The following is a 63,520-nucleotide window of genomic DNA, read 5'->3' as shown; positions in this document are numbered from 1 at the left end:
ATGTAAGTAGCTCTTTTTGTAAAAAATCACCATTGTTCTTACACTATACTATCTGTACAAATACTACTTGAGAAGTTTACATTTTTGAAAGCAAAAACATGATTATTTTTACCAAATTACCTATTTCTATCTTGGACGGTTGCTAGGCTGGAGTGATGGTGATAATTACTTGTATTTTCTGAAACAGAACATCTGAAAAGTGAGCTGTTAAAACCTAAAAGCAAATGCAGATAGTATTATGAGAACTGTTCTCTGAAGGGTTTTCTTTAAATAGCAAGATCTGAAACCAGCAACACTGTTTTTTTTCAAGTGCTTGTGAGTCCACAAACGACGCCTGTTAGAAACTGCTTGATGTGATGTGTAGCACACCCTTGTTCCATAAGGCACCTTACTTACAAAAGCCCCGTATTGTTTAATGCTTCTCATAATTTGTATTCATAAACATACTGCCTTGGTGGAATCCCATGTTTAAAATGTAACCAAACTCGCTCAAAAACACTTAAGTGTCTGAGGACAGTTGCGTGCATGATTTTTGAGGTTTGAAGTACACAAAATTACACTTGGTCATTTGCCTTCGCTTTTCTATAGAACACTTTTACAAGGACAAATTTTTTCTACTAGGTTTTTCATTTTGTTTACCTTCTATTGTTTGTATTAATCTTCTAGAAGTTTGGAAATAAAATTCCTTTCCTTACTGGCTTTGATTTCATTATTTAATTGTAGAAGAGAGCAAATTCATTCATGTACTTCAAAGGTGATATTTGGATTTTGCAGTGGGAGGGAAGGCTTCACACTTTTTTTTTTTTAAGGATAAGGTTACTGTTGGAATTTTAGAAAATATTTTACTGTTAGAAAGATCTAGGGTATAGTTACATAAATACTGATGCTAAACTATTAGGCCCACTTAAAGATTTTGAAGTCTGCAGTGGGGCCTTCAGTGATCTGAATATATGATTTTCATTAATGCTAACTGAAATGGTACAGTGAATGTCCTCCAAACAGTTCAGTTTTAACAAAAGATTTTCACACTTGTTGCCCTGCTGGGAGACATTGAAATGACAGTAATGATATTGCCAGTATAAACTGTACTTCTACAGAAGTGAATGTCCTTCCTCAAGTGCCATTCTTTGCTCCTGCTTCCTTTTCATTGCAGGCTATGAGAGTATGGCTGCCAGCTTCTCCTGGATTTCACTTGAATTTCCTTCACTAACTGAATGTAGGCAACATATGGTTTGCCTTTGTTTTTGAAGAAATCAATAGATTATTTGAACTAGCCTTTAATGAATGTGTACTTAAAGTTCTGGTGCCAGCCTCTGTGTGAAAGGATATAAATACACAGCTAGGGAGTGGCTCCTGTAATTTTCTCCACTGTGGTCATCTGTGAATAAATTTTTGCAGAGCTGCACTCTTAAAAGAAGAAATTCCCGAGCCTGGCAAGCTGGGAGACAGTTCTGAAAAACAGAGCCAAATCTGTGTTGTAAAGAGACGGAAAATGGTTAGGTCAAGCAACCACAAAAATGGGCCAGAAATAGCGAGCAAAATGCAACTTTTATTTTAGTAACTATTTTGTACTGGTCAAACATGGAAACACTGGCAAATTTACAATCCTACAAAAGATTTTATTAATATTACACATGAAAAGTATTTTCTGAATTCCTGCTAGCAGTTTGGATACAAATAACCTGTGGATATTACTGTGAACAACGATTGCTCCTGGAACTGACACTGTACTTCTAGGAGTTCTCAGTTAACAATCAGAGAAGCCAACGCTGCTCCTTTAAGAACTATTTATCCAGATAATGAATATGTGCTTAATGAAGACTTAATATCAATAAACTATTTTGCTGCAGGCCTGAACCATACATTTGCTTTTATTCTGTTACTGCATTAAACTTAAAAATAAAAAAAAGCGAGTTTGAAAACTGACTCATCAGAATGGAAAGTCACTGAGCAGGCACTGATCTTCTGAAGCTGGCAGAGTATGCATGCCAGCAGCAGCATGGAGTTACTCTCTACCACTGCCTTCACAAATATTTCTAGCTCTGTTGTAAAATCTTTTGCTGGAGAGTGGGGAGTTGGACACATCCTTTCTTCTGCAACTTGCAAATTAGATGATTTTTTTGTTGTTGTCTAATCTCCTGTCCTGCTTTGCTGTAGAATTTCTGGTGTTGTCTCCTAGATGATTCTCATCTTTCACACAGAAGCAGTGTAGCAGGCTGAAAAATGGGTACATCAACAAACAGCCTCCACTAGATTATGTGGAAAACTAGAGTCACAGCGTTATCTTCTGAATCAAATCTATGAGAATCATAAACTTCAGCTGTCTTTCATGTGCTGTCCACATAACAAGTGAGTTGTTTCTGAAGGTTAATTATGACTAAAGCCACACTCAAGCCATGAAGGAACTCGTAACACAGGGCTCCCAGAGGGGCTGTCAGAAGGAATGAAGTGGAATTGAACCCAGAGGACAAACAGAAAGATCTCTTGCTTTATTTCTAACACTTTATCGTAGTTCTGAGATAAAGGCAAATCCAGTCTGCTATAAAATGTGGAAGCCTGCATGCTCAGGGAGGAAACATACTTTGTTTGAAAACTCAACATGCTTTAGCATGTTATTTCTTTTTTCTTTTTTCAAATAAAAAAACAAGAAGGTAACTTTATACAACCTATATGAACAAGCATTTAAGTGTTTACATCAGTAATTCTCCTGCTTAGAGGAGCTGGTTTGTTTAGTGAGAACTAAAAAAAGAAATCCTTATTTAGTCAGAAATCCCAAACACTATTTTCCCTTTAAAAATGAACAACAACAACAAAATTGTAATAAATTTCCACTCAAATGGTTTAAGGATTGGGAAGAAAAAGAAAAAAAAAAGATGTGGCATGCAAGTCGCTATTCAATTCAAAAGAATTTAAGACGTGTTTGTCCATCAGCTCTTCCAGGCACTCTTTCATACATCAATCTCCTTTTTTTAGTTCTTGGTACTTCTTCAAGTCCCGAATCTGGTAAAGAAGTGGCAATTAAGTATTGGTGTAACAAGCTAAAAATATAAAATCAGCGACATGTTTCTCAGAAGCAGAAGTAACAGGCTTCAGTTTCAACTAGTTTGTATGAAAAACACTAAGTACTGTAGAATTGAGTATGTACAGATATTAACTGCTGTTTACTGATCAGTTTGATGCATTTTACCTCATAATAATAGTATAGGACCTTATATGCAAAATCAGCCTGCACTGTGCTTAACCAGAATATTTCAGCACAAGTTTTCAAACTTATTTCTATTTCATTAACACTACACTCAGTACAGTTCAGTAATTACAAAAGCTAATTCTTTTAAAACAGAGACAGAAGTTGTTCAGTTGTTCCTAAGTTAGTTTAAGAAAGTTTTTTACATTCTTAAGTATTTTTTACAATAAAATATTTGAGAAGTTATTTTATCAGTACACTTTAATGGAAGAAAATTCTGTTTAGGCCTTGCAAAGTGTACTTTATAGAACTTTAGATAGAGCTTTAGATACTTAGAACAATAGAACTTTAACACTTATTAAACAATTTCATCTGCGTCAGTAAAAATAGTGGTTCAGTGTATTACCATTAATTGTTTGAGGTTTAATTAATATTTTTTTCTGAAATTTACAGAAATCCTTGAAGGTTTCCAATGTGTATTTCTAACTTGACTCTGCATACATTTCCTAAATCTGAGATTTCAGAAAGCTTTCACTGTATTGAAGTGTTTTTTGCATTTTTTGCACAGCTTACCTGGTTTTTCCCTTGGCTAATGGATGATAAAGTAAAACATGCCTGTTGTTCCATAACATCAGGCAAATTCCCTTACCCTTTCCTGATTTGATTCAGTTGTAAGTATATCTTTGCCATATCAGGCAAGAGTATCAGAAAATTAATCAGTGGGAGATCACGTTGTTTTCAGAATACTGTAACAGAAGCAGTCCTGATCAACTGAAACTACTGTGTTAGAATTTTCTGCCATCAGTGTCAGTTGCAGGTTACTGAAACACTGTTAATTATCCAGCAATACTGCAGGTCACAATTTGTATTCCAATGGAGATGCAAAAGGTCTGCTCATAACTTCACTTGAGCATTTTAATTTTCATAGGCTGAAAATTGAAAGCAGTTCACCATATCCAATTACCTTTTCCTCTGTTTAGTGCCAGAACTGCCTTAAGCAGCCCATTAAGCACAATGATTTCAATTAGTTACACATGCTTTACATGAATGAGCCTGATCTAATTAGTGGAAGTATTTAATAGTGCACTGACTGCTCTGTCACCGTGAGTTTTAACTACAGACAGTGAAAACACAGATTAAATTATCTATACTAGGGGTTAGGAGGTTTATTTAAGAAGATTAGCCTTATATTTTTTAAGAACTTGGCATCTTGCTTTTTAAGAAGTAGCAGATTAAAAAAAAAAATGAAACAAAAACCTATAACCTACAACAAAACAATATTTAGTCTAATAGGGACTAACAATATTTTCTTACTTTCAAGGCTCCATGGATACATACCAGGCCTTGTAAAAAATGCCTTCAGCTGTGCTTAGGATGGATAAGAAACTGTGTTTAGCCATGGATAAGAAAACAAAACAAATAAGCAAACAAAAACACTGCAAAAAAACAAAAAAACAAAACAAAAAAAAAACAACACAAAGCCAAGCTTGAATTTTCTATATAAAAACACACTAAGCTTTCTATTAGATGAAATACGCCTTGTAATAATTTCAAGATTCATAGTTTAGCCCTGCAAAGAAGATGGAGCAGAGACCTCAGTGCAGCCTACTGTAAGAAAGACTGAGAGAGACATTTTAAGAGGGCAAGTAGTGATCAGACTAGGAGTAATGATTTCAAAGACAGGAGATTTAGATTAGATAGAAGGAAGAAATTTTTTACTCAGAGGGCAGTGAGGCTGCCCAGAGAAGCTGTGGGTGCCCCATTCCTGAAGGCATTCTCAGCCAGCTGGGACAGGGCCTTGGGCAGTCCATCTGGTGGGTGGCTGCTCTTTCCAGGGAAGGGTTTGAGCTGGGTGGGTTTTAAAGTCCCTTCCAACCCATTCCATGATTTATATTTTAATTTCCTATTGCTCCAAACTGAACCTAGGAATCTTTCATTACACAAGAAAAATAAGTGCAAGTGTTTTGCATAAGAGGAAGCAATATTGTTAGATTGGATTAAATAATTACTTAAAGAAAATACAAAGCTGAGTTTTACAAATAATACTTTTTCCAGTGAAGTTACAAATAAAATTTCAGCGAATTCACCTTGCTTTGTGCATACCTGATATTTTTTTTCCTTTTGCCCACACGAACGGTGGACTTTGCTTTCTGTTTCCTGAAAGTTCTCGATCTTGGTTTTGGAAACACAGAACTTGAATTTCATCTGGATCAACAAGGGAATCAGAATGAATTAAGTTAGGTGCAAATGAATTGTATGTGCAAGTGGATGAAAAGTCATTCCATGGAGTCTCATAAATCTGAATTTCTGGGCTCTTAAATGCTGTGCCTCTAAATTCTTCCAGAAAAGCTGTAGAGCTGTCAGGAGGTACACAGTCACTGAAAGTTGTAAAGAAATCTTCAGAATTTTTGGAGGAGTGATCAGAGATACAGTGTGTCCTGAAAGCCTGACCTTTAATGTAAAAAGAATTCATAGCATTTAGACGATCAAAATCTTCACTGCCCTTTGGTACAACAAAGAAATTCTGTTTTCTCTCTGGAGCTACTTCTGAAAAACATGGTCTCTCATGCATATAGCTTGAAAGGTCAGAGTTGATAAAACTTTGATTATGTTTCAATGGAAGAAACGAGACTTCAGAATTCACATGAGATGGCCCTGGTGGAAGAAAATTTGAATCATTCTCTTTGAAAAACGAAAAATTAGCAAGTCTCTCTAAATTTTTCAGTAACAAAAGGAATCCACTGAGCATTAAAATACAGTCTGCCGATCATAACAATTCATCTTTCAATGGTTGGAAAATAAATGTTCTAATACACTCAGACTTCCACCTGGTTTCAGAGATGATACACTTTGGCAGTAATTCAAACTACCTGTGCTGGTTTGTGCCTTAGCTAGCAACTCTAAAGACTGAGAATTTTGCTTACAATCTGGATAGAGTCTTTTAAAGATATTCCAGTTTTCTGGAGGTGATGAGTGTTTCACTGTTGTTTTCAGTGGCGCAGCAGCATTTGTGCTGTACGAAGAGGTAATGTCACTAAAATGCTGAAACCAAATAAAAGGAGTTAAGCAGTGTTTATAGTGCAAGTCTACACTCTCAAATATGAAAATCAAATCACTAGTAAGAATTCCAAAGCTTATATATAAATTTTTGGTTACTGGAAATAAAAATAGAAGACTTGGTAATATAAAGTCACTTACGGTGGACGATGTGCTGCCAGTCTTACATCTATAAACAGACTAAGTAATAAACATCATGTTACTCAAACCATGAGAAGCCAGTATCATAGTATATTCTCTATCATGAGATAGGACTGGAAAAAAAGTGGCATCTGCAATGTATTGGTGCATTTCACACATCATGGAAGGATAAACTAACAAAATACCTTTCACTCAGTAAACACTACCATACAAACACATGGTTGCTACAGTAACATGTATAAGTTAACAGTGCCTAAATATCTTTTCCCTGGCTCTTTCACTTTAATTGAATGATTCAGGAAAGCAGGATGTCCTCCCTTTTTAGAACAGAATCATAGAAACACAGAATAATAGAATTGCTCAGGTTGGAAGAGACCTTAAAGATCATCGAGTCCAACCACAACCTAACCCTACTACCCTAATTCCAACAACCCTCTGCTCAAACATGTCCCTGAGCACCACATCCAGATGGTATTTAAACACATCCAGGGATGGTGGCTCAACCACCTCCCTGGGGAGCCTCTTCCACTGCTTCAACAACCCTTTCTGTAAATAACTGTTTCCTGATATCCAACCTAAACTTACCCTGGCAAACCTTGAGGCCATTTCCCCTCATCCTGTCACCTGTCGCCAGTGAGAAGTGACCAACCCCGCTCTCGCTGCAATCACCTTTCAGGTATTTGAAGAGAGCAATAAGGTCTCCCCTCAGCCTCCTCTTCCCCAGACTGAACAGACCCAGTTCCTTCAGTTGCTCCTTGTAGGGCATATTCTCCAAGCCAAGCTGACTATAATGAGTCAGTAATTTTCTTGGACTTGGCCCAACTGAAAACAGTAGCAGCACCAATTGCAGCTGCAGACAGAATTTCAAACACTTTAGTTGACAGAATTATTCCTCTTAAACTCAAGGGCTCTTTCAAATGATTCGTGCAGTGAGTTTACAAGTGGTGGGTTATACTACAGTGCAAGCAAATGGATGGCAGGAGGAAAGGGGAAAAAGAAAGGAAAGCAATTGGAAAACAATTCTTGTTTTACAGAGGTGTATGAACACATATGCTCATAGGACACTTGATATGATAGAGCTTAGACTTTTTTTTATTTAATTTTTCAGAGTACTTTACCAGTTAAAAAAATTTTCCAGAACTAATAACCTTAACAAAAACACAGTGATGGCTCAACAAAATCTGCTGAGGATTAGCGAGGACAATAATTTAAATATGAACAATACACTGAAGTTCTGAAAGTAATAAAACATTAATTCATTTTTAGATGACACTAGAAAATAGCCATGTAGCATCAGATTAAAAAAAAAACAAACAGGAAGAATGAGAACTGTGCAAGCAGTCCGAGATAAAACATAAATTACTTTTGACTGACCTTTAGAACTTTTTTTGGAACCTCTGGTAGTAATTCCTGAAGTTGATCATAGCTTGCCAGAAAGAGCCTGTTCAAAGAAGATTCCTTCTTTAGCATCAGCTGAGCAACCAGAGGGTTGATACAAGGAAAAGCAAGCAAGCATTTCTCCATCTGGAAATGGAAATAATTTTGTCAGATATTTATTTTCCTTTCTTCAGTGACATTCCTATCAATAGGTCACACCACATAATTAGATCTTTGAATCTGTGCAGTTTTGGATAGGTGTTTTACGCGTCACGTGAATTTTATTTTATTTTTACTACTTTTTTAACAGTGTATAATTCTTGTTAAAGAGTAAATTTTTGAAAACTACTTTGATAAAAAGGAAGTACATTAAAAAGATATTTCTGTATTATTTTTATATAAATCAGCGAGTCATTCAAACTTGATTTCTAAACACACTACCAAATTTACTTTATTTTTATTCTGTGGTTTGATAAGAATTATTTACATCAAGATAAACCAGCAAAACTATTTTATTTTACAGAAGTTACATTTGTAAACAGCAATGAGACAAGTGCTAGAAGCAGGAATTACTAGGTGGAACTGAATGTCACACAACGGGCAATAACTTCAAAACTGTGGTATCTAAAGAATGTCAGCTTCTAGTTCTTGACTTTCATAAAGCTCTGCATTCAACACATCAGGACCTAATGCCTTTAACAGAGATAAAATACAACCAATTACTTTTCTCAGTCTTTTCCTTTTTTTAAAAACAGTATCCTTAATCTCTAATTTGGAAGAGTTATAATCCAGTATTTCACATTTGAAAGACCAAGCCAAGGACTTAGAATGCTTTTGAATTTTGCAAATTCTAAAAAGTATCCTGACTTTTTAATAGTTCAGGCTTTTCATGTGAGGTGACTAAATCTCCATTAGGATTAATTTGGAAATCTCAACACACTAGACAACATCAATATTTAAACATAATTGGTGGTTGTGGTCCAGTAATATTTATTTCCAAATACTGCATGAGGAATTAAGCAAATATTATCAGCTTGTGGTAAAACAACACTGTAAGCAACTTCATTGACTTCAGTAATAGATGATTATCAGTGAATCTGGCTTACTGCCCAAGTAAGCCACCATATCTTTATCTTTTACAGTGTGGATAGTTCTTCAAACGTAGTGCTGAAAGGATGTCAGTCACACATAACAGCCTAGAGGTGTGAAGGATAAATTTCTCTGAAGTTTCATTGTGAAAGCACAGGGAAAATCCTAAGTCTGCTAACAAAGATGACTGATGTCAGAAGCTTTACATAGGCGTGTGTGTTTATGTATCTATAACATATATACATACATACAGATATGAAATGTATAAATTAATTAAATAACAACATATTAAAAAATCACATAGAACTTATTCTGAGAAACAAGAAGAAAACAGTGTAATGCAGCATAAAGTTAAATAACCTCAGATGGCAAGACAGAAAGCCAAGATTTGTCCAGCCATTCATGGGGAGTGAAACTAGATGTCATCAAAATGTTGTCAGCTATTTGACGAATTAACAGTGCTGCCTCTTCAATCCCTGGTGTAAGAACTACCTATAATAACAATAATTTTGGTTAAAGCTTATGCTAAGGAGTAAAACTCCAAATGTCTTAATTATCATTAGTAGTTAGCAGATGGAAAAAACTGAGCACAGTAGCTAGCAAGGTAGACTAACTAATCCAGACCTATGCTCATCGTGAACTTCAACAACTGACCACAAATCTAGCTCCAAATTACACTCCTTATTTATACAAATAAGTTTATACAAATCCAATGTAGGCAAAATTTAGTTTCTTCTATAATCTCTTATATGTTTTAGATTTATTGCTATGAATTCAAAACAGGCAATTCTGAAATGCCCAGAATAGTTTAAGATAGAGATGTGCAACCCTTTGAAAAGGTAGGCAATTTCCAAACAAGCTGTCAACTAAAGTGCTGTATAAACAGGTTGAAAAAATCTTGAACTTAACCAGAAAATTTTGAAACAAGAATTAATATGTAAAAAAGTTTTAAAAACTGCCTAAAAAGGCTACTTCGTGCAAAAGGAGGACCGACACAATTTTTGCCCCGTTTTTAAAATGTGAATTAAAATGATACTGCATTTTTTATTTATAAAGAATAAAAGCATATTTGTAGTCACATAATAAAAATGTGACAAGCTATCTGACATTACAGAGAAAAGATACACTTTCTTTTTCTCTACATTAAGAACAATATTAACTCAAAACTTCAAATTAAGGCATTGATAGGATAACAAGAGATTAATACACGCTCTAGTATTCATAAAATTAAAGGTACAACATCATTCCAGTTGTAAAAGACTGTCTAGCCTCTGCACAAATCTGATTCAGCTTGTACTAGAGTCCATCAGAGGTTTTACTGACTTCAGAAGTACTGACCTGAAGTCCTTTATCATCTTATTTTCTGAATTTTGAATTGTTTTCTGTTTCTGTTGTTGGATGTGCACGTTAATAGAATACTTTGGGAATATCACATAGAAAAGATTAAAATAGAAGAGCTGTTACAAAAAAAAAAAAATTACCTTCACTTCAAAGTCTTCTGACTTCTGTGTAAATTCTATCAAATTGGCATAAATTAAGACAAGGCTGAGAAGAGTATCTCCGCTGAGACTGTACCTGTAAGAACAGTTTAATCAGACCATTAATATTTTATATGCACGTAACAAATGTGACTTGTCTGTTCTCTGTGTTAATAAATTTCTGTTCCATCTCCTGGAATTTGGAACATGAGTATATTTCCTTGAACATTATTACCTGTGAAAAGATAACTAGGATGTGTGAAATGACTGACTACTGAAGGACACATTGTAAAGAAGAAAATGGAACCAGCTCGCAGCAAAAAAGCCTGGCCTGAAGCAAAAAGGCTGAATCGGGGTCAGTCACTGGAGAAAAATTATACACAAAGGAAAAGTGAAGCATGAAAGATTAACCACTTCCTTACAGAAAAAACCTTGCAATAGGTAATGAAGAACTGCTTGAGAGACATATCAATAAAAGTAGTACTTCCACAGCAAAAAACCCTACTGATATACTGGAAGAATATCTCCCTCTTGGAAATGATGTACAGTAATGCTAACATAGAAATAATTCATAACCATGTAATTATAGTGATTGATTTACTTCAAACACTTCAAAAGCATAGTTGCTGTTGATAATACCTTTAATACCATGAATGTTCTGGACTTGCTGATTTGAAATATTTAATAAAAACTTGTCCTATATTAGAGCTACCTGAAATTATTTCAATAATTTCTTTAATTTTTTGTCTTGTGGAAGACTAGAAACATTATAAACATGGAAATGAACCTTGCCAGGTTTTGGGGGGCCTCCACTGAGTTTTTCAGTGGAGCTTATGACAATAATGTAACAAGGTGAAAAGATTAGAGCATGTAAGAAATACAAGCCTAGAATATTCACATCCTTTGAAGAGAAAAGTGTCCCTACAGAGAAATTCAAATAACAGAGTTTTAGCTTGTTCTGGCATGCAGCTTCCTTTAGCAATATCTTTGTTTTAAAAATAATGATACAGCAAAAGATTTTATTTACTTACTCCAAACTCAGTCTTTCTCTGGAGCAGAAAACAACCCAACAGCATGTATATTGCAGTGATAATGCTATCAGCTTCAATATTACATTGTCGCAGGACTTCTCATGGTTTAACTCATCCATATTCTACCATGAAATTAATATAAAAATTAAAAACTAGATAAACATATTACCATGGCTGTCACAACCCTTTCATATGCATTGCTGTATTATACATGAGTTATATCAAACATGATCATGAGTTAGATCAAACATGTTTATAGGTGAATAATATAAATAACAAAGCCATATCTGAGAATCATAAAGATTCTAATTCATTTCTTCATACCTTTTTATTCATCCTGTGAAACAGAGACGTTACTTTTTAAGATGTTCTAAGATTTTGGGAAGTTTTAACAATGCAAAATACGGTTGCAAACCCCCACAGTAGTTAACATAGCATATATAAATTACATTATACCTACAATGAATTTATAAAGCACAGCACTGCTAATTGCATAAGCACTTGCAGTAAACAGCATGTAGGAATATCCATCTGCATTGAGCCTGCAGTCCTATTTGATTATTTTATTCTTTATCAGTAACTGCTCTTCTACACATTGAGACATTTGTCTTTCTATGTAACAGAGTTTACATACCATCCCATCATTTAAAGTATTTCTTATTTTTATAAAAAACAGAATGAATTATTTTCTAAATTAATTCTAAACTAATATATTTATTTTCTAAACTATTAACTATCTGAAATGGGAAGAATTAACGTGCAGAGTGGTATGAGAATATAGTCACACTTAACTGGTTATTACAACATTCACGTATACAATCCTCTCCTCAGCTACATATTTTAACTATATTTATACAGTCAATTTGAAGTGAAATGTAATACTTCTGTGAAAAATGTCAGCATTGAGATGAGAATGTTTTTAGCTAGTCAAGCTGGCATAGGCTTAATTTTGGAGTTACCGAATTTGGAAATAATTTGTGTCATGAGAAAATGAGTGATTTTGATATTATTAAGAACAAAAGATACATTAGAAGTGTGCAGACATGGTCAAGAAGTGATACATCCCACAGTAGAATTTGAATATAATTTCGTTTTGTACCTGCAAGAAGATAGCAGTACGTTCATCTACTGTCAACACAACATATCGGTCTGTATCTCCAAGTAGCCTCAAGGAGTAACTGCAGCTTCTTTCAACAAAAGTAATGCTGTAGCTGAATATTATTAGTTTTATCAGTTAATACTATAATTCTGTTATTGAAGCTCAGTTAAATGAAACACTGAGCTTTCTTGAAGGAAATGAATAGCATTCATCTCTTTATACAATTTTTATGGTAATGTGTTGTTTTAATATTGGGATCTTTCTCAAATGATCAGGTTAACTTCAAGGCACATTCACAGAACAAACATAATTGTAGAAGTAAGATATTGAAACACTACTAGGCTAAAACCTGTTAGACTCCTGAGCCAAGGGGCACAAGTTGGAATACATGATCTCTGAGGTCTTTTCCAACATAGGTGATTCTAATTCAATTAGCCTCGTGGCATTGACCTTGACATTTGACAGTTGGTGGCCCTGCATGTGGCAGGGGGGCTTGGAGATTCATGATCCTTGAGGTTCCTTCCAACCCTGTGTGGCCATTCTGTGATTCTGTGTGATTCTGTGACATACACTCTGAGATTATAAACAACGATATATTAAAGAACTAAGACAAATAAGTAAAGCAAATATTTACACTGATGTTTATGGGACAAGACAATCTCAACTTCTTTCAGAGTAATTGCATGTATATTGCATTTATTTCCTTCCTTTCACAATTGTGCAGCACAGGGAAAGCAAACTGGGTGAAAAATTACTGACTGCTCTTTGCATGATGCTAATTTTTTTCTGACTGAATTAAAACTGACAGTAGCACAATGTTGTTTTACAAGCAGTGCTAGCAAAAACTCACTGAATGAGCACTGCATGTTTAGAAATTTAGAGGAGTCTTGGCTGTCTGAGGTGGGAAGTAGAGGAGAAATGATAGTCGCATTAATTGGTCTAATTCCCAGAAAACACAAGGGACCACAATCTGCTAGGAAAACATGTGGACAAGCACATTATCCATGAGCTAAAAGGGGAACTGTAAGCATCTCTGAAACTACTTATTTATGTAGGTGAATCTGAAGAGGATCTGCTGGGAAACTACTGAAAATCATCTCCAAACATTTAGCTAGTGGCTAAGCTGAATAGTGAACTTGAACAGGTCCATCTTCAAAAGTGTATTTCAAACTGAATGTTCAAATTTTGAAGTCAAAGCATTATTTTCATTATTTTTTCCTGTTCAACTGCAATTAGACAGATATCAAAAACTGGAAAGTCTCTTCAACAGCATGGTGAAATTAATGACATGCATCCCTGACACTAGGTTTAATAGATGACTGCTATTTCTCTTCTTCCTTTCTTCCTTTCTTCCTTTCTTTCTTTCTAGTTTTCTGGGTAGAAGACTGTTATAGTGTGTATTTATTACTAAGAAAATTAAATGCAAGAAAATTATGCCAAAGAAAACAATACACATGAACAATGTTTTACAAATACACAAATATTTGTACAAGCTGAAGAGGTATTCAAAATCAAGAAAATATTAAATCTCAAGTAAACAATGAAAGTATTTACTTGTTTATTTTTAACTTAGCTTCTTCCAAAAGCTGTGATACATCAGAAAACAAAACTTCTACTTTATCTGCAGTATTTAGGTACTTAAAAATCCAAAAATACAAAGCAATTACTTCGAAGAATTAATACAAACCCTTTTCAAAGCATAAAAAAGTGGAAAAGCAAAAAATGTTTTTTGTTGATGACACTGTAATTTTCAGGGAAAAGAGACAATGAAAACAGTTGTTTTCATAAAAAGTCCCAGCTCATATTAAAAATTAAAATATCAACATATCCTTTGGTTGACATATGCATGAATCTATAGAATAAATGCACTGACCTCAGTGGAAAAGCTGTCTTATTGTCTCTTGCAGTGCTAATAATCTAAATTTGGTAATGTACCTGACATCAGGAAGATTATACACCTTTATCAGTGATCTAGACAGTGGGATTGAGAGCACATTTGCTGATGACACCGAGCTGAGTAGTGCAGTTGGCACAATAGAAGAGAGGGCTACAGTCCAAAGGGACTTGGAGAAGCTTGAGAAGTGGGCCACTGTGAACATAGGCCCACAAGATGTGAACATCTCAAATATGATTCAAGAAGGCCAAGTGCAAAGAGTGGCATTTGAAATGGGGCAATTGCACATATGAGTTCAGACTGGGAGAACTCATTGAGAACAGCCCTGCTGAGGTATCTGGTAGCCAAAGAGCTGTTTGTGAGCCAGCAGTGTGTGCTTGCAGACCAGAGGGCCAACTAGATCCTGAGCTGCATTAAAAGAGGGCTGGCCAGCAGGGCAAGGGAAGTGATTGTCCCCTTCTGCTTTACCCTCACAAGGCTCTTCCTGGAGTACTGCATAGCACCTGAGGTGCCCAACACAAAAAAGATATGGAGTTATTGGAGTGGGTCCAGAGGATACCACAAGGATCATCAGAGGGCTGGAGCACTGCTCCTATGAAGACAAGCTGAGGGAGCTGGGCTTGTTCAGACAGAAGATAACACCCTGAGGGAGACCTCACTGCAGCCCTCAAGTACTAAAAAGGAGTTTATAAACAGCAAGGAGAGCTACTTTTTGTTGGTCTGATAGTGATAAGACAAGGGGAAATGGTTTTAAAATAAAAGAGGACAGGTTTAGATTAGATGCTAGGAAGAAATTCTTCTCTCAGAATGGTAGGGCACAGACACAGGCTGCCCAGAGAAGCTGTAGATGTCCCATCTGTGGACACATCCAAGGACAGATTGAATGGGCCCTGGGCAGCCTGATCCAGAGCCTGCTTTAGTGGATGGCAACCCTGCCCATACCAGAGGGACTGATCTGTAAGGTCCCTTCCAACCCAAAGAAGGGATCTGTATCCTAGAAAACTGGTTCTATACCCTGGAAAGCTGAAAGTAATTAGTCAGTAAGATTTAACAGGTCATTTTCACTCACTGAGATTCCAAAAGCTGAAGAAAATCTGGCATATTAAGAAGACCTTCAGTGGTGAGAAACACATAAGGAATCTGTATCTCCAGAAGAGAAGAACCACAGTGATTTCCTGAAACATTTTGCATACGTAAGATAATAGTTTAGTGAGCAAAAATCTCAATTTATATTTCAATATTTAAATTGATGTATGTTGAAAATATGCAGCTTTTATTCATCCCCATTATAATGCTTCTGTTATATGCTATTTTTTTCCCCCAAAATTAAACTCTTCTGAATCCCTTTCAAACTAAGCTCTAGCTTAGATTTATTCTTTTATATTCACAGCAATATTCTGTCAGCATGAGGAAAGGTAGATACAACTTCTATTAACTGTCAACAACCTGTAAACTTGGCAGAAGTGTTTTATAAGAGATTACCAACACTTACTACCACATTTATTATTATTATTATTATTATTATTATTATTATTATTATTATGTCCCAACATAATATCATGTACCCAAGAAAAACATCTTCCTATCTTTCTGATTAACTAACCAGCAGTATTTGCCTAGTTTTATCCTGCATAATTTATGATTCATTCTCATCCCACACACAAATGTAACATTTCATAGAATAGAAAATACTTTTCTCTTGTGTGTCAGTCCAATTCTTTGCACTTACCCATTTGTACTGTTTCAGGGAGGATGGTTTTAAAAGTCATGTATGCAATATTTAGATTTTCACACAGTTTTTTCCAGCAAGAGTTTTCAGAATAATCATATTCTATCACTAATGAGAAGAGTCTCCAGGGGAAGTCAGCTCCAATGTTCTGATTTTGTATAATAACACAGGCATATCTACTGAGGATATAAAATGAAAATCAAAAATATGTTCAGGTACAACTACACTCAGAACAAAATAAACAAACACACTTCTAGAGGAAGTGTGAAGAATTACAGTTGTTTGAGGTCTGTTCAGAAAAAGAACTTACCTTTCCTGAATTTAAAACCTGTAATTGCTTTAAAAAGTCATTTTAAAATTTGAAGTTGTACTCCCCCATACTCCAATTATCTACTTAAACAATTCCTATCTTCCTGCATACTCATACTTTGTCATTATTTCAGCCTTACACCTTTTATTTTACACACTGGAGAGTTTTTCTAAAACGCTCATGTGCAATTGCAAGGGCAGCTCCTCTGAGCCCTGTAACTAAGCACTGTGCTGGAATTTGGACAAAATTCTCTGCTCTCAGAATGAAGCTGTAAATCCATATTCTGAAAATGTATTCAGAACAAGATACTACAATGAAAATGAACAAAGTTTTACTGAAGAAAACCACGAGAAAGGACTTCTGGCTCTGTTTTTTGGAATCTAGATTTTAACTTACTTGGTGACGATATCTCTATATCCCAGAATGTTTCCTTTTTTCTCAGAATTCAAATCAATGGCTTTTAAACCTGCATAAAAATTATTGTGATCTTAATCAAATAAATTGTCTTCTGCTAGTACAAAGCTAGTACAGAATGAAGCATTTTTTGCCATTAAGTTTTAAACCCCTGTATGCTTTTTGTATGCTCTAGGTTTTGTAAACATGACTGGAAGATGCAGTTAAGAAAATTGTTATTTGTGTAACATAAAGGCCTCTTTTGTAAAGTTTAAGTTAGTTGGATTGGTTTGTGTTTGGAATCAAGTCTTAAGAAGTGGAAACAAATCAAACACTTAAAAGTAAACATTATAATTAGTAAAAACATTGTGAATGTCTCCCTCCTTTAAAATATTCTGAAAGATAAGCTGTCATTTTTTTAAGGAGCAAAGGAAATTCAACTTTATTCTAAGAAGCAGAAGAATGGCACAATACTTGACATTGCTAACATTTAAGCAGAAAGCCACTCAAATATGTTTTAAGAAACAATATGAAAAGAATCAATAGCTTGCCCTATACATAAGTACAGGCTCAAATATCAAATCTTCCGAAACATTTTTTTCTATCAAATGAATCTCCTATGAAGAAAAAGCTTGTATAATGATTACACAAAAGTAAAATGATGACAGTGTGGCTTTATCAGTGGGACTGGGAGAGAGGAAGTCCATGTTTTTTTCCTGATTGTAATAGTATGTTATTGACGATGCTCATGTATTTAGCCAATTAACATACAAGGTCAGTAACAAGTAACAAGTGGTGAACAGAAATCATGACCTACACCAAAATACTCATTTAGAGCCTTATGTTAGAAAGTTTACTTAAGGCTTCTAAATTATCCTTAATTGTGGCATAGAAGGAAGAATACCTCTGACCCACAGCCAACTATAGACAGATAATCTGAGCAACTGATACAATTGTATTAGGCCATGGGTGCCACATATACTTTGTGTTCTGTTAATTACAATTTTGACCTGACACATGAACTCTCATTCTTTTGTAACAAGATGTTATGTCAGAAATCTCAAAGAGATGAAAATAAACATTAGAAATGAGGGGGAAATGAAGGTTTATAATAGAATTTGGAAACAGAAAAGAGTGAGAAAAGTACATAAAAATGTCCTAATGAAGAGAAGGACGAGAAACTTCTGAAAAAGCACTTAAAGAGGAAAATAACTAAGCACAGAATGCACAAACTTTTTCTTTCAAAAATAGATTAAAATAATTATTTACCTTCTAGTCTAGATACAGTGTGAATGAGAGCTGCCTTTTCTCTCTCAGAGTCCATTCTTAGTATGATTAGTATCTGGAAGAAGACAAGTTAAAGAAGTAAAAACAAATCTTTTAGTCTAATTCTAAACATCAGATAGAAGGTGATGATGTACTGGAGGGAGGCATTACATTCTGCCATACCAATTAGAAAGATTTTCCAGACTGTAAATGGAGTGCTTTGAAGTATTCTAAAGCCAGATTAAATTTGATAGCCGCTAAGCTTTGCTGAAGATGGAAGCACTGAAAAGATTAGAATCCAGCCAATAACCATACTCTGGTCACTACTGGAAAATACATTTACCTTATCCAAAATTCTGAAACTGAATTTGTATTAAATAATCAAAACATTTAAATAAGAATGTGTAACCAGCAATATTTGCCTAGTTTTATCCTGCATAATTTATGATTTATTCCCAGGACTTACACCAGACCTTCAGCTTCAGACAGGATGATATCTGAACTGGTATGAAGTTTTGTATGCACTTTTCTTGGGATAAACAAGATAAGACTTTAAAGAAGGCTCATCACTAATCTAACTCTAAGACTTAAGGTGCACAAGATAATTGTATATGTAAATGTCAAAACTCTGTCAGACCTTTTTAGAAAAAAACTTCTGGACATCTATCCACCTGACAACCTTAAAAAAGACAAATTTCCACATGCTGCTGAAGAGAACAGCCACCTGACAACCCAGTGGTTCCTTTCAAGACAGATTTGGACATCTGTAACTTAAAATGCAGATCTGCTTTTTACTACATCATTGAATAGCATCCTCAGGACATCCTGTTGTGAGCTAGATCACATATTTTTAGTGATATCCTACATAATCATGAGTAGAAATGAAACAAAGTGAAACAGAAAGATCAGAAATTCTTTTCAGATTTGTTTCTTTTGTTTTGTTAGTACCTTATTTTTACAGAGGAGATTTCCTATTCTGTAACCATTAGTAATAAATTTTGTTCATTAAAGGCTAACAAGATTATCATGTTCCATACTGTACTAATAGACGTGATATGACAGAGTAGGAAATGGCTTATGTAATACAGCTTTCACTTTGCATTAAAGCCAGAATACTTCTGTCTCCTCTGTTTGACTGAGACCTGTCACCGAATGTCAGGGAAGCATGAATGATAACTGCGAATAAAATCATGTGTACTCTGAAATTCTGCACAAATTTAAGTCAAAGTGGCAAGTCAAAACTCAGTTATATTTCAAAGCTTTAAAAATTGCATCTAGTGGAGTTCATAAGGAAGGCGAAATTGTCAATGAGCTGACATTAATATGACAAAGTTGTCATATGTCTCCTAGTACAGCATGATCTTAGTGACAGAAAGCAAAATGCATTATGATTAAGAACAAGAAAATGATGATGAAATCAACATACAAAAGATAAGCAACAAAACAAATATTAATATTTTATTTTAGGTGCTTCATATCCAATTTAAATTCCAATAAAACAGCTTGTTGGACTTAGCACACCTATGGTGCGGGCAATCCAAGAACAAGTCAAGTGCAGGTTGGGCAATAAGTGCCCTGAGAGCAGCTGAAAGGGCCTACAGAAAAGCTGGAAGAAACTATTTATTAGGGATTGGGAACAGGACAAGGGGGAATGGTTTTAAAAGAGGTAAATTTTGGTAAGATATTTGAAATAAATTCTTCACTGTGAGGACGGTGAAGTGGAGGCCCTGTTACAGATTGGCCAGAGAAGCTGTGGCTGCCCCATCCCTGGAGACATTAAGGCTAGGATGGGTGGGGCTCTGGGCAATCTGACCTGCTGGGTGGCATTCTTGTCCACAGCACTGGGCTTGGAACTAAATGGGCTTTAATATTACTTCCAACCCGTTCCATGTTTCAGTGATTCTATACTTTTCTTTTCATGAAAGTTAAATCATGACATGTTCTCTTAACAGAGTCAAAAGAAGAAGTGAAGCATAAGAAAGAGCTAAAATAAATGAAAATAAGCTTAGTGATTTGGGGATTTTTTCAGCTGTGTCTTCAGTAGCATAAATTCTACTGCAAAATGCCAGGATATTTAAGTATATGTATAGTATATATATACATATACATATTTTCATTTCTGTTTTATTATGTGAGAAGTGTTCTGTAAGTAAATAATAAATAATACACAAATGAAAATGGTATTATTCCCTGCATGGAATCACTCAGAATATTCACATTTCCAGAAGAAAAACCACCAAAAACTTAAAACTAATTTATTCCACAGTTCTATTATTATCAGTGCCATAACCATACCTCACAGGTATTTACTCATATAAACGTAACATGGGGAGTTTGGGCAGACACATTTGTCAAGCAGAGACAATGGATAACTACAGCCATACAGTCCACAGTGTCTGTGCCCTGAGCACCACTGCACAAATACACAGCTCTTACTTGTGCTATGAGTTTCTGCACCAGAAGAAAAGAAGATTGAAGCTGCCAAATAAAAGGTTATGATGAAATTTACAGTAATTGATATGATACAATATACTTATCAGAGGAACAAATACCATCTGCAAAAAAACGAAGCTCTTACAATTTTAAAACACGTTTTACTCTTGCAGAAGGGGAGATCCAAAGAAACACAAATCTGCATTACTCCTCATAGATGTCTTAAACTTTATGTTATCCTTAATTTTATGTTATGCCTCTCTCCATTATACTTGAAAAGTCATGGCTGTGAGGCAAAGTCCCTGGTGTCTGGAAAAAGGGAAAAACATCCCAGCCATTTTTAAGAAATGGAAAAAGCAACATCTGAGACAGCCAGCACAGCTTCACAAAGGGTAGATCGTGCCCAACAAATCTGGTGGCCTTCTATGATGCAGTGGAGGATTTGTCTACCATCAGTAGACAAACAGAAAGCAACTGCTGCCATTTACCTGGATTTCTGCAAACCCTGTGATATGGTCCCCCACCCTTATCTCTGAATTGACATATTGATATGGCCTTGAATTCTGGATTATTCAGTGGATAAAGAATTGATTGGATGGTTGCAGCCAGAGGGATGTGGTAACTGGCTCTATGTCCAGCTGGAATCTGGCCAAAACTAAAGTCCCCCAGTGATGCATCTCGGGACTGCTGCTCACCATTTTTATCAATGACAAGACAGCAGGATTGAGTGTATCTTCAGCAAGTTCGATGACGACACCAAGCTGAGTGGAGCAGTCGACAGAATAGAAGGAAGACATGCCATTCAAAGTGATCTGGAGAAGCTTGAAAAGTGGACCAACGTGAACCTAAAGAGATTCAACAAGGACAAGTACAAGGTGCTGTGCTTGTGTCGGGGCAACTCCTGTGGAGCCCTGCAGAGAAGGACTTCTGGTGGATGAAAAGCTATATATGAACCAGCAGTGCATGCTACAAGCCCAGAAGGCCAAATTTAATTTGGTTGCACCAAAAGGGCCAGTAGGGCGAAGGAGGTGATTGACCCCTTCTGTTTTGCTCTCATTCCCCCACCCTGAATACCGAGTCCAAGTCTGAGGCCCCCAGCACAAGGTCTTGGAGATGTTGGGGTGAATCCAGATGAGGGCTACAAAGGTGGTCAGGGGGCTGGAGCACTTCTCCTGCAAAGAAAGATTTAAGAAGCTGGACTTGTTCATCTTGGAGAAGAGAAGACTGGGGAGTCCTCATTACAACCTTTCAGCACTTGAGGAGAGTATAAAAGTAAGAGAGAAGCTGATTTCTTACAGGGGCAGAAAGTGATGAACAAAGGGAGATGGCTTCAACCTAAATGAAAGAACATTTAGACTGAATATTAGGAAGTAATTCCTTAATCCAAGGGGGTTGAGGCACTGCAACATGTTTCCCAGAAAGCTATAGATTTCCCGTCCCTGGAGGAATTCAAGGCCAGATCGGTTGGGGCTCTGGGCAGCCTGACCTTGTGGATGGCAACTCTGTCTATATCAAGGATTTGGAATTGGATGATCTTTACGGTCCATTCCAATCTAAGCCATTCTGTGATTCTGTGATTTTCCTTATTTAACAGATACCATTTCTCACTTGAAGATGGTTTTACAATTATTACTATATTTTAGATGAGTTTCACTTGCTTAGAGAGATAGTTTATATCGCTAACCTTAACACTCTGTTCCTCTGCATAAGTTTGCATCCAATCTAACAGTCGACACTGAAGCTCTGCTAATCTCGGACTGGATTCATGCTTTTTCTGGCTGCTGTACTGTACAATCTTCATCTGCCTCCAGGTATTATTCAAACAGGATTCTAAGATGTTTTTATAGATATCCTTTGCTTTAGACAAATATCCTGTTAACAAAACAACAAAAAAAGTAACTGCAGAGACAAAAGACATTTGTTAATCTTTGGATTCCTAATCTACATGTACACTAAAATATATGAGGGTATCTTGCACAAAAAAGCTAAACATATAATGGGTGAACAATAAGGAAGAATACTACTATCACTAAGACTGTGTGTAACTGCCATTTATAAAATTGTTATAACTCCTGTAATATCTATTACATGATTCCAGCTAGAGTTGGAACTTTGTTATATTTAATTGGTCTGCATGGTTTACACTAAAGAAGTTCCACTGTTCAAAGCTTTACTTGTGTGTTTTCGCTATTCTGTTCCCTATTATTTTAATTACTGCTCAGCTGTTAATGATGTCTTTTATACAAATGGTGAACAATGCCAGAGTTATTAAAAAATGCACACACAAAAAAAATAGATCTAAGACATTTGTGGGATGAATCACCCATCGCTGCACAAGTTCATAACAGTAAGTGAGAACTACAGGGCCTATACAGAACTCAATTTTCTAGTATCACTTTTACATGTGCACTATCCTGAGGCAGGTGTTGCTGGGATAAGTGCTGATCAACCTAACAGGGAGAAACTTCTCTTTTCTCTCCCCCCTATCCTCCCACTTTATCTACAATAACAACAAAAACAACCTTTTTAAGAACTCATATTTTCATTCTGAATTTTTCTCCCCATTTTTTATTGCTAAGAAATGATTAGGCAAATACAAATTAATTATTTTTCCAACAGTTCAGTTTATGGCAGATGTTTTCCATTTTACGCCATCTTTGAAGAAACACTCCCCATGAACGGATAATTTGGAATAACTGAAGTTTGAAACTTGACACTTTTTTCTTTCCTATAAACATGGAGGGAGTCTGATCTTAGGGCATCCAAAAACCATTAATTAATTTATTCTGGTAGATCTTTCTGAAAAATCACAGTACAATGGCAACTTGAGGAGCATGGCATTGTGACTGTAGGAATAAAATAAGGTTATAATGAATTTTTCAGATCCCAAATCTGATTAGCATAACAACAGAGAAACACAAAATTGTCATTGTGAGTCCAGTGCTAAGATCTGGATGGTAAATTCAAAACCCCAGCCTTACGATACGTTTGCTAGGCAGTACTTAAGATTTTGTTTCAAATAGCCTTACTTTTAAGTACTTCATTTTCAATGAACCTAAGACTATTTAAGTGGAGATTGTTCCATTTCAGAATGTGAACTGTATACAGCAAAGAACCTGTCACTTTTGCATGTCCAACAGCTTTATCACAGATATTCGAATCAAAACTTGTTGTTTGGAAAGAAATAAACACATTATGTATGTAGACCCTCATATCCACCTAATAACACAAACAGTAGAATATTATTCAGGAACCGAGCACATGTAGCACCAAAGTACAGTCATTCATATTTAAAAATGTAACAAAACAAGCAAGCAAAGGGATAAGAAAATGACATAGAAACTATGCTGGAGGTTTACTCGTTGTCAGCTTACACAGTTTACAGACATGAAAGACTGTAGAACAAACACAAAAAGCCATGAAGATTCTTGGTGTCATTGTTCACTATCAAAAACAGACCTAGTGCTGTGTCCAAGCCACACGTTAACAGAAGGTCTCGACATGTCACCAGCAGATGCACCAGAGCAGCATGCCTGAACAGGATGATCTCTTTCTCATCTACTTTACCTTTACAAAGAGAAGACATAGGTGTTGTCCGTATAACATTTCAGAAATTACACAATAAATATGCAAGCTGTTTAAAAGAACTCAACCTCTCAGAATTTTCCCTAAATCAGTTAAATAAGTATAATCTTGAACTGACTGTTCAAGAAACAAAAGGCTTTGATATAGCCTAACTTTCTCAAGTTATCTTATCCACAGCAAGCACCGTATGAGGAAGCATTTCTGAAATCCATGTAGGCATGGATGGTGTTTGCTGGAGAATGGGTTAACAGTTCCTAAAGTCTGACATTAAATTCACACTGCCTTACTGGTTTTAGTAAGACAATTTTCAAACAGACACAAAAACCTAAAATTTTCCTATCTTTTTATCCTTTGTACTATTGCCTCATCTGACTAGTCAACAGCACACTTTTGTATACTCAGGAATGTTTTCCTTTCTGCAATTCACTGACATGGATATAGATTTCAGTTCCTCCCTCATATATCGGTGAAGCTGATTGCTTTTCCTTTTGAGGTTCCCTCAAGTTAAGAGAACTCTGCTGATTATACTTTAATATGGCAATCCTAAAAATCACAGGCTGTCATCTTGCAGTGACCACTAAAATAATTTTTATCTTCTTGCCTCATTTGCAATTTCATTATCATTGCTTTTATTCTGAGAAAGATACATTAAGCCCAGAAAGCAATAAAATTTGAACAGTTGAAGGTTGTCACAGAGCTTGTGACATAGTATGCAGACTATACAGGCAGTAGACTGCTTGCTGTATTATTCTACAGTTATTAGCAGTAAAAGTTAAAAAAAAAAAAAAAAAAACAAAAAGCAAAATATTCAAAAGCTTTCTATATCTTCCTCAGTCCGTATTTTTCTGTGAAGTGCGCTGTCCCTCTCATATCTGTAGCATAAAGATCTTCATTGGTTGTCACAAATTTTTCTGTTTTTTTTTCTTTTTTCTAGTTCTACAGAGTTTGCATGTACCAGAAATGAAGTGAGAAAGAAAGGAAATCAGTAAGATTTTTTTTTCCTTCTGATTTCTATAGGAGGCTTAGCGTTATTCATTTATTTTCCCTGTAGTCATGTAGATGTGAAAAAAAAGCTACTGAACTACCAAAAGAAACAACAAAAACATATAGACAGCTTTTCACATTAGAATATCTAAAAATGAAATAAAAAACAGTTTGATATAGAAGCAACATTCTTTAATCATATCTAACATATTTTAAAATGAAATTCACTTAGAATACTTCTTGTGTTACAATTTTAAGTTAATAAATATAGGACTAGAAAAGTAGGAAATGTTATTTTAGAAATAAAACTACACAAGACAAACTGCTGAAACTTTGTTACTTAACAGAGACATTGAGCTGCGTGTGACCAAGTAAACTTATGTTATTACTGCAGATAGAACACAGACTTTTTAAAAACCTACCTTCTTTAAAACGATCACATATCACCTTCTCCTGTTGTCTTAGGAAAAATCTTGTGTGATCAAACTTAACGCTGTCAAAGCTCCAACTTACAGAAGCAAGTACACCCAGATGAGTCAAATCTTTTAAAGCAGAAGTAGCTGCTTCCTTCAGCAGACAATATGACTGGCACTGGCTTTCTGAATAAAAGAAAACACAATGGTAAAGTTTGGCTTCATGTACCAGACTACAATACACAGAACACCTAGAAACACAAACAAAGCTGCAACATTAACAGAAAAACAGGTGTTCGCTAAAGAGCTTGCTGGATCATAGAATTAAGCTACTTCTCACAACAGGCAACTGCGTTCTTTCATCCATCTCATAAAGTGACCAAAATACATGATAGATGGTTAGGATTTCATGACTCCTACTAAGATTGAACTATTACTCCATTGTCTAATTATTTTCTTCTACTCTGTACTCTTAAGTTTAGACTTAGCTGATTTAATTTCATTTGTTATGATCACTTCAATTTAAACAGCACTTCTCCTTCCCTGGCATTCAACTTCTGACGTCTTTGCCTAGAGAAGCCAAAGAAACCAATCTCTTACTTATTCTTTAATACCCATTATTTTAATATGTTCACTGTAATCGACCGAGTTGATCTTTTTAAGAAGATGAGAACTCACTGAGTGTTCTCTTCCAAGAATTTACTATTACTTTTCAAAGTATTTTCAGCTGACCTATACAAATCATGTAATGCTGATAATTGAGCTTTATTTGATCAGAGCATTACTTCTTAACAATTAAGTACTCATTAAACATACTAAAAAAAAATTACTATCAAGTCCAATTTTTCATTCTGTGTGAAAATACGCCAGATGCTACAGAATTTTGGATGTTCATTGTATAATTTAGTACAGATATTCCTGCACTGATGTATCATTTTATTCTTAAAGTATAATTCTAGTCATCTATCTTCACTGTTTCACTGTTAAAAAAAAAAAATAGAAAAAGAAAAAAAAGTGTAAGCGAATCTTTCTAACACCTATTTTGGCTATAGTTTGTTTTTGAGAATGATTCCTTTCCATTACATGCAAGGCCATCACAGAATGGATTGGGTTGGAAGGACTTATAACCCATCCAGTTCCAACTCTGTACTATGAGCACGGCTGCCACTCACCAGATCAGGCTGCCCAGGGCCCCACTCAAACTGGCTTTGAATGCCTCCAGGCATGGGGCATCCACAGCTTCATCACCCTCTGAGTAAGGAATTTCCTTTAAATATTAAATCTAAATCAAAACCTTTTCAGTTTAGAACTCCTGTCCCTTGTTCTGTCACTGCATATGTTTGTAAATGTCTTTCTTATCAGCACCTTTTAAATACTGGAAGGCCATAATGAGGTCTTCTCTGAGCCTTCTCTTCTCCAGACAGAAAATCTCAGCACTCTTAGTCTTTCTTCATAGGAGAGAGTCTTCACGTCTCTGCTCATTTTGTGGTCCCCTTCCAAATTTACTCTTACAGGTCCATGTCCTTCTTGCCCTGGGGGCTTCAGAGCTAGATGCAGTACTGTAGGTAGGGCTTCACAAGAGCAGAGGAGGACATTTACCTCCCTCAATCTGCTGGTCACGCTTCTTTTGACACAGCCTGGTGTAGTACAGTGTTTCTGGACTGCATATGCACACTACCAGCACATGTCCAATTTTTCATCCATCAGTACCCAGAAAACCCTCTTTGCAGGGCTGATCTCAATCCTTTAATCCCCGAATTTGTGACATTGTTTAGGATTGCCTCAATTCAGGTGCAGCATCCTGCACTGGGTTTGCTGAAGCACAATGAAACACTCTCCATTTCAAGGACTGTAATGGAGTTGGACATGCTTTGAATGTGTTTGAGGCTGTAAAATATCCTGGATAAATATCTTTTTAATATTTATCTACCAGGAATGGCTCCTATCTACAACTCCTACTGTATGGTAGAACTGTAGTTCTCAGTGCATGTTCTCTGATGTAATGCCTTAAAAAAATACAGCATCAGGAGTTCACTGAGTAAGGCTCAGTCATGTACTAGATAAACACAAGGCAACCTGCTACTGTGTGGATGTAGCACGGTTACTTTGTTGAACTGTATTTTATTAAAGACGTTTTCACTGCTAATCCATCCTGCCTCCCATCATCTCATTTACTCTACGGAAAAATTCACATTTGTAATATGAGAATACTGATTAATCTGAAGAGACTTCATTTCAGCTGATGGGTCAGACATAACTAAAACCTGCATTTTTTGGTTTGCATGGGATCTGTCTTCGTCTTAAGTCATAATCACATAGCCTGCACTCACACCAATGTACACAAATGCCCATCTCTTTTGAATGTCATCAATCACAAGGATGATAGTAAGTTTAATCATCTCCATATTTATCTAACTGAACTTTTCTAATATAAAATGACAATATGCTGCAATGCTATGCATCTGTAGTGCTATAAAGTACATAAAAAATTAGTATACCTGATGCTTGAATTTTGACTATGACACTGCTGTCATTCTCTTGCTCTTTTTTCTCTGTTCTTGCAGGCTCACAAACAGAACTGTCTTCTTTGTGATCAGATAAATGTAGTTCTTCAGGCTGTAGCACTGAGTCATTGAATTAGGGATAAAAATTTTGATACAAACATAACAAAATCCTCTCAATGTTTCAGAAAATTGTTCTGTAAATAACTTTACATGCAAAAAAGCTTTTCAAATTAAATAGCTTGTATGACATACACAATGTTTTCTTTTCACAAACATCTCATTTACTACTGAAAAAAGCGTTGAGACAGACCAAGATGTGGCAGTGTCAGGCTGCACTTCCCTGGAAGTGAGGTGCTAACAAGTTCTCAGTCATTGTGAGTGGAGATGCTTGATAATGAGCAAGTATGAGTAGAAAGGATTAGATAATATAAGCAACCCAGAAAGAACATGGAAACAGCAAAGGGCAGAAGAAAAATTTCTTTTTTGAACAATCACTTACATAACATAACAATTTCTTCCTATCTTACAGCTATCCATTGCAAGTTACTAGTATTTAGTTTTGTTTTTTGTTTTTTTTTTTTGCTTTGCTCTTTATAGATGCTGATGCATGACCTCCATGCACTTCTGTTCACAAAGCTTCCTTTGTCAGTGCTATCTCTTATTTCAGAAATGGGTTCTGACTGGTTGTCTCCTAAACACTGCCAATTATTTTCAGTTAAGAACTTCAGTCAACTCAAAAAACTTCTCTTGTATATTTTCTAAACTAGGTATTATGCAAAGTGGAATCTTTAAAAAGTAAGCTACACAAGAGAAACAAAGGTGGAATAGCCCTATGAATAGTGCAAGTATTTATTAAGCTAAATTTAGAATGACTTTTAATATGGCTTTAATTATTACAAAAACATATACACTCACAACTTTTTCACACCAGTGCTTTTCACATTAATAACTATATATTTTTATGCATTGCTTTTACATCAGACATAACAGACCCCTTACACTGGGGTCTACCTGCTAGCATGTATCTTTCTACAGTTTCATTAACCTAAACTTTCACAAGCTTACTACTCCCTGCTTGGAAGTGTAGAATTGACTGCTTGTCTTTCAAAACATTTTTATTTGTATTCTTAGGAGATGCAGTTGTAGTCAGAATTCACTAGATGGTAGCATAAAGCTGCATTTCTGATAACTTGCTCTAGTAGTTTTAAAAGAGAGATTGCTTCTCAATAAGGCAATGAAAGCTCAATGTTTGTTTGTTTGGTTGGTTGTTTGTTTAGTGAGTGTGGGGGGACAAAGGGGAGCGGTGAGATGTCTTCCAGAAACTGCAAAAGATGAATTTCACCCAGAATTAATTTGCTCGATAAGATTAAAAATAACTTGTAGTTAAATAAACATCCTAACTCAATTCCATAATAATTATTGCTTAAAATTTTTATTTAACATTATTTTTTCAATGATGAGACTCAAACTGAAACACAATAAAAGGTTGGTGTCAAAAAACTCTGGTACCCAAGTCCAAAAAATGAAAAAAAATATTTTCTTGTATGACCATCATGAAAATGAGCATGGAAATATGTCACTGCCTCAGAAATCACCCCACTCTTTTATTTTTAAAAACATGTAAGGACTTCCTCCTATTCTTTTTCCTCTCTTTTCAGTCCAGCAGTGCTCACTCCATACCCTGAGCTTCTCCCATAAGCACTGTGAGAACAAAGCTGACAATAATTTCTTGTTTTCTCTTACACCTGTACTGTCTCATTATTTTCTGTGGTCTATAGAAACAAGAACAGTTCCAGCAGTTCTTTTGAGAGAACTTTATCTCTTGTTCATTGTCTAAGCTATGCTAGCTCTACGAAGGCAAAAATAAAAGTAACTGATTTTTCCAAAGAACTTTCTCAGGACATACTGGAAAAAGAGAATCCCAGCATGGCTGAGATAGGCAGGGATCTCTGTGTTTGCCTGTTCTAACACCTGTCCCAGCAGGAAGACCCAGAGCAGGATGCCTAGGACCACATCCAGGCCTGGGAATCTTCATGGCAGAAACTCCACAGCATCTGGGCAGCCTGTGCCAGGGTCTAGCACTCACACTGTAAATAAGTGCTGCCTGATATTCAGATCTTCAATTTCAATTTAGTACAATTTAAAGTCACTTTTCAGAACAGGAATAAACTCATGTATGTTACAATAAAAGACAACCAATCAGCAACAACAAGAAGAAAAACAAAAAGAAAACAACTCCAACAGAACTGAAAACAAACAAACAAACAAAAAACCCCAAAGAAATCTAAAGAACAAATGCAGTCAAGAACCTTAGATGAAAATTTAACTACATTAAAGATTTTAAAAATTTTACCACTGAGCTGAGATTTCTCCCCCATAATTCTATAAACATGAACTACCAGCATCCATGGTAACTGGCATTAGAAAACAGTACTGAAAATGGAATAACAGCAGAATAAAATGATTCACATACCTTTTTCAGGATGATCTACACCATTTTTTTCCTGTGTTTGAGTGACTGTGCGTTTACACCTTAGCATTATAAAGTTGTTCAGATCAGAATCATCATTGTCCCATTTTGAATCAAGTGTGAACGACGTGAGGTTTTGACCCTCAGAAGGGTTGTGTTGTTTAAAAGGTGTATCTTTACAACTGACAGACACAAGTGATATGTCTGTCTTCTCTTCTCGGTTGAAGAAATAAACAGGTTCTTTCAATCTTTCTCCAGTAACATTTTCCAGAGGTGTATTTGTTTTGTCTATTTTGAGAGAAGATGTAACATTTATAGGCAGGCCAAAGTGCTGCATCTTGGTCTGAGGTGACATGCAAAGATCAGTTACTTCATCCATCTGACCTCTTTCATTAGAAAGCAATTCCTGATCTGGCATGGAATTATTTTCTTCAGGCCATCCTGAAAAATAAAATTTGATTTCTCTGCTGTAATGCAGATTTTTTTTTTTTTAAATTGCTCCTAGTTGAAGTAAATTACTTTGGATTGAAAGCATTTTTGAATTCCTTCTTTCTGTCTTTCCAGATTTCATTTTAGAAAATCTGTACTGATTACTTCTGAATACTACTGAGTACTTCTGAGAATCAGAAGGCCATACTACTGCTTTTGTTAAGTTTTCAAAAGTGATGCTTCCTGCTGTTAGGTTTCTAAGAAGTGGGATAGCAACACATTTGATTGGGAAAACTTCTCCCTTATACCCAATCTAAATCTCTTTCAGTTTGAAACCATTTCCCCTTATTCTATCACAACAGACCCTACTCAAGTGTCTGTCTCCTTTCTCATAGCTGCTCTTTAGGTACTCAAAGGCCACTATCAGGTCTTCCTGGAGCCTACTCTTCTCCAGGCTGAACAACCCCAGCTCTTTCAGCCTGTCCTCATCGGAGAGGTGTTCCATCCCTTGGATCATTTCTGTGTCCCTACTCTGGACATGTTCTATCAGGTCCAGGTCTCTCCTGTACTGAAGACTCCCCATTCTGATGCAGTGCTCCAGGTGAGGTCTCTTCAGTGCAGAGCAGAGGAGCAGGATCACCTCCTTCACCCTGCTGGCCATGCTTCTTGTAATGTAGGATACAGGATACAGACAGCCTGGGCTGTGAAGACACACTGCTGGGTCATGTCCAGCTTGCCATCTACCAGTTCCTCTAACTTTTTAGCAGGACTGTTCTCTATCCTAATGTTTCACAGCTTGTACTGGTGAGGGTTGCACAACTGAGGTACAAGACTTTGCACTTGGATATGTTGAACCTGAGGTTTACCCAGGTCCACTGCTCATGCCTGTCTAGGCCTCTGTGAATGGCATCCCAAGTCTCAGGTGTGTCAACCACACCACACAGCTTGGTGTCATCCACAGACTTGTTTATGACAAAAAAAAAAAGTTTATCAAAATATTCTAAACCAAAATTACTATTTCCAAAGGAATTCTCCCGTGTAGAATCACAGAATAATCATCGTAATGGAAAAGATCTCTAAGATCACCTAGTCCAACCACTACCCCATATCCAAAATGCCCACTAAACTATGTCCTTAAGTGCTATGTCTACAAATTTCTTGAGTATGTCCAGTGATGGTGACACCACTAGTCCCCCGGGCAGCCTGTTCCAATATCTCAACACTCTTCTGGAGAAGAAATTTTTCCTAATATCCAACCTGTACCTTCACTGGTGCAACTTGAGACTGTTACTACTCATTCAGTATCACTGTCACCCAGGAGCAGAAGTCAACTCCCACCTCACTACAACCTCCTTTCAACAAGTTGTAGAGAGCAATAAGGTCAGCCCTGAGTCTCCTTTTGTCCTGACTGAACAATCCCAGTTCCCTCAGCCACACCTCAAAGACTTGTGCTGCAGGCCCTTTTCCTTCTCTGGGAACATTTCAGAATCTGTTTTTAACCCAACAAAGAGTACACTTATTCAAGCAATGGGCTGTGATGTATGAAACCATTTAATTTAAAAGAACTATGGTTGACATTTCATCTGCATACTTTTAGAAAATATAACTTTGTGTATTTAAACGTTTTTGTTACTGCAAGATGTCATAAGTTTCCGAAAGTACCTCTTAACTACAGCAGTGTTTCTGCTTCACAGTGTTACAAAACTTGTTCTTGAAAACAAAAAATCTTTCATTTCTGTCCTTGTTGGAAGTATGTAATCAACCCTTTCTTTCACTTTCTCTGTATCTATCTTTGCCTTTTTACCACTGATTTATTTTAAAGATACTTACTTTCTAACTGACGTATAGAAAATTGTGTGAATGTTTCTATTTCTGTAGAAAACATACTGTTTGTATTATTGGAATCCCTCTTAAATTGCTCCAAAGTATCAACGCAGAGCAGATCTAATCCCACATGAAGCCACCAGTCCTTTTCAAGTGACATAAACATTGGTGTTTCTACATCAACTGACAGCATTTTCTTTAGCTCTGTGAGAGAATGGTGCCGATGCTCAAGTTTAAAGCTCTGATACTCTACAGAAACAGAAATCAACACACAGTATCAATAATTTAGAAACGGAAATAAGCAGAATGTCATTTTGCAAATACCAGGTACTCATGATCCCTGTAGTATGCATATCCCTTGGTTTTACTTTTGTTTGTAAGCCAGTGCCCATTATGAGACTTAAAAGCAAAGCAGTTACTAGTAATGACTATTCTGGTGCTGTCAGAAATCACCTGCAGCTTTTTGTTGTTGTTGTTTTGTTTTGTTTCATAACATGAATTCAGATCTTGTCAAGTAAAAATTATTTTTTATTTTCAGTATTTTCCTATTGCTTGAAAAACATTACTTTAGATAAAATAGCATCCAAAATAGAATTACTTCAATAGATTTTATTTTTATGCTCAGAGTACCTCACTTCTTCAACACAGTTAGTAGTATCGAACAAAATATTTTGTAATGAAGTTGAAACTCTTCATTCAAATTATATCCACGGAAGAATACACGACATACTAAATTCTTTGTTGCCGTATTGATGTTACTCTTGCTTACTTTAAAAAGTCAGGTTATCCAAACCCAAGAGTTATATTAACAGGCTAAGCCTCAGTGGCTCAAAGGACATGCTCTGTATTACAATATTATTTTTTCCACCTCATTTTCTCCATGTATGTAGAAGTGCTCAAAATCAGTTAGAAATTCAGTATTTCCTTACCGACAAGTAAAAGAGAGTTCACATTATCCCAGTACTTCTCTGATTGCCATACCAAGGAGTCTAAGTATTCCTTAGAGGGCTCTGTAATCAAAATACTAAGAATATAAAAGAAGACTTAGAAGTGCGAAGTTTAACAGCATCATCTGTTGAATTTTAAAACTGGTTGATTTATACAAAACTACTTCTAAAGACACCATCTCTTTAAATTTCATGTTCACACACTCATTCATCAAAAATATTTTCTTGTGCCTATAGAACATTCTCTCTAGATTGTGTTCTCTTCCAAAAAAGGTATTTAAAGCCTTTCTGCATATGCGGAAGAGACAGCAAAATGAAAAAAGTTAGTCTTACAGCAGAATAAAAAGGAAAGGATGAAGCCATCCTGATTCTATGTCAGTATGAAAAGGCTTGAATTCCATTGCTGTGTACCCCCATGCCACAGAACATACTTTCTTACTTTCTCCAGAATCTCTTCTGGCAGGTGATACCTGGTAAATGCATATACTTGCTATATATACATGCTATACACACATATTTACTGCTGCCTATTCAAAAAATGAGAATGGATTTTCAGTCTATCAAGTCTCCCAGGAGAAGAAGGTTTACAATAGAAAATGAGGTTTCTTTTTCAAGCTCTGTTAAAAAAGGCCACAGATAGAGATAATTCACATTGTTTATATGGTAAGACAATATATGTATAACTCTCTCAGCATACATCACTACCAATTAACAAATAGACCAAAGCAGTTTCTGCACTAATTTTAAGGATTTATGATTTAGAGTATTTATGACATAATTTATTACTATAAAGTTTTCATTACCTGTTATCAAAAAGAGGATTAAGTTCTTCTTGAAGTCCTACGCAGAGAAAATTCACCTGTGATCTTTGTTGTTTGCACAGGGGAGTTAAAGGTACTTCCATTTCATCTTTCAGATATGAGATGTGCTTGGCTAGAAAATGTATAAAACCCCACCCAAACCAAACAAAAATCTAATATAGTTCACAAGGCTTCACGTGAATGAAGCATGAAAACTTAGAAATTTTACAATGATGATGGTCTGCACTAACATTCCTAATGTTTTAATGGGATAATCCACCACTTCAGCAATAAAAAACAAATAGGCATACTTCGTATTTAATTCCCAGACAGTTTGGAGATAAAAATGTACAGAGATTACATTCCCTCATTCATTCTGTAACGTAATTCTGGCTACCTATTCTGCCATGTAAGGCAATTAAATTACCATGTATTATGAGTGAGGTCTGACGTTACGTGATGACCACTGTTGGCTTTCTGAGTTCACACATAAATGAAACTATTCAGATTGGAGAGATGAGACAATTTTCGTGGAGGTTATAACAGTGCACATACAACTGAATAGAACTAGAAAATTCGGGAACAAAGTTCAGGTTTATAAAGATGGAATTATGTTTCCAAATAGAGCTAGTTCTTGTTTCAATTTACAGGTGTGAACACTGAAATGAATCACAGAGATGTTTCTAAAAGTCGTATATAGACAAGCATGCTTGTTACTATTATGTGTCAGTCATTTTTCACAAGCTTTTTTTGCTAATCATATTAAATGTGAATATTTTAATGGATTATTTCTTTCCATTAAAATCTTATGCAGAATTTGCAACTTGGTGGGTTTTTGTTTTTTTATAATTCCATAAAAATTGCAGGTCTATATGATTGGCCTGGTATTCATCTCCCCAGCACTCTTCCAATAGTATTGAAAGTTATGTTTGACCAGAAAGCAGAGGTCACAAAAAACAAACAAACCCAACAGTTCTTCCATGTTCTCAGAAAACTAACAGCCAGAAAAATTGGAATTAAATTAGTGCCTCCATATGGAAAAACGTTTGTAACAAATTCGCTATTCATTTCAACAGACTGTAAGCAGCTGCAAACACCATAAGCACATGGTTAGGCCAACTGTCACTCAGTAAGCTCAGACACCTGCCCAGCTGCTTGCAGCTGCTCCTTGTCCAAACTAACAAGCAGATTGTAGGGCAGGAAGGATACAGGAGAGTGTTAGGAAGCCAGAAAATAGGAAACAATGTATGTTGAAAAATAAGAAATTAAAATTGTCACAGAAAGAAGCACATTTCCAAATAAGTATAATTTCTTTCTCACTTAGAACAAAAAAAACTCAGTGAACTTCAGCAGTAAACTTCAGCTATGAACTCCAGATTTCCTAATATGTTTTTCACGTCAGGAAACAAATGTTATGATTTTTCTTGGACAAGATTGGAGCTTATCTCAGGACAGCAAAATTTCTGAATAAAGAACAATTATTTCTCCTTTAGCAATACTGTTCATACTCATTCACATCTAATTATTCTGCCCTGGAGACTAGAACATCATGACCTACCACTACATTAGCTGAACATTGCCTCCACTTAGAGAGTTATTCACTTTCCAAATACATAAAATCCTGAGTGGCTTCTCTTGATTCTCATTTCCTTTATCAAAAAATAACCCCTATAGCTAGCAGGAAAGGTTGGTAAACAACGAATGTTGATTAAAAATGCCATTATTTTCAGACTCATTCTTCTTGAGTCTTAGCAAATATGTTGTGCTTCTGCTAACTCAATACAGCAAAATTAAGAAAGAGTTGGAGAATACTAAGGTTTCCCTGTTGAAATTCGATTCGATATAGGAACTTCCATTAGAAACTGTGTCTTACTAATACAGTTGGGTTTGCAGATGTCAAGCCTACAGATCTGTGAACATCTTTAGAAGAAAGAAAAAAATAAAAGAAAGATATGCAAGCTGTCTGTGCCCCAGTGACTGAATCTTACTCAGTTCAATAGCAGATCTCAGCCAGGAAATTCGTAATAGAGTTAAATGATGTTGCTTTCTTTTACAAAACAATTCAAGATGTCTCTCCTACTCATCTGTGCTGGAAGAATGGACAAGATACTAGGTAAGGCCATAGCCAACTTTACTTCAGCTCCTCCTGCTTATTAGTTTAGTGGATTCAGATTGAAGTTAATCTTGTGAGACAATAATTTACGGAGGGAAGTTTAACTTTGTCTTCGTGGGAAAACAAAGCTTAAGGCAAACTGACCATACACCACACACTTTGAGCACATATGATTGCTCCCATCAAAATCCCACTATAACACAATGTCAGGAACACGATACTATTAGTCTGAAAGAGAAAGACATAAGTCTTCTTTAAATCATATCAAAACTGAGATTAAAAAAGGGTTTTTGATCTGAAGAAAACACAGAATTACTCTAGAATTTTTAGAAATGCTGAATGGAAAATTATCAAGTGAACATGTGCTGTAGGAGAACGCTGCTACTGCCCAATACAAAAATGGGTAGACCTTCTGCAAGATAGAACATACATTAGAGGGAGAAATTACAGAATCATAGAATCACTAGTGTGTTTGGAAAAGACTTCTGAGATCATCTATCCAACTGCCTTAATAGTTATTCATCTAAGTGCTGTTTAATCAAGTATTGCCACTATTCCCATGACACAATGAATTTCAAATGCCACTTTCTGTCCAGGCTTTTCAGAATGAAATTTCAGCATAGGAAAAGCAAGGATTTAAGTCACATTTCAGCAACTCAACATTTTCAGTTTATTTCTGCGGAAGACAGCTTCAGTGTCTTCTTGAATTCATTTCACACAGCACTCCTGAACCACTTACAAGCCAAATGATTGCACAGTAGTTTTGTACCTCTGGAAGACCTGACCTTGGTACTTCTCCCAGAATTGTCCTCCAACACCATTCTTTGAAAGTATTTACATAAGTACTTAAACTTTAAACTGCACTCTTTCACTTCAAAACCATAATCAGCTTGACTTCACTTTACTCTGCCCTCCATGAGTAGATAAGTTGCAAGATAAAAAAAAAATAATAATACAAAAACTAAATATGAAAGTTACAGGCACCATCTTTAGCCAAAAGAAATGTAAAGAACCAAAGCTGGCTGCTATTATCCATCAGCACTCTCAAAAGGAGCATGGCACTTCTACCCATCTATGGTGAAAGTACAAAATAGATTACCCAAGCCAAATGCTCTTATTTTAAGTAAATGAGGCACATATGCTCCCAAGAATATACCATGGGGACAACCACCCAAAGAATTTATTTGAAGTATCAGTATTGGGTGTAGGTCTTCTTACCTGTGTCAGAGATTTCCAACATACTTATGCTGTTACTGGAGCTAACCACTGAAATAGGACAGTATTTGGCAACTTCCATTTTGTTCGCAATTTTTTCTTTGAGAGCTGAAAATGGATTTTAAAGGATGCCATAAATTAACCATTTATTGATCTTTCCTGTCAAAACAATTAAAAAAAATCTCCTTGTTAGATCTCCATAATTTATCAGTATGAAAAACTCCCATTATGCTTAGTAGCACAAAGTGCCATAAATCAGTGATTTATAGACCAGAACAGTGCCCAGTCTTGTCCTTGGACTTGCTGGAAAACAACTGAAGTGCACTGTAATTGCCATGTGAACCACTCAGCCTTTTTACTTCTTCAGTGACGTGATTTCTGAAACAAGTGGGTAGCCTAAATGTAGTTTACTAAGTGCTTGTGTACGCAGGTTCTCTTGCTGCTGAAGAGGATTAAAATAAATGTCAATCCATTCCTTTTTATTCTATACACAAAATTCTCAAACATCTGCACTGGAGGCCAGGTCATTTTGCTTGGTACTGGAATATGACATGTACAATTTAATGTACTAAAAATGTATCAGAGAAGCTTCCCTCTGCAAATGTTGTTTCAAAGTCTTGCTCCTACCTTCAATAAGCGACAGTTTCACTCTTATTTGCATCCCCCAAAAAGAAGCAGTTTTCCTCACTTGTTTGATAAAACTAATGCAATTTCATTTATAATTTATTTTTCAGCTCAAAGTAAAGAGTCCCAGGCAGTATCTTTTTCTCTTAGCAACACAAAATAATTCCACATAATAACAGAAACCCAGATATAGTTATGAATAAGCCTCCTGTTTATTTCAAGTTTACAGCATAATTGAAGACTAAACCAGCCATTTCCCCTTGGCTATCTGATGATACATTTCTAATACTCTGAAATTTCTGTATGGCATAATTCATGGTTTCACATATAGAAATTCTAATTTGATACAGTCTGAAATAAATTCCAAATGAATTGAATGTAAAAGATTAGATCATGTTAAGCCTTATTCCTTATTGTAAAAACAATAAGGAAACTGGATAAAGCATTTAAGAAAACCAGCTCTCACCTTCTTTGATTACCTCTTCACACATATTTTCAAAAGCCATATTTTCTGGAGCTAAATTTAGTAACTCCTTCAATTCCAAATATAATGGAATCTTATTGGACTCTGATTTGCTGTTGCTGCTTTTGCAGAATTCTAACTCAAAAGGCAACACGAAATACTGAAAAATATTAATCATCACAGAATGTTAAGTAAATTTTAAATTTTCTTTGACATTATTGTAGAGTCTTAACTTGGAAAAAATTAATTAGTTAATCATGTTAAATTAATTCTAACCTGATCTCAGAGCTTTTAAGAAAGAAGACATGAAATACACGTGGCAGACACAAAGCTTTGTTCAATACACAGAAAAAGGACAGCGTACAATATTTCAAAATGAACCAACGCAATAAAAAGAGTAGATCTAAACAGATATTTCTGAATCAAGCAAAATCCCCATTTGTTTAACTGAATGTTTGTTTTTTATAGAATATTAAAATACGGAGAAAGATAAATTTGATTTTCATTTTGTTTCCTCAGAAAAGAAGCTTGGTTCCAGAGCATGCATTAGAACTTTCTCTATGGCTTTCCACTCCAATTCATTTTTACTCTTAGTGCAACGTTACCTACACAAATATGCCAACACGTCAGGTTTTAGTAGGAACAATTTAACAGGGTGAAATTCTTACCAACTGTACTGAAAAATTAAAAATAGGCAAATAATACCAGTGTTTTTCTAACCACAGAAACAAGAAGCTTCAAATATTTACAAAATATATATTAAAAAAAACCTCCATGACCAGCAAATGAACAAGCAATAACACACATAAAACAATCACTAATAAAACAATTGGGCAGAAACAACATCATGATACCTCTTTATCTTCTAATGTTGTTTTACAGAAGTCCTCCATAGTTCCTTGAAATTCATTCTTACTCTCCTGCATTTCTATTTTATTTCGGAAAGTCAAACACTCCCTTTAAAAGGCCAGAAAATAAAGGAAGTGATTACTTCATATCTAAGATTGAAAATCTTAGCAGTAGCTTTGACAGCTACATATGTGGAAAAACTTTTTTTTTTTTCTAAACACATACTTGGCACTTCCAAGGGATGTTTTAACAAAACGTATAATTATATGCAATTGTTTTTCGAGAAACAGTACAGCAGGTGCAGAGTAGTATCACTTATTTGGATCTGTCTTAAAGCAACAACAACAAACAACTAAAATCTACTAAAATTTAATAAAATTAAAATATAATTAAAAATAAAGTAAATTAAAATTTACTACTATCTAGTAAAAATCTACTTTTTAAAATTGTTAATTTATAACTGTTCTGTGTTGTGAAACTGCCTACTTTCTGGAAAATCTGCAGATCTTGTTTTTCCTCTAAGATTTTATGCTTTATGCAAAATTTCTCTAGTCTAAAATGATATTATTTTATTTCAGTTGCTTTTCATTCCTATTTTCAGGAATCTTTCACGCACTAAAAAAGTAGAACATGCTGACTATTAAAAAAAGTATTTTCCTTAGCGTGACAGTATTCTAAAATGGAGAGAAATTAAATTTAAGAGTCAGACTATTACTTGCTTTTCACAGCAACAATACAAAGACAGGGTGAAAGATTTTTCAAGCAGAAAGAAACCTGTTCATTGGACCTGCTCCTTGTGGCCTTTGTAGGGTGGTAAAACTGAAAAGAATCGCCCTTTTAGTGGGACAGCTTTTCCATCTACACCTGGCACCACTATCTTCCTAGAGGAATACTGTAGATCAAAGAGTAAAAATGTGTCCATGCCTAGCTTCGAGATACCACCCAACTTTACATTAATTTGAAATTTATCTAAATGTATCTTTGTCTACATGAGTCTCCCTGGGTGCTCTACTAGGTGATTAGGACTCCCCACCATGATATATTTGGTGGCTTGCTAGCTGTGCATCAGCAGGCCAGAGCTAGTTCTCCAAATGTTCACACTGACATTTTTTCCCACGTGACTTTTATTTTTGAAAGTTATAGGGGAATTTGGATTGTGTTCTCTTTGGAGGAAATTTACTAAAGTCTACATAAGCACAATGCCTTTGTTCAGGACTCACTGGAAGATTAGAACGCCTGTTCCAAAAAACAGGAAAATAACTCATCCTTGTTCTATTATTACGCAGGTACAATTAAATTAGCTAAATTCTACTTCACCTTGCTTGTGAATCTGGCAACGCTGACAAGTGCAAAGTTATACAAGTCATCCGAACGTGGAGTAAATCAGCAGAAAATTTAGCCAGACTCAACTCAATTTAATGGCATTATACTGAGAGGGAATCAGGCAGTCGAGGGGAGCATGAGATCCCTTGGAAATGGATGTTCTTCCTGCATTTCAAGACTAAATTCCTGAGCACAATTAATTCTTACAAAGTATAATAGCAACATGACTTCATTTATGCATTGTTTTAAATTGCATATATAAATTTTATCGTAAGATTTTTTTTCTGTGGGAGAAGAGAAGCTGAAATCTTTACCTGTTGAACTAGTTAAAAAGTTAATACATGAAATCTGTTAACCTGTCAAAAGCTTTACTCATAAGTTATTATTTATGCTTAATGTTATTCAATTTGTAGATACCTAAAAATATTCTCTTCTGTTAAATTCTCTCCTTCAGAAACTAAAAAAGGATCTCTCACACAAAAAAATTTAAGTCTGCCCAGAAGTGTAGATAAATTAGGAAGTTTTTTATGATAGTTTTTCAGATTATCAACAAAAACAAATTCATCTCCAACATGTAGATCTGAAGAAAAATAAGAAAAAGAATGATCAGAAGAATTATCTAGTGACATTCCAAATGCTTCAAACATCAGCAAAACAATAATTATGTCTTAGTTTAAAGATTTTATGGTTTCAAAGTTTTAAATGTAACTTAGTCTAGATTTCCAGAGGCATAACCAACAAGCTCTCTTTTCCTTTAGCTTTTTTTCTTTTCTTTCATGTAACACTTGTTAGAAGGAAAAGCTGCTTTATTTTCATTCCCTTCTTTGCATTATCAAATACCATAAGGACCTTTTGCAGCAGGTTTTGGCTGAATAACTTAGTATTAACATAGCAATCTGTAGCAGGCTCATACATTTCAGCAGGCAGTAATGAAGAAATGTGTGCATTACATCTAAAAGTAAAACGTGGATTCGCTAATTCTGCAACAATGATAAACTTTCTGGAAAAAAAACCAGACAGAAGTAGAGGAGTTGACAAATGATGATGATTTCAATAAAAGAGAAATAACTGACTTTAATTTCTCTTCAATCTGCATTAGCAGGAATAACTATGAAATACTTTGATACACACAGGCTAGTAGAAAAAACACAACAATACATAACTATATATCGAGAACTAAACTTTAATCTCCTTCTATTTGAAATACAGTTATAAATGATCATTTCAAATTCTCTATCACATTCTTCCTTAATTTGGCATTATTCACTTTTTCCAATCAAATCACATTGTACGACTCTTAATATTCCTGTTCTGATAACATTTACCTATGAAGTAAATGTCTATGTTTTGTCATTCACTGTATACATCTTCATGCTTTTTCTGAAAGTTGGTTTTATGCTGACAACAGATTAGTCAGTCAAGTACCAGGTATTCAGTGACACCAAATAGCTTTAAAATTTTTCAAAATGAGAGATAAATGTTCAAATAAATACTCCCCTCAAAGGTCAGCCTTTTGCTAAGATTTTCTTTTTTAATGCAACAACAGTTAAGAAAAATGGCTTGAAGTAACGCAGTGTCTGTGCTATCAACAACTATTTATCTGTTAATTCAATAGGCTTGTCAAAAGACTAATGAATAGCTTGACGTCTGTCATGGTTTTAAGATTTTTGTTATCATATTCTCACATCCTAACATCATGTAGAGCACTGGGAGTTACAGAGTTAACGTTCCAGTTCTATGGATTGCCAACAGTTCAGGTATACCTTCAGAAGAGAAGGAGAACTACACATCTCAGAGGACTGTTCACTGTTCTGTTTCCATTTTCTGTTCAGAGGGAAAGATAAAACTGCTCGCAGGTCACGAGACTGTCCCTCTCCTGCTGCCCATGTCTGCAGTGCGTCCTCCTTAGCCATCTCACCTTCAGCATTAGATCAAAGCCTTTGGGTTTTGAACACTCTCTTTCTTTTGTTTGATTAGCTTCAATTCCAATAATATTGTATTATACTGTGTTATTTTGCATTCTGATATCTCATATTTAGTACATTAGTTTTCTTGCTCAGACTGTTGCTGTTTTGTTTTAGGCCTATCACCCTACTTTTTCCCCTTTCCTGGGCTGTGGGTCCATGAGTCCACCACCCCATTAGTCACAGAACAGGGCTGAACAGGCCCATAAACCATTGACAGTGTCCTCCCATAAAAAGAAAATCCAGTATTTTTAGCTTGCCTACTTACTTTTGTTTAAGTACAATAACTATCTGTAAGTTCTCAAAAAGCCAAAAAAAAAAAAAAACAACCACAAAAAAACCTCCTCCTGCCCATGGAGATTTACCTCTTTTGAAAGGCTGTTTCTAAAAAGGTATGAGCTATAGCATGGGAAAGCACACAAATTCTTTTTATTCCTTTTGTAGATAAATATGAGGGCTGCTCTGAAAGCCTTTTTTACTACATTGGCCCATGAGCTCAGAGTGGATGATGGTGACACGGCAGTACATACCGGCTGAACCTTCTCGCCAATGTTCTGTTACATTTTGTTGTCAAGCACAGATAGCAGCAGAGGGGCAGGCTGACAAAATGCTGCTTTGTAGCTCAGAGTTTTCTCTATTAAGCAGCGCTATTGTGCTCTTTGTAGCTATTGTAATTTCCATGGAAAACACAGGATATTTTGGGAGCAAACTACATAATATAGAGGACTTGATTAATGATTAAAACATTCAGTTATATTTTACATATGTGGATAAAAATCAGGTAATTGCTTAAGGAAATGAACTAAGACTACTTTCAATTACTAACTGCAGAACAGTTGTATTGTTGATAATATGTTCCTAGTAAATGCTATCTTGTACAGCCTCACAACAAGAACCACTTGTGCCCCCTACGTTGCTGTGGAGCAGTCTGAACAAACGATTAAGTTAGTTTGCTTTCCTAATGTAATCTAATTTACTGATAGACGAATAAACAACAATAACAAAAAACCAGTTCAGAATAACATGTCATAATGTAGTAAAATAAAAATTTCTCAACAGACTGTTCCGCAATCAGAATGAATTATACCCATTAGGGCTGTACTATCCAAAATGTTTTTGAAAACACAAAGGAATGCTACCCAATTCAAAATACTTCAATCCCAGGAACAAAGTAGAAACTGCTTATTTCTTTTCCACCTTGATACATTAAAAGAATATGCCTCAGGAATCTAACTTTATTGAAGTACAAAGGATCATTAGCATTTTGACCAATGCCTAGCAAAATCTATTTGCAGTGATCCTTTGGGTTCACTTTCTGCCTTATGCTACTGTGACCCATTAAATCCTACTTCTCCATGGAAAAAAACATCTCTTAAAATGGTTATTACTTCTGTAATTGCAAGTAATGTGATCACCCAAATGACCTCTTCAATGATCCTTCAGTCATAAACAAAAAAATGTGGAAGTTTACAAGACTAAAAAACCTAAATTTTGTAAAAAGTTAGAAAAGAGTCAACATCTTACCTTGCCACTGTTCCTTAAGCTCAGTAGCACAGTCGATCTTCAAATATTTCTCTTGAGTTGATGCTTCCTCACAAACAACTTTCTCGAGTAAATAATATGTTTCTGTGTCAATCTGAGAGATGGGATTTGAGCTTGCTATTACTTCATTATTGACACAGAACCCTATAGAACTGATAGGTTTCCTAAAAAGCAGAAAAAACATTCGGGTAATTGAGCAGCTGTAAGAAATTTTAATAACTTCTGTGACTCCTGAGTGTATCAATGGCACACAAAAAGACAGACTAAGAACTTTCATAGTCACTGTACTTAGTCAGAACAATTTGAAATTATAGACTTGTCTTCATTATTCAAATATAGATCCGAAGTTCAACCTCTCTACTACCAATTTACATATTTAATTCTTTCCCAAGAGAAAACTCTTTAAATTTAATCTCAGCATTAAATTTAACAAAAGGCAATGGCTGGAAAAAAGCATCAAAATTGCTGGTGTCATAACACTTCTGACCAAAAAAGCTCTGGGTTAAATGTATACATATCTTTCACATACCATGCAGAAATTATAAGCAAAAAAAAGGTGAAATATAGTATAAACAAGGAAGCAAAAACATTTCATTTTCTTGACACTTTTTGTGCTAATGTCAGTATTAATAATATTTGCCAGGGAGAAAACCTGGTTACCAAACAAATAGCAAAGTCATTTGACAACAGATTTTTTTTTTTTTAAGTTAGTTTTGGGTTAACCATACATTTGGATAAAATACTTGTAATTTCTAATTAAAATATGGCCATTTTAATGCTGCAATATCTACATAAATTGAACGAACAACAAACTTACATTTCTGAAGAACCCGTGTTTTCTGCTTATGTTTAATAACTGTTTCTAATATTCTAATTTCAGAGAACAGACATCTCAAATGTTCATCCTATTGATTTATTCAGTATTCTAGTAATCTGTTGCACTACACAGTCCTGACATTTGCCAACCATCTGGAGGTCGACCACATAAATGAAACGGCCGGAAACTGCAGCATAGGAAGTTCTGCACAAATGTGCACAAGGTGAGGTGACGGAGCACTGGAACAGGCTGCCCAGGGAGGTGGTGGAGTCTCCTCTGGAGATGTTCAAGACCTGCCTGGATGCTGACCTGTGCGACCTGCTGTAGGGAACCTGCTTTGGCAGGGGGGTTGGACTCGATGATCTCTGGAGGTCCCTTCCAACCTACAATCCTGTGATTCTGTGATTCTGTGACATGGCATCAGTATGGAGAACAGAGTGCATCTCTTAATTTCAGCATAAACCTTCATGTTTAGTCAGTGATACTGGAGAACAACTGCTACAGTTTTTTAATAAAACATTTTACAAAGCAGCACAGCCTTGAAGTTATTTTGCATCCACAAGTAGCGTAGCTCATGAGTGAAAACTGTCTGGTATTGACAACAATAAATGCCCATAGCTGAACAAGATGTAAGCCTTTGAAAATCCATAAAACTTTGAACACTGTGACAAATGAGAGCCGCGTTTTATCAAATCACAGCTAAGTGAGCTGTCAAGATGTGGTCATGGCTCTATGTCCAGGTACTGGCCAGTCACGACTGGCGTCCCACAGGGGTCCATCTTGGGACTACTGCTCTTCAATACTTTTATCAGTAATTTGAGTAGTGGGATTGAGCGCACTCTCAGCAAGTTTGCTGATGAAATATTACCAGCCACCCCTCATTGTGCTCACATCCTCTGTTTGGTCTCCATAAACATTCAGCAAGAGTTGAAGGATATTGGTAGGTGCCATTTTTTTCTGCATGAAGGAAATCAGTTCCACACCTTTACTTCACGCACACTTTCATGCCAGAAACCTTTCTGTCAGAGTGCCCCTCTGCTGCCATCTGTCACACAGCAACAGCAAGTAACAGAATGTTGGCAGAAGGTTCAGACTCTGTTGTGATACCACCAACATCTATGGCATCTGGGGCAAAAATCATATAATAGGAGGCATTACTTTCAGAGCTGCCCTCGCAGTAGTACTTTTAGTAAAGAAGACATCTTTAAGCTGTCTCCTAGAACAGCTCCGCAGCGCTGTCCACTTCATACCATCAGAAGACATTTCCATATTCTATCATCACTAACTTATCACTCACAAAGTAGCTGAATGATATTAAAGGAATTGTATATACTTTAAAGATAAGGTCACTGACTTTTCCAGGAAATCCTCCACATATGAACTTTTCTTCCATTGATCCAACACTGAAACAGCAATCATGTTCTGTGTTGAAGTAACTGGGACAGAAAGAGAATCACATAAAAAATAATAAAATCATTTTTAAGTATAGATCAAATCACTGCAGAGGTTAAACTGCAGCTAACACATATAGAAGAGGCAAAGATTGTTGCTTCTACTGTTTTCAAGTGAATGAAAGTAAACCAGAAACATGCAAATATTTTAATACACATTCACATATCATTACACCAATTTTTTCAAATTTCAGCATAATCTCCCAACTAAACAGATCTGTTTTCATTACTTATCTAGACCACTAATTTTCTTGCACAACAGTATGTCTCCTGACATTTTATACTGTATTTGACTAATTCAGCATGAAGTTTTACAGAGATGTCAACGATCTAATCAAATACTGCCCTAATTTGTGGTGCCATACACAAACAAATACCCAGTACCCATCTGTTTCTGCTTAGGCAATGAATAAATCCTGCCTTCAAATGCTGTAAGAGTGCTACTTCTGGAAATATATTTTTTCCTATTAGAATACATCATATTATGCTCAAACAGAAACTTTTCTGTCAATCCACAGTGAATTTAAAGTAAACCTTAGCAACCAGACTACTTACTTCTTGTCCAGGGCCTCCTGTACTGATCATGAGCAAAAAGTCCAGTCAGATGATACTTTTCATGTTGTCGGAAATAGGGAGGAAAGCAAAGTGATAATCTACGGATGGAATACTTTTGCCTTGCCATGCTCTGCACAAAAAAAGGCATGTGATGGGATTATGAGACACACTTATATTTGTCTTTTTTATTTTTGTGCACCATGCCTTTTTATATTTACGTTTTATATTTCTGTGAAACTGAGACACAGTCCAATCTAAAAGAACATAAAACTCAGTTAGTTCTGTCAACGGTCACAATTATAAATTCTTTTTCCTTTTTGCTTTAATCCTCTGTCAGATATTTAAAACTGTCAGAATTGTTAATGACAGTTAATTTTAAGAAAAAGGAGACAAAAAAAATTGCCATTATTCCATCTTCTTTAGAAAACTCTTGCAAAAATTGATAAGAGCCACATTGATGCAATAACAATTTTTTGTCTAAGGCAAAACACTATGTTTAGGCAGGTATCTTCTTTCCTAATCCTAATTATAACCTTTCTTGTCATTAAAACAAGTTATAATGACAGTGACTGTGCTCTTGCAGTACTCTGAGGTTAAAAATATATGAGCTGCTGGAGTTAAAGCAGAAACTGCTGAACAAGTAAATGCAAGCAATAAAGTGTCAGGGATCAGAAAGACAATGTTAACACCAGTATGCAGTTTTGCGAGGATACCTGTAGCTCAGTAGCCTAGAATTAAGCATATTTTCAATCACTGCTGTTTGTAAAGTAGAGCAAACATGTCCTAGGGCTGTGTGCACAGATGGTGGCCTTATACCAGGCAAGCTATACATTTTACAGAACATTTTAGATTGATTTGTTCCAAGTATAACGGCTATAGTGAATTAACTGAATTTATGACGTCTGCTACAACATAACCTTTCTTGTCTTTCTCATATATATAAATGTTTTTTAAAAAGAGTATTAATGTTTAAATCATTTAGCCAGTGAATATTTCCTACTATTTCTCAAGGAAATGTAAATGTCTTTATAAAAATCTCTTTTAAACAAAAGACACTGTTTTTTACAGTCCTGTACAGCTTGCCTGTATCGTCAATTTATGATGTAAGAGAATACCAAACTTCTAAGATAACTCTGTAATCACACCTGCAATGCTCAGTAGCTTAAGGAACCCTAATTAGGCATCTTTCTTGAAGTATTTATTTAAACTGGGCAGTTGGAAGAACTATACCTGGGCTTTATAAAAGGACAAGAACATCAAAAGAAGGATTCCACACTGAGCTTAGCTAACCATTTGCAGGAATCAGAATTTCGAGTCTCCCATCAAATTCCAGCATTTCCTACAATTGGAAGCATTAAGCAAGTGCATTTGGTAAAACAAATCCCTGAAAAGTTCACTTAACTATTACATGCTCTCTAGCAGGATGGTACAAACAAGAAACTGCAGTTTCAGGACAGCGTAGCCTTCATACAGTCAGATGCAGAATACCTTCACTTTTGTGACCACATCCACTATTTCTGCTGATATTGCAGAGCCAGCAGCCAGTCAGCAAGTTACCAAACACTAAACTTCTGCCTCTTTTCTTATATCCCACTATCAGCACTGCCTGACTCCTCAAAATTTAGGCAAGAAAAAGCACAAATCTAGTTATTTTCCTTTTCATACTGGCCCTGTACATGTTTTGCTAACATACCCTTTCACAAATATTCACATTCACAAATGCTATAGAATCATCTGAAGATCAAACTGAATAGAACTGCTGCTGGAAGGCTGAAATACAGATTGCGTGCTGCTGGAGTTACAGCAGAAAAAGGTTCTGATGGTACATTCTAAGAAAGAAGGCACAAACAGAGATACTACGGAAAACACCTTCCGCACTATGAGGAAAGGGACACAGACAAGGTATTCAATAGCGTGGACTGCAGTTCACCTGCAAATATTTGTACTATATTAGACTAATTCAGAGTTACATTTCTCCAGACATGCGCCAGGACTACTTGTGAGCGTACTTGCACTCCTTCTGAATTCTTGAAGGCATCATGTCTCACCATCTCATTCTTCTACTTTGCACAGGGAATATCCCCCCTAGGCAAAGCACCACCCTGCCAGAAAATTTTTTAGTATGGTTCATATCTTTTCTTTGAAAATGTGATTAAGTGAATCCTCAATTAGAAAAGACATTGCACCAAATGATAAGCAATGGATAACATCACACAGATGTAGACAGGAAAGAAAGCAGAACTTTGTTAAGTTTTCCATGTTGTAACAGATCAACATCAATAAAGCCAGGAGATTCATTGTAGATGTCAAAAACATCTGCTTTACACAGATTTTAAATTTCACCCATAGCATACAAAGAAATGACACTTCCCCATCTATAGTAGGAGTACAACGATTTGTAGCATTACCTAACGCATATTAAAGAAATTAGAAACTAAAACTAGTTCTTCAAAAAGGTAATTAATTGAATTGTATGCATTAGAAAGCACAGTACACACTCCAAAGGAAGCTCTAAGCAACAGGTTATGAAACACAATCATAAATGCAACAGACAAACGAAAAATAAATGCTCTTCTGCTTTGGTAAAATTGCACTTTAATTTTCTATTAAAAAAAGGTAATCAATCCTTATTGTTATATAACCTTATTATTATATAACCTTAATAACCTTATTGTTATACTAGCATCAGTGCAGTACAACAACCTCAAATACAATTTCTTAGAAATTAGTTCTCTACTTTTTAACATATATGAATCTTTTAAATGACTGACATAATTCCTTCAGAATAATAAGTGAAATAATAAAACTATACCTCATATAAATAGTCTGTTGAGTGATACTTTAAAGCTGCAAACATCTTTCCTGTTTTGTGATGTTTCCGACACTTGTCTGAAAGAAATTCAGAAAAATGATAAGTTAAAAGTTCTTGTACAAGAGTTGAAAGAGCAGACTGAAATAAAGGCTAAACAAGAATAATTTCTGAACTTCTTCTAACATATGCGCTTTGAACTGAACTTTGTTTAGAAGAGCGTTTAGTATTCCTCCTTTGGAAGGATATAACAACTGAACTAGAGACCACAGACATCTGATTATGCAAAAATGCCCTTTTCTGTCTTCTCCCTTCCCTCCCTTCCTCTGCCCCTTCCCTTTTCCCCTCCTCCTCCTCCTCTCCCTCTCCCTTCCCTCTGTGCCTCTTGCAGTTCAAAGAAAACCTTTCAATCCTTTTAAGTGAATGTAAGCAATCTGAGTAATCTCCCCTAAGCAATAATTCTGACAATTTAACAGATCTAATCGTTGAACCGATCAAACCAATTAGATTATTTCTTCTGGATTCAAAAACTGTAGTTCAGCTACCTAAACCTAATCTTTCACTGACTGACGCATAGAGCTTCTTTTTTTTTTTTTTATTCACTCCTTCTGTTTTGCAAGCAAAAAAGAATTGTATGAGCTAGTTATAAGGAAGAGGTCCTGTTAGAACACCAAGTCTCTAAATTAATTAGGGGACTCTGATGGAGTCAGGTGGGTAATGGAGTACAGGTAAAGGAGTACAAGAACATATATATGGTGTGACTGGTCATGTGCGTACAAGGTAAGAGTATGTATTCTTAAATAAATTAGGTAAAGTGTTAGGGCTAAATTAAGATAATCCTATCCAAACAGTGTATGATGTAAATGAAACATAAAAAACTTGAGTTGTAGGGCCGTAAGGAAAGTTGGGACTCAAGTAAATATCAGTAATATGGCATTAGGCTAAAATTGCATGGGTTAACAGTGTCAGAAATAACAAATCCAGGTATGAAAGTAACAGAGACCAACAAATAAAAGATAATTAGGAAATGGCTGTTTGCTTGAAAATAGTATGACCAGGGAATGTAGAAGGCTGAGTTCGGGAAAAGGGAAAAAAAATAAAAACAACCCACAAAACCACTCCAAACCATAACTAAGGAACAGAGGGGAATTCCTGTCGGAAGCTGCGCAGAGGCCCTCAGCCAGTGGGGAGGCTGACCAGTGAGCCAACACCTGGCTGCGCTGAGGACACTCGCTGTGGGACCATGCTGAGGAGACGAGAGCAACTTTCCTATTGCTACCTTCTTGAGAGCGCTTCACTGGAACACACCGACACTGCTCCGTAAACCAGCAGCCATCACAGACGGCGCCGCAGCGCGTACCTCAGGAGCGACCTCAGGGCGGGAAGGGCGCCTGGCGCCTCTGATTGGCTGCCGCCGGCCCGCCGGCCGAGAGGCCCCGCCCCTCCCTCACCATTGGTCTCCACGCCGCGGCGGTGCCCCCATAGAGAGCCGTGGCCCGGCCTGGCTGGGGCTGGGCGATCTGGGGGCACCAGAATTGGGTGCAGTACAGACGGTGGGGTCTCGCAAGAGCAGAGGTGCGGAATCACCTCCCTTGACCTGCTGGTCGCTCTTCTCTTGATGCGCCGCGATTTGATTGGCCTTCTGGGCTTCAAGTGCACATTACCAGCTCATGTCGAGTCTTTCATCAGCCAGCATCCCCAAATCCTTCTGCTCAGGGCTGCTCTCAAGCCATTCTCCACTCGAGCTGTATCTGTGCTTGGGACTGCCCTGACCCAGGTGCAGGACCTTGCACGTGGCCTTGTTGAACTTCATCGGGTTAGCGTGGGCCCACTTCTCGGGCCTGTCCAGGTCCCTCTGGATAGCAGCCCTTCCCTCCAGTGTGTCAACTGCACCACTCAACTTGGTGTCATCTGCAAAATTCCTGAGCATGCACTCAGTCCCACTGTCCTTATTGCCTACAAAGATGTTAAACACCATTGGCCCCGGTACTGATCCCTGAGGAGCACCACTTACCATAACTTTCCTGTTCAGGAACTGGACAGAGTGTCCAGAGGTGAATCATTGCTGAATCTGGCGCTCACCAACGTGGAAGGGATGATTGAATACATGAAGATCGCAGACAGTTGGGGCTGCAGTAGCCATGCCCTGGTTGAGCTCATGATCTCAAGAAATGCAGGCTTGGCAAACAATGGAATCAGGACCCCGAACTTCAGGAGTGCAAACTTCAAGTTGTCGAAGGAATTGTTGGGTGAGGTCTCCAGGGAAGGAGTCCTAAGAGATAACTGAGTGGAACAAAACTGGCTACTCTATAGGGATGCCTTTCTGAGAATGCAAGAACTCTCTGTCCTTCAGAATATAAGAAAGCAGGAAGGGGATACAGAAAACTGACGTGGCTTGGCAAGGACCTGCTGGTCAAACTGAGGGAAAAGAAGGGCAAGCACTGGCAGTGAGAAAAAGGACATTTCTATGACAGAATCATGGAATTGTATGGGTTAGAAGGGACCTCAAGGGATTGAATCCAACCCCCTTGCTAAAGCAGGTGCTCTGCAATAGGTCACACAGGTAGGTGTCCAGGCAGGTCTTAAATATCTCCAGAGAAGGAGACTCCACTACCTCTCTGCACAGTCTATTTCAGTTCTCAGTCACCCTCATCATGAAAGTTCTTTTGCATATTGGTGCAGAGCTTCCTATGCTCCAGCTTATGGCTGTTTCCCCCTGTGGTCTTCACAGACCACTAAAAAGAGGTTGACCATGTCCCTCTGTCTCTCACACTTATGATACTTACAAACATTAATAAGATCCCCTTTCAGTCTTTTTCTGTCAAGTCTGAACAAATGCAGACTGGTCAGCCTTTCCTCACTGGGGAGATACTCCAGGCCCTTTATCATTTTTGTGGCCCTCTACTGAACTCCTTTCAGGAGATCTCTGTATTTTTTGTTCCAGAGAGCCTGGAACTGGACACAGTACAGTGTCAGGTGTGGCTTGACCGGGACACAGTCACAGACACTCCCTTGACCTGCTGGCCACACTCCTTTTAGTGCACTTAAGGACCCCATTGGCCTTCTTGGCCACCAGGGCACAATGCTAGCTCCTGGCCAACCCGTCATCCACCAGGATCATCTGGACCTTCTTTGCAGAATTCTTCTCCAGCAAGTCATCCCCCAGCCTTATTGATACATACGGTTATGCCTTCCCAGGTACAAGACTCTACTCTTGCTCTTGTTAAACCTCATCAAGTTCCTCCCTGCCCAATTCTCCAGTCCATCCAGATCTTGTTGAATGGTAGCACAGCCTTTGTGCAGCTGCTCCTCCTAATATAGCAGGTCCACAGGCCCAGAAAAGGGAAGGGGAGGGGAGGGTGTCAGCAGTTTATGGGCTGATTCAGCCCACATCTGCAATTAATGGGGGGGCCCATGTACCCATGCCCTGGGAAAGGAGAAAGGGGAGAAGGGGAAAGGGTAGAGAGATGGTGGATGGGCCTATAAACAGAACAGCAGCAACGATCTAACTAGAAAAAGTTAATTTACTAAATATGATATTGAAATGCAAGAGAACCCAACATATAATAGGAACTGGGGCTAATATATCAGATAAAGTGAGAGAGAAAAAAAGTATCTGAAACCGAAGCCCTTACTCTAAAATTGAAGGCGAAATGACTGGGGAGCACACATGCTGACTGGCAGTGAGAAAATAAGAGTCCCATGACTTACCAGGAACTTTATCTTCCCTTCTGAGCACAAAGTCCTCTGGGGTATGTAGTTCTTCTCTTCTGAGAGCCAAGTATTCAGGAAATCAGCAGTCCACGGAACTGGAATATTAACTCTTTAACTCCCAGTGCTTTACATGATGTTATGATGTGGGATACCAATAACAAAGATCATAAAACCATGACACTATCAAAACTTGTGGACTGTATCCTTTCATCCAGGTTGCTGATGAAGATGCTGAACAAGACCAGACCCAACACCAACCTCTTGAGAACACCACTAGTTACATGCCTCCAAACAGACTCTGTGCTGCTGCTGAGCTCTGCCTGCCTGAGCTCTGCCAGTCTGCCAGTTCTCAATCCACTTCACCATCCACTCATCTATCCCACGCTTCCTAAGTTTCATCACAAAGTGGGATAATGTGGGAGATGGTGTTAAATGCCTTGCTGAGTCAAGGTACACAATACCCACTGCCCTCCCCCCACCTACATGGAGGTACATCGAGCATAATCTCCCCTTAGCATGTTGACTACTCCTGATAACCTTCTCTTCCACTTGCTTGGAGATGGCACCTGGAAGAACTTGCTCCATCACCTTTCCAGGGGTGGAGGTGAGGCTGACTGTCCTGTAGTTTACCGGTTCCTCTCTCTTGCCTTTTTTGAGTCCTGGAGTGACACTGGATTTGTATTCTTTGATTTTGGCTACACACTCTCTGATCATCTCCTCCTCAATACTAGCAAAGCCTTCCATTCCCCAGACTCTCTCTTACCTTCAGGATCTGGGTTTCCTAAGGGAAAGACAACGTAGTGAAGACTGAAGCAAAGAAAGTATTCAGTATCTCTGTCTTCTCAGTATTCCCTGTTACCCAGGCTGTAACAAATAATAAAGCTTAAATCTCTTGCGTTTCAGTGAAGTATTTTTGCAATACTGAGTTTTTAACAAGTGAGTCATAGTGATTCTGCTGTTTAATGAGTAGTTCTGAGGGTGTTTTGTGGTTAGTATGTCTTCTAAGTGAAAGAAAAAAGATCAGTAAAAAGGTTTTATGCATGGTGTATATTATGAATGCATAATGAGGTTGAAATACAATTAGAAGTACAAGGGGCTGATTGCATCTAGGTGTTGTTATCCACATCTTCCATTAAAAGTTATAGGATTTGACTTAAATTGACTGACGAAGACAAAAATAACACAGTCTGCGAAGACCTGCACCTTATGCAGGTCACTCAGAAATGGCTTCTCATGAGCCTTCAGTGCATCTAAAGACCGCATTTCGTGAACTTGTTATTTGGTAGGCATGCTGTATTTCAACAACTCATTATTCAGCTGACATTCTGCTTCTCCTGATTTTACACTGAGCATACTTCATGCTTTTCCATAATTTCCTTTCTGCCTTACAGATATGCAAGCACCCCTATGTGGTAACAGAGAGACCATTACATGGTAGCTACATTTCCACTTGCATGTCTTACTTTTATTTTTAGTTGAGATTTATTTGCAGTTAGGTTAAAAGATGAAGATAAGACAAGGAATGACATGTCCGTCTTCCAGAATGCATACTGCACAATCCATCTATATGCAAAACCAAACCAGTTTATCCTTTTCTAAGATATGTTACTGTGTGTCTATGTCTTCGTCTGTATGTTTGTGTCATTCTCTTTTCAAGAACAGGGAGGAGAGGCATGTATAGGTTGGTCCAAGTACTGGATCATTTGATTTTTAAAGCTAGAAAGGAAAATCATATGCAACATAGAGGCTCAAAAATGCTTCATTTTAACTGAAGAATCAATTAAGTGGGTGGTCTGGTTTGTACAAGGTCATACCATCATTTCCCTAATGAAGAAGCATTTTTTTTGGCTCCAGAAAATCACTGTTTTAACTCATTGTCCAAGCAAAAAAGGAACAGCAATTTTTAAGCATCATATTGCCTTGTACCAAGAGGAACTGTAGTTATTTTTGAGTTGTGATTCACTGACGAAATTGGAAGAGTTTAGCTGGTAAACAAGAAGTATGGAGCCTTTGGATTTTTAGTGTCACAGCTGCAGGGATTGTATAAAGTACCTCTAAAGCTGATGCTTCAATATGAAGAAATGCAGCTTAATAAGATAATGTTTGTCCCACAGGTAATCATATTCTCTATTTTTAAATTTGTCATGGTTTGTTAAAGTGGCATTTGTTTTGCAGCACTGCTCATACGTGCAGTAATATTTCAGTGTCTACTTTTTAATTGGTACTTTGATTCAGATAATATCAATATTGATCTTATCATACATTTAATCATTTTAGTCACAAAGAGACTGCCTCTTGCCATAACATCTCAGCCAGAATTGCCAGATTTCTTCATAATGATGGTAATAATCTTCTCATGAAGATTAAAATTCCTGCTGATTAGCAAGAAGTCACCTGACATTGGCAAAGTCTTCATGAGTGAGAGAAAGACGAAATTGCCTTTATCTACAGATGGTAAATGTTAGCAGCTTGATTAACCAGGACATGAAGTCGACATCTATTCAAGGAGCATGAAAAATAAATAAAGTTGGTCATTTCGTTTCATCAGCAGTTTGTGTAGAAAAATACACATCCAAGTAAAGTAAATTCTGCAGTATTTGCTGAAGAGGTTTTGTGAACAGCTGCTGTGAAGATGTTCCTGTTCCACAAGGGGTTGCTGTTGTCACATATCTTGGTAAACAGTTTCCACTTCGAAGACTAAAGTGTAGGCATGCCAGTCTCTCAGGGAGTGAAACAGAAGAGTATTAGCTGCAAAGGAATCTTCAAAGGCTTTGGTGATATATCCTGAAATAAAAATACAATGGTTTCTTGCAGTTTTGATGCTTTTTCTTTGCTTTTTATTTAATTTGCTTCCAAATGAATGAGAAATGGAAGTCAGATGCACTGGATATTTCATGAATACTGAAAATTAGTGTTGTTTTATCTTTGAAAACTGTTGGTAGCATATATGGTATTTTTCATAACACTAAAGTTGGTTTTGCAAGCATTGTTGGGGAGAATGATGCTTTTAAGCAATTTTTTTTGGGGGGGGGGTAGAAAAAATATTACAGATCTCTCAACTGAGCAGTAAAAGAAGTTCGAATAACTAAATACTAACATTCTCATGTTAACAATGGTTTCTGAAGCACATTTGTAAACCCCACCTTGTAGTGGACAAAGCAGACGTTGGTATGACAGTAGAAGTTGACTCCAATCCTGAGCCAGTAGCATGAAGGAGGGCACCCACTGGAAAGTGAGTAATCCTCTGAAGGTGTGCTGAACCTGGACATCCCCAGAGACAGAGTCTTGAGCAAGGTGGAAGAAATGGTGTTGTTTCACTGATTTCTTCAAAACTGGAATTTCACTGTGGTTCATTTTAGAAATGGGACTAGGGCATTCTGTGGCACGGTAATGAAGAGTTATGCCACAGTTAAGCTTGCTGTGGAACCTCGGTGCCAACACAACGTGCAACCTCAGGAAATGTTTCTGCAGACACAGATGTGTTTTCAGAGAACACTACAAAAGGAACAGCTGGATTTGCTTGCAATTCTCAGTGAAATCATGCGGAAGGAATAAATGGAAGGTTTGAAATTTGCAGCTGAGGATGGCCATTCATTAAATGCTGGAACTTGCTGATTGATCTAACTAATGGAAGATGTTATCAACAGGTTTAGTGGTGCCTCTCCCAAAGTTCAAAGACCATCTTAGGAACATACATTTTTGGTGCATTGGCTGGAATACATTCTCTTGGAATCTGTACCCCCAGAGAGTTTTGTTATTTATCTGTATTGGAGGCCTGCAAGTCCTTAAAGTCTGGGCATACTGCCAACGTTCTGGGAACTTTCTAAACTCTTTGAGTGCTGTGCCAGTATTTTGTTGTTGTTGTTGCTTTTTGTTCTGGCACCGTGCCAGCCTGTTTTTGTAAAGAAACGAAGTGTTTGCTTTCTCTTGTAAAACTGTTCTTCAAGGGATTACATTTCATTGTGTTCTTCCTTTTAACATTTAGAACGTAGTGAACCTCTATTAAGTCTGCCATTCTGCTCTACAGAGCTATATGCGTATATAGTAAATTAAATACACTGATGGAAATGCCTATCCGCCATCTGGATGCAGCGTGGCATGAATTGGGCATTGAAAGTTACATCTCAGAGCTAATTGCTAAATTGCTAATTTTACATGTGATTTTTTAACAGGCTTCCAATCTCTCCCTTGAATCCCTTATACATTTTTAAAATGCTCATCCAATGATCATGTTGAAATCTCCCTGAGATCAAAGTTCACCAAGGTGAACTTCTCCATGAAGGTGGTTGCTCCAGTTGCTGTAGGACATGGCAAAAGCCATAAGGACCCTGATCTGATTCACAGAACAATGCAGGTAACAGTTAGAGGGGCCCTGCCCCCAGCTAAATGGTGGAAAGGGATAATGGAGTGTATTGGACTTGTGAATTTGATGGCCTGGTGCATCAGAACCACAGAAATATGAGGCACTGGTGAACACTGGTGCACAGTGCACTCCAATTCCCTGAAGTCACAAAGGGACAAAATCAGTTTATGATTCTGGGGTGACTAGAGGTTCCCAAGTGTTGACTCTGTTGGAGGCCAAAACAAGCCTCACTGATAAAGACTGGCAAAAGCACCTTATTGTGACTGGCCCAGGGGCTCCATGGATACTTGGAACTGATTACCTCAGAAGGGGGCATTTCAAGGATCCCAAGGGATATTGATGGTCCTTTGCAATAGCAGCTGTAGACACAGACAACATTAAGCAGCTGTCTGTTTTGCCTGGCCTGTCAGAAGATCTGTCTGTTGTGGGGTTGCTTTGAGTGGAAGAGCAGCAGGTACAAAAACGGTGCACAGACATCATTACAGCACCAACGGGAATTCCTTGCTTCCTACTCATAAGTTAATTCATCAACTAGAGAGTCAGGGAGTGATCAGCAAAACTCACTCACCTTTTAACAGCCCCATATGGCCAGTGCATAAAGCCAGCGGAGAATGGAGGCTGACGGTGGACTACTGTGGCCTGAATGAAGTCACACCCCCACTGAGTGCTGCTGTGCTGGACATGTTAGAATTCCAGTGTGAACTGGAGTCAAAGGCAGACAAGTGGTGTGCCACAACTCACATTGCTAATGCCTTTTTCTCCATTCCTTTGGCCACAAGACGTAGGCTTTCACCTGGAGTGGCATTCGGTACACCTGGAAACATTTGCCCCAGGGGTAGAAACACAGCCCTAGAATTTGCTGTGAGTTGATTCAGACTGCACTGGTGCAGTGCATTGCTTCCAACCACCTGCAGTACCCTGCTAATATTATGGTGTGGGGCAATATAGCAGAGGAAGATTTCAAGAGAGAGAGTAATCCAGATCCTTCTACAAGCTGCTTTCATCAAGTGGAGCAAAGTGAAAGGACCTGCACAGGAAATAAAATTCCTAGGTGTAAAATGGCAAGATGGGCAAATAACAAAATTACTACTGTGTCTCACCCACTAGTGTCCTAGTTCTGGACCAGTTCAGCCTGGTTCTGTGACCAGTGGGTGGGGGGACCCAGAGTCCCATACCCTGGTAAGGGTTTAGGGAAACAGGTAGGGAGGTGAACCTAAAAACAAGACAGTGTCAAAGAGCTAAAGAAGAAAACTAATTTCCAAAAATGATAGCGGAATGCAAAAAACCACAATATAATATGATATAATTGGAATAGAAACTAATAAATAAAATGAGAAAATGTACAAAACCCAAAGGCTCTGATGCTGAAGGTGAGATGGCCAGGGAGCACACAGTGCAGAGATGAGCAGGAAAAAGAACTGTCTCATGACTCCCAAGTTTTATCTTTCTCCTCTGAATGGAAAATGGAAAAAGAACAGTGAAGTCTTCTGGGAGATGTAGTTCTCTTCTGTAACACGTACCCAGAACTATCAACAATCCATGGGACTGCAGCATTAACTCTTTTACTCCCAGTGTGCTACATGATGTTATGATATGGAATACCAATAACAAAAATTATGAAACGATGACAACTAATAAGAAAGAGACACAATCTTTTCTGAATGTAGTGGGTTTTTGGAGAATGCGTGTTCTGAACTATAGCCTCGTTGTGAGCCCTCTGCATTGGATGATGCAGAAGAAGAATAATCTTATGTGGAGCTCTGAGCAGCAGCAGCCTTTTGAGCAAATTAAACAGGAGATAGCCTGTGCCAAGGCCCTGGGGCCAGTATGGATGGGGCATGATGTAAGAAACATCCTCCAGACTGCTGCTGGAGAGAAAGGTCCCACTTGGATTCTGTGGCAAAGAGCCTCAGGAGAGATCCGAGGCCGACACCCAGCATTCTGGAGTTGAGCATACAAAAGTCCAAAGAGTGCTACACTCCAGCTGAAAAGGAGATCTTAGCTGTGTATGAGGGGGTTTGGGCTGCTTCCAAAGTAACTGGTGCTGAATCGCAGCTCCTTCTGGCATCTCGACTGCTGGTGCTAAACTGTATGTTTAAGAGAAAGGTTCCCTCCATCCGTCATGCCACTGATGTTGCTTGGAGTAAGTGGATTCTGTTGATTACTCAGCGAACTTGGATGGGAAACCTCAGCCATCCAGGAATCTTAGAAGTAAGCACGGGCTGGCCTGAAGATAAAAAGTTTGGAAGAGAGAGGGTGATGGCAAAACTATAAATATGAAAAGACATGGCAGGTTGTTTATATCATCTTGACACAAACCTGCAATGGTAGGCGTTATGTACTTAGCATGATGGAGGCAACCACTGGGTGGCTGGAAACATACACAGTACCCCATGCTACCGAAACACCATATTAAGTCTCAAGATGCAAGTCCTATGGTGACATGATACTCCAGGGAGAATTGAGTCAGATGATGGGACTCATTTCAAAAATTCTTTCGTAAATACTTGGGCCAAAGGTCATGGCACTGAGTGGATTTACCATATCCACAGTCACTCAGCAGCTTCTGGTAAAATCAAATAATACAATGGACTGTTAAAAACTGTGTTGAAAGCAATGGGTGGTGGAACATTTGAGCACTGGGAGAAGCATTTGGCAGAAGCCACCTTGTTGGTCAATATCCTGGATCTATCAGTTGAGATAGATCTAACCTGGTCTAACTCCCCACATGTTGTAGAGGGAGATAAGGTCCCTGTGGTACATGTGAAAAACAAGCTGAGAAAAGCAGTTTGAGCCTTCCTGGCTTCAGGCAAGGGCAGATCTCTGTGGAACTGTTCTTGCTCAGGGACCTGGGTTCACTTGATGGGTAGTGCAGAAAAATGAGGATGTTAAAGGTGTACCACAAGGAAATCTGTGGCAGGTGGTTGGAGCCAGCTGAACTTTTAAGGACCCTTCCAACCCAAGTCTTTCCATGGTTCTTCAGTAACCAACTTTCCTGTGGTACCCTTGCAGGAGATTTGCACTAGAACCTGTAGTGTTCATGGCTGACACACTTGTGATCCTGTTGAGTCTACAGGTATGTACAAATCTCCCCTAACCCATCAAGAACTTATTTTAAATTTTTGTCTCATTTGCACAACTCCTCCAATCTAATGTTGTGTTGTGGATTCTAGGGAAAATGTGAACAGTGTGCACCATTCCTTATTTACGAAGTTTTCCTTATTTTCTTCCGTGCTCACAGACCACTATGTGATTGACTATGAAGCTTGCTTGAAATAATAGGAAAAAAAGTTCATAACTTTTTGTTTGTGATCTGTGGACTACTGATCTGCATTCCATTTCCATCCAGCATGGCCTGAGCTTTCATGACTAGACAATTATTTATTAATGTTCTTCTTCTGTCCTTTTTGTAGGTCTGATGGAAAACAACTTTTCAGTCAGAGTCCTGGTTAGTCTGAGGTTTTCCATGCTGAGATAGCAATCTTCTCTGTTTATTAGTTTGTCAATCTGTAGCATGGTAAAGGATAGTCTAACTGTGATACCCTTCTTTCTGAAACATCTTAATCATTTTTGCATTTTCAGCAGCTTAAATAAAAATTATAGTGGTGTTCATCCATCCTTACTTAGAAGGGAGTTAGACTCATTATTTAATTTCTGGTATTTAGAATCAGGCTCCCTGAGTAGAAAGTATCACTCTTCCTTTCAGCTGTCATAGTTATGTCCTAGACACTTGTGAAGTGCAAAGAGAGGTGGTGCAGAGCTGATACTCCTGGCACTGCTGGGTTAACTTTCTGGTTTAGAAACACCATTCTGCAGTAAGCATCTACCATCAGGAGCGTTGTTCAAATGCGTGTCTGCCTGGTTGTACTGCCTTGCTCATGTCATACTGCTATTCATGTCTTCACCGTCTTCAAAGCAGTCTCTGAAGGTTTTACCAGGCTGTAGTTGATACAGAGAAATGATGAAGTATCATGCTCCAGGAAAAACTGCAGTTCTCACTCCTGACTCTTTCCAACTTCCTGTTGGAATACCTACCCTCAATTCTCGATTATGCAAACCATCTCCATGTCTGGCTTGTTGCTGGGAAACACCTTCTGTTTCCTACATTTGCTGACTGTTGGGAGTGATTGCAACTTTCCAGGAGTACATTTTGCCACTGAAGTGAGGTGTTTGTCTGTCTACTGTGCATCCAAAGTTATGGAAAGTGATACATTAATGAAATTTCTCCATAAAAGAAAGACAGCAGTTGAGCTACTCAGTTTTGATAAGCCAGCTTTAATACTGACCTAAGTGCTGCTGCAGTTTTTGTTCTCTTGACTTCAGTGGATGCTTGTAAAGAGCTTGAGTACTGCCTCTTCAGGATGTTTCTGTGACTGCGTGAAATTGCTGTACCATCTTGGGCAGCCAGTCTCAACTGTCTTGGGAGCTAGGTATGAGACGTTAAATGCTTCAGCACTGGCTGCAATATTAATTGATGATGTAGCCTAATTTTTCATGAATATAAAAATAAGTTTTGAGAAATGCGGCTGAAAAGATCAGTTGTAATGTAATATAATTGGTGATGTATTTACTGTGTTTCTTTTGATGAACGAAATAAATGAAGTCTCTCAGAAAGCAATTTCAGTATTTGCTTTAGATAGACAAGGTAGAAAATGGGATGCTAAGGTAAAACTCTGAGATGCAGTAAGTTGCCAAATATTGGATACTAATGTAGAAGTCTTAATAGAAGTCTTTTTGTTTGGTATATGTATGATCTTTTCTGTTTCTGAGGATGATGTATGGAGACCTTTTTTTACATTTTAGCACACAGAATAAAGACTAACATTTTGTAATAAAGAAACAGTGTTAGGATTTGAATCTCTTAAGTATTTAAACTAGCCAATGTTTAGTATTTTGTCACAGTATCACTTCAGCTATACATGGAAAGGTACATTCAGCAGGACAGAAAACTGTAACAGAAATAAGGAGATGCTAACAGCCATGGAAAGCGTCCTTCCTCAAAAGGTGAAGTTCTCATAAGTCTCCTGAGCAGAGGTCCTTAATCTTCTCTAAATGGCTTTGACAGTATGGATCTAAATAGAAGGACTTATTTTGACTGCTCAGGAACCAGAAGAAGAGAAGCATGATTGTATGTAGACAGTGCCTGAACTTAATGGGCTTTTGTAAGTATGGTTGAGCAGTTTCCCTTGATAGATGGACTTGTCAGATGATTTTGACAATTCCTTGGGATACTTTCTTAACAGCTAGGCTCAACATCTGAAATGAGCTGAAATAAAGCCAG

At 37.1% G+C, this 63,520-nt stretch overlaps 1 protein-coding gene across 1 annotated transcript; it reads right to left on the bottom strand.

Annotated features, from left to right (window-relative positions):
- Positions 1-2,899: 2,899 nt before the first annotated feature.
- On the bottom strand, positions 2,900-50,222 carry SHOC1 (shortage in chiasmata 1; the record flags this gene model as incomplete). The annotated part of the gene is given in 30 exon segments (XM_079548507.1): positions 2,900-3,000; positions 5,288-5,839; positions 6,055-6,226; positions 7,757-7,906; positions 9,209-9,340; positions 10,330-10,423; positions 11,358-11,479; positions 12,457-12,568; positions 15,420-15,525; positions 16,080-16,258; positions 16,786-16,855; positions 18,052-18,124; positions 21,547-21,715; positions 21,717-21,765; positions 22,174-22,353; positions 23,941-24,048; positions 25,473-25,649; positions 27,962-28,087; positions 30,441-30,878; positions 32,697-32,939; positions 33,620-33,714; positions 34,441-34,570; positions 37,769-37,873; positions 38,856-39,012; positions 39,707-39,809; positions 41,442-41,604; positions 44,513-44,694; positions 46,702-46,783; positions 47,354-47,483; positions 50,166-50,222. Coding segments are annotated over 30 exon segments (4,545 nt in total). The 5' UTR covers positions 50,211-50,222.
- Between the last annotated feature and the right edge of the window lie 13,298 nt (positions 50,223-63,520).

The sequence above is a fragment of the Tetrao urogallus genome (assembly GCF_951394365.1).
Source record: "Tetrao urogallus genome assembly, chromosome: Z".
Classification (NCBI taxonomy): domain Eukaryota; kingdom Metazoa; phylum Chordata; class Aves; order Galliformes; family Phasianidae; genus Tetrao; species Tetrao urogallus.
The sequence above is the reverse complement of the archived record's forward strand: the minus strand, read 5'-3'. Positions and strand labels throughout refer to the sequence as shown.